The sequence below is a fragment of the Oreochromis aureus genome, linkage group 7 (assembly GCF_013358895.1).
Source record: "Oreochromis aureus strain Israel breed Guangdong linkage group 7, ZZ_aureus, whole genome shotgun sequence".
NCBI lineage: Eukaryota > Metazoa > Chordata > Actinopteri > Cichliformes > Cichlidae > Oreochromis > Oreochromis aureus.
This window is the reverse complement of record NC_052948.1, coordinates 57,338,756-57,410,844: the sequence shown is the minus strand read 5'-3', so window position 1 is coordinate 57,410,844 and position 72,089 is coordinate 57,338,756. Positions and strand designations below refer to the sequence as shown.

The window sequence follows — 72,089 nt, the reverse complement described above, 5'->3', positions numbered from 1 at the left end:
CGGCTTTTCTCTCTTGTTTGTTTATCGCGCTAAACAACAGCAGCACGTTTAAGCTTGATCAGCTGTTGTTAGAATTCATTTGATTTTAATTTCTAGTATCAGCTGATGTTTGCTGGAGCCACAGCTGTAGAAGCGGCTGGTCGAAACCAGGAGATGACCTTACTGAATCATCAGAGCTGAACTGGTGATGGAGAAACAGGTTTACCTTTTTTAGGTGACATGAATGAGTTGAAGGAAGTTATGAACTGTTTCTGAGAGAAATAAACACCAAGCTCCTTTTTGTATTTAGCTGACAGCTGGTAACTGTGCAGGGGCGGATCTAGCAAAGCTTTTGCCAGGGGCCAGGTAGGGCGTTAACAGAGAAAGGTGGACACAAAGATATACCTTTCTTTCTTACTCTCATACAGGGAGTGCAGAATTATTAGGCAAGTTGTATTTTGAGGAATAATTTTATTATTGAACAACAACCATGTTCTCAATGAACCCAAAAACACATTAATATCAAAGCTGAATGTTTTTGGAAGTAGTTTTAGTTTGTGTTTAGTTTTAGCTATTTTAGGGGATATCTGTGTGTGCAGGTGACTATTACTGTGCATAATTATTAGGCAACTTAACAAAAACAGATATATACCCATTTCAATTATTTATTTTACCAGTGAAACCAATATAACATCTCCACATTCACAAATATACATTTCTGACATTCAAAAACAAAACAAAAACAAATCAGCGACCAATATAGCCACCTTTCTTTGCAAGGACACTCAAAAGCCTGCCATCCATGGATTCTGTCAGTGTTTTGACCTGTTCACCATCAACATTATGCGTGCAGCAGCAACCACAGCCTCCCAGACACTGTTCAGAGAGGTGTACTGTTTTCCCTCCTTGTAAATCTCACATTTGATGATGGACCACAGGTTCTCAATGGGGTTCAGATCAGGTGAACAAGGAGGCCATGTCATTAGTTTTTCTTCTTTTATACCCTTTCTTGCCAGCCACGCTGTGGAGTACTTGGACGCTGTGTGATGGAGCATTGTCCTGCATGAAAATCATGTTTTTCTTGAAGGATGCAGACTTCTTCCTGTACCACTGCTTGAAGAAGGTGTCTTCCAGAAACTGGCAGTAGGACTGGGAGTTGAGCTTGACTCCATCCTCAACCCGAAAAGGGCCCCACAAGCTCATCTTTGATGATACCAGCCCAAACCAGTACTCCACCTCCACCTTGCTGGTGTCTGAGTCGGACTGGAGCTCTCTGCCCTTTACCAATCCAGCCACGGGCCCATCCATCTGGCCCATCAAGACTCACTCTCATTTCATCAGTCCATAAAACCTTAGAAAAATCAGTCTTGAGAGATTTCTTGGCCCAGTCTTGACGTTTCAGCTTGTGTGTCTTGTTCAGTGGTGGTCGCCTCTTTCAGCCTTTCTTACCTTGGCCATGTCTCTGAGTATTGCACACCTTGTGCTTTTGGGCACTCCAGTGATGTTGCAGCTCTGAAATATGGCCAAACTGGTGGCAAGTGGCATCTTGGCAGCTGCACGCTTGACTTTTCTCAGTTCATGGGCAGTTATTTTGCGCCTTGGTTTTTCCACACGCTTCTTGCGACCCTGTTGACTATTTTGAATGAAACGCTTGATTGTTCGATGATCACGCTTCAGAAGCTTTGCAATTTTAAGACTGCTGCATCCTCTGCAAGATATCTCACTATATTTTTGACTTTTCTGAGCCTGTCAAGTCCTTCTTTTGACCCATTTTGCCAAAGGAAAGGAAGTTGCCTAATAATTATGCACACCTGATATAGGGTGTTGATGTCATTAGACCACACCCCTCTCATTACAGAGATGCACATCACCTAATATGCTTAATTGGTAGTAGGCCTTGAGCCTATACAGCTTGCAGTAAGACAACATGCATGAAGAGGATGATGTGGACAAAATACTCATTTGCCTAATAATTCTGCACTCCTGTATAAAATATTTAGCTTTTATTAAATAGTTATCTGAATCTTACAACCAAAGTTTGTATAATAATACACAAGATTGGCTGTAGACCATTGTTCATCATTCAGAACACTGTGTAAAAATAACAAAAACAAAAAGTGAATGCACAGCCGGCTGTGTGGGTAAACCAACCATGTGTGAAAAGTGGTCCATAACGTAATGCTTCAAAGCGTGTTCATGCAAACATTGTCGGGTCTGCCGTGGTACAATGGGACTTCTGCTCATGAACCTCTGTGCACAGCGCCTGCAAATCGGCGCTGTAATGGTAACTTCATCTTTACACAAAACTGTAAGCTGTCATCTGTGAAGCGTGAGCGGTGTTTGTTTTACCATAGTTCATGGTGGAGAATGGCTGCTCTTCTGAGTTTTGCTCTCTGTAGCCGTATGAATGGGAAACTACAGTGATTAGCAGCGGCATAGGCACACATAAAATTTCTTCTGAAATTTTCGCTTTCTAGTTCTTATTATTATTATTATTATTATTCTCCATCTTCCGCCTAAATTTCGGCACGTATCACGCCCCGCAGTTTTGAGAAAAGCTTCATATATGTTACCTCATTTTGTGCGGCTGGATCTGGAATGGTGTGCTATGACTTTTGGTGTTTATGACTATTATAGTTTTTAAAATATTAATATTTTAGTGAAAATTTTCCCGCTCCTCCTCTGCCAAACAGTTTTGACAATAGGGGTACATATGTTACATCATTTTGTGCGGCTGGAGCTGGGCTAGTATGGTGTGACTTTTGGTGTTCATAACTTTTATAGTTTTTGAAATATTTAGATTTTAGTGCAAATTTAGGCCAATTTCTAGGCTCCTGAGAAAGATTCTACTTTTGGCACCATAGAAACAGACTTCATTTGTGGTGGGTTGGCTCTCTCTAGTGGTATACCGGGAGTAGTACGGCCTAAAGGGTGCCATGCTTGGTGAAAACTACATATCCCACAATTCATAGCATGCCTCTACCGAGTCAAACAATGGCGGACACCACTTCGTTTTATATGTCTTTTATTCGTGTTTCTAGGTCACAAAATACACTTTTAAGATATTTTCAGGCGAGAATGTAGGTGTGTAAACTTCAAATATCTGCTCGTTTTATCAAGACATCCCATATTAGCGACAATTCTTTTAAGTGTTGCTGATAGCCGGCTAGCTAGCTAGCGCCGCTAGCTTAGCTAGCTAGCGCCCCTTCGTGAAAAACCACCCAGGCTTGGCTGATAGTGAGGTGGCTAAAATTTGTTTAATCGCCCGATCGCTCGGCAAGGGTCTGTGTCTTAGCTGGACTTATTTTTCGTTTATATGGGCCGATGATGCTGGTCGATGTGGAAAAAATAACTGAGTTGTTTGGTGGTGGAGCTACAACAGAGGGCAGCTATCCACCGGTGTGTGACAGAAAGGACATGCCGCGAACGAGACATACAAGGCGGTGAGGCTACCACCGATCGTCCGGTGTTTGCTAACGCGGAGGTCAATCATGGATCAGGGAAAGCGAAGGCAGGAGCGTGAGGTGAACTGAATTTCAGGTAAGAAGTTATGACCTGCACTCTATTTGGGTCAGATATAAACCGAGTTTAGGTGTAGTTTATTTAGCAACAGTTCTCTTACGTGTTGCTGATAGCCGGCTGGCTAGCTAGCTAGCGCCCGCTAGCTTAGCTAGCTAAGCGCGACTAGCGACCTTCGTGAAAAACCACCCAGGCTTGGCTGATAGTGAGGTGGCTAAAATTTGTTTAATCGCCCGATCGCTCAGCAAGGGTCTGTGTCTTAGCTGGACTTATTTTTCGTTTATATGGGCCGATGATGCTGGTCGATGTGGAAAAAATAACTGAGTTGTTTGGTGGTGGAGCTACAACAGAGGGCAGCTATCCACCGGTGTGTGACAGAAAGGACATGCCGCCAACGAGACATACGAGGCCGGGCAGGCGATTGCTAACGCGGTGGTCAATCATGGATCAGGGAAAGCGAAGGCAGGAGCGTGAGGTGAACTGAATTTCAGGTAAGAAGTTATGAACTGCACTCTATTTCGGTCAGATATAAACCGAGTTTAGGTGTAGTTTATTTTCGTTGTGCTGACTTTTTCAATCACTTACAATAACTCGTACTGCGTTCTAGCTAGCACGACAGAGTTTCTATACAGCTGTGTGCGCATGGTGAACTTTATGACAGCCTCCCCTGTCATTCTCTCTCGCCTGTTGAAACTTCAGTCATGAAACTGATCAATGATCGGCGTTTCTCTCTTGTTTGTTTATCGCGCAAAAACAACAGCAGCACCTTTAAGCTTGATCAGCTGTTGTTAGAATTCATTTGCTTTTAATTTCTGGTATCAGCTGATGTTTGCTGGAGCTACAGCTGTAAAAACGGCAGATGTCCTTACTGAATCATCAGAGCTGAACTGGTGATGGAGAAACAGGTTTACCCTTAGGTGACATGAATGAGTTGAAGGGAAGTTATGAACTGTTTCTGAGAGACAAATATACACCAAGCTCCTTTTTTTGTGTAGCTGACAGCTGGTAACTGTGCAGGGGCGGATCTAGCAAAGCTTTTGCCAGGGGGCCAGGTAGGGCATTAACAGAGAAAGGTGGACACAAAGATATACTTTTCTTTCTTACTCTCATATAAAATATTTAGCTTTTATTAAATAGTTATCTGAATCTTACAACCAAAGTTTGTATAATAATACACAAGATTGGCTGTAGACCATTGTTCATCATTCAGAACACTGTGTAAAAATAACAAAAAACAAAAAGTGAATGCAAAAGTGCATAAATATTTATTTTACGTGTTTGATGTGTGTGGCGGGGCGTGGTCTGCAGTGCCGCTGCAGGGGAGGTGGACCCACCTGAGCGGCATCTGCAATCACGCCTCTCGGGCGTAGTCTGTGCTCTCTTGGCTGTTTTTTGGGTGTGTGTCGGGTTGTGAGTTGAAAAGCTACAGCCGGCTGTTTGGGTACACCAACCATGTGTGAAAAGTGGTCCATAACGTAATGCTTCAAAGCGTGTTCATGCAAACATAGTCGGATCTGCCGTGGTACAATGGGACTTCTGCTCATGAACCTGTGTGCACAGCGTCTGACAAATCGGCGCTGTACGAAGTAACTTCATCTTTACCCAAAACTGTAAGCTGTTATCTGTGAAGCGTGAGCGGTGTTTGTTTTTACCATAGTTCATGGTGGAGAATGGGTGCTCTTCTGAGTTTTGCTCTCTGTAGCTGTATGAATGGCAAACTACACTGAATAGCAGCGGCATAGGCACACTTAAAATTTCTTCTGAAATTTTCGCTTTCTAGTTAGCAAGTGCAATTAGTGCCTGTTAGCATGTCTACTTATGTAGATGCTTCTATAAATAAATAGGTGAACAGACTGAGTATCATCTTCATACTTATTTAGCTACATAGCCAGGGCTGAAACCCTCTAAATTACCAGTATAGCTAATATGATGGCAGGTAGTTAGGTAGGTGCTTGTGTTATTTTACAACCTATCATCTGTACAGAGATTTGAGCTTGTTCTCTTTCAAACCTCACACAATATCTTTAACACTCACATTAAGAACCAGTACAGCAGGAGCTAATCTCAGTGGGTTAATTCAGTCACTTCCACGGCTTTATTTATTACTGCCAAGGAGAGAGAAATGTTTTCATTGCTGTTTTTCTGTATGTTAACACGATTGATGTCACTGACTTAATTGACAAAATAAAAGAATTAATGAAGCAAAAATTGCATGTACTTAAATAAAAATCTAATAGAAAACTGAATATATAGAATTACAACATATATATTTTAAACAATTTAGCATTTATCCAATTTTATTCACTGTTTTCATTTGAAACATTTTGGGCTTCTGTATAACTGAAGGTCTGTTAAAGCCAAAAATAAAAATTCTGCCACCATTATCATTAGTACTCTGAAAACAGCAAAAGCACTAAATAACAATTTCACACCATTTCAGTCAATCATCTTGACTTCTCTGTAAAAATAAACGAATACAGTAGTAAATACATTTAAAGTAAAAAAGGAATGCCATCCTATAGTGTTCAGGTGCATTTATGCGTGTAACACAAGGCACTCTTGAGATGATCATATAATACAGACATCAGTCAGGTGGAGAGTGCTGCCTGGGCGCCGTACCACTTATTTTATGGAGTGTTTATACAAAAATGGAAACATGACTTTCATTTATAATTATCAATTTCCATTACAGTTTTGAGAGGTGAAGCTTTTGAGCACCCGAACAGAGCTCTGGGACGTGTTAGCAAAATAAGATTAGTGTGATAACACAACATTCAGTTTCAACTTCAGCTGAGAGTAAGTCAATAAAGTTGTTGCTTTAAGCATTTTTAAAATTGAAAAACCATGCACATGGTCTGTTGTTTCAGATTTGCATTATAAGTGCAAACCTTTTCACTGCATGGGCATTACTGCTTTGTGGCTCAACAATGCTGATTTCTTGGGTCAGTGACTCTCCCTGTAGCACTGTTTTGTTTGCTGTGGTGGCCTTCTTTCTCCCTTAAAACAGAATTATGCATAATACGTCTGTTATGGTCAGATCATGTTGGATCTGCCGAAATTAAAACAAAACTGAATACAAAAAACAAACGATTCCATCTCACTGTTTATGACCATAGAGTGAATGTAACAGAGCTCTTTATCCAGCATGTCGAAGCAAGTCCCTAGATGATCGTTCTATTACTGTTTCATAGCCTTTTTTTTCTATTTTTCTGTGAAATTCCTTTGCAAAGTCATATGAAAGTTCTTATTAGGGCCATTCTACATTTAAAAAAAAAAATAAAAAAAAAAAGCAGATGCAAATGACAGTGGATAATGTTTTTAAATGGAAAAAACTTGGACTGAAGTGACAAGTATACAAGAAAAATAACTATTCGCGATGGTTGTAGTGGTAAAGAAAGAAAGAAAAAAAATTTACACACATCAGAAATGATCAGACCAAAGTTACAGATTCATGGTCTGTTTTTTTTTCCTCTTTTGTCAAGAAACCACATCAATCATACAAAAGATACTGTGGGGGTGACATATGGACACAGCTTCTTGGTCTGAAAAGTGAAGTCAGTGCTAAAGTGCCTTAAACCTGCCTTCTTTTTAATGCCTTTTCCTTCATTCTTCTGACTGCAAAGACTTGTGGTTATTTACAGGTCTTTGGGAAAGCAGCCTTCAGCACCCTTTTTATGTGACCTCACTAAACACTTTCCTTTATGGGCTTCAGGTCATACTGAATGCAACATGAAGTTTACCTTAACTTGTAAATAACGATGACTTCTAAGAGTCAGAAAGGAAGCTTATCCAGGATGTCCACTAAGTCCTTGGACACTGAATGTATGGTCACATTTACCCTGTGTTCATCAAGTTTCAAAACACCAAGATGCCAATGGAAAAAAAAAAATAAAAAAAATTCTCAGCTCAGGGATCAGATCGAGACTTCACTAACGAATGGCTCAAGTCGCAGCAGCTATTCCCATCTTTTATAATATGAATGACACACTAACAGGTGAAAAAAAGCAAACAAGTTTCACACTGTCTGAGTTGGTTTCCTCTGTTTACAGCAATATCTCTTCATAGGACATCGATAATAACTATTTTAAGCCTATTTTAATGCTTATTACTTTAATCTCAGAGATGGTGAACGCTTCCCTTGGTTCTGTAATTAGTTTTTGCTAGAATGGCCCTAATCACATTAATCCTTTATTTCATTATATACTGATTTTAGCTTAAAGTAAACTAGTTTCTCTTGTTTGTATCATTTCTGTTTTAATGCAGCCAAATCAACCATTTATCTACCGTTTTAAATCCAGTTACAGCTTCACAGACAAAGCTGATAGCGTATGATATCATATGCTGTCAGCTATATGAAGATATAGTGTCATGACTGAGCAAAGCCCACCAAGATCAAGATTCTTCCTTTCCACAGAGACGCAGGACTGTTCCTTTCACAGTACTCAGCAGCAGGGACATGTTCCAGTTCTAGCAGTAATTTAGAGTCATGTAAACATTTGTTAAACTAAGACTCACAGGTGCTGAAATACCACCGAGCTGCTAAAAGAAAGCTTAAGAGAACAACTGACAGACATGACCTCAGTCAAGTTTTTTCTCTCTTCAAATCACACATCTCAGCTTTGTCCTTCATTTTCTGCACTGAAATATGTTGAACTGTAGCTGGTCATTTCAGACCACAAACAAACAAACAAAAAAAACCTTTGGCCACTTATTTTCTTCTGTCTGCCTCCTTGGTCACTTTGACTGGACTCCCAGCGTGATCTTCAGGTACTCGTAGACCACGTAGCTGATGCTGACAGATGGAATGACCTTCATGAAGTTGGGTGCCAGTCCTCGGTAGAGTCCTATTGGTCCCTCAGTCCTAATAATGTGTCTGAACAGTCCTGTCATGCTCATCTGAGGGCCTCCCCCAAGAGAAGCTGTAGGAACAAAGGGAAGATGATGCCATCAAACACACATCAAACACATCTTTTTACTTTTGTCCTTTACACCTCCAACCAGAATTTGTATCAATAAATCCTGAATATGTGCCTACAGCACTTTTTCAAATTCTTTATTCTACATTTAGTGGTGACTCCTCCAAAATCCTGCTATGGATAAAAAGTTTGGTGACTGTTAAGTTGTGTACGGGTGGTGTATGTTGAATAAATACAAATGGAGAACAAAACACTGCATTCAGAGGGGATGATGAACACAAAAATGAAAAGAATTGGGATAATATTTTTAATAATACGCTATGAAAAGAAAACTTTAATCATTCACAAATCATCGTTAATCGCAAAAACCCAACATTTCTTGTAGTAGCCACCTTAGGCTGTCAATCCCCATAGACTCACACTTTAAAACCTCCAACTTTACAGCATTAAACCTGGTATAATAACCATGTGGACCTCTGTGAATAGTTTCCCTCTTCAAAACAGCTGTACAAAGTTGTGTGTGCATATATCTTTGTTGTCTTATGCAGTGCTGTAGAGCTCTCCAGTGACTGACCTTGTGCTTGCATTCGAGTCCTGACCAGAGCAAGTGGGTAGCTGGCCAACTGTCCACATGTGCTGGAAGTAGTGCCACATGCGAGTAGCACAAACACTCCTGGATCAGCACTATCTGTAGCGTAGTGCTGCAACCACGAATTCTTCAGAGTCTGTCAGAGGAGAGGTGAACACAGCGGTTAGACTGAACTAATAAAAAAAAAACAAAACAAAACACAAAGAAAACAAAAAACTATCACCCAGCAACAGTAGCAAACCTCATAGACAGCCAGGTCGATGCCAGCATAGGGAATGATGCCCAGCATGTTTGGGATGTAGCCCTTGTAGAAAGCTGCCACGCCTTCCCTCTGGAAGATATGTTTAGCACAATCTTGGATGCCCGAGTATTGACCTGTCTTCCTCAGGGCTAACCGTGTCTTCAGGACCTGAATGCACAGGAAGTAATGCCACACCTTGTAAAAAAAAAGAAAATCTGCACTTCTCACCCAGGAATCAGTTGTACTTACAATAACATAACAAGCAAGAGGAAAACTAAAATTAACATTTTTCAAATTCACGTTAAGAACCTCATTCCCATATACCACATATTCACACTGAAGGTCATCAGTCACAAGGCAAGGAGGTTCTGAGACATGCTATATGGATGAAAATATTGGGTCACACATCTTAATCTTTAATTTCAGGTGTTTTGAGTCCCATTGCAGATGCATAAAGCCAAGGAACTGACTGTGCAGAGTTGACTGAATTAACAGGATGCCAGTGCTGGAACGAGTTAGTTGAAATTTCTTCCCTTGTGTGTAAGTGGTATTGTTAAAACCTGGAAGTGTTTAGGAACCACAGCAAATCAGTCATGGAAGAGGCAGACCACGTAAAGTTCCAGAATGTGGCTGCAGAGGGTCACCAACACTCTGAATGAAAAACCACATTTCCAAACCTCTTCTGGTAGAACAAAAACAGCACCAGGAGCTTCCATGGCAGAGTAGTCCAGTGTATTTCAGCATATAGTAAGTTATGAATTGCTGCTAAGCTACAGCTATTGTTAAACTGATGTCTTGCTTTATTTTTTTGTGTTCATTGTTCTCTCACCTCCATGGGGTATATGCTGCTCTGAGCGATCGCTCCAGCCAGAGAGCCAGCCACTAGTCTCTCTGTGATGCCCAACGTCTCCTGGTTACTTCCAATCAGTCGCTTAATCTGATGGACAGATGTCAGTGTTGTTTAGCAGCAACATCAAAATCAGACCAAACAAGTTCACTCTGCTATGAGCTGTGCAAAAAATTATAAATTACATCATTTTTATCTTTCATATTCTTTTCCATTAACACATGGTTTTGTGTACCTGTTCATAAGCCACAAACTTTATTGCAGACTCGGGGGCAATTTTGAGGACGTTGATACCGTTGCCTCGCCACAGAGACCTTGTACCGCCCTCTCGGATCATCTGAGCAAAGCCACCAGCGATACGCATACTGTTGCTCTTGGAGGAGTGAACCTGGGCGAGTGGGATGAAATGCTTATTAGCCGTCCTCTCCTTTAACTGAGAAAAATGAAAACTCCATAAGTAGTGTTTTACCTGCATGAGAACTTTGAGACGGTCCAATGGTGCTGTGCAAGTTCGAGACACTGCACCAGCCCCTCCTCCAGCCACTAGGTGTCGCCATAGCATACCCATTTTCTTCTCCTCTGCTGTGAACTCATCAGGAACCATCAGACTCTCCCCTACATCAAAGATCTGTGGAGGAAGCAGTCGTTTTTAGCCTGGACACATAAGTTACAGCAGTGACAGGGGAACACCATGAGAAAATACCAGTTGACCAAAAGAAAAAACCCTTATTCAAGTGGGATTAGTGTCTCTATTACTTAAATTTTCCTCATATCCTACAGACATTTCTGTACTACAATAACACTATTCAAAATTGGGATCAAAATTAGTACTTATTAAATATTTATCAGCATTATGGACTTCCACATACTGTTAAGCACAAACAACACGTTTTCTTTTGTAAATGTCAGTGTGGTGCTACAGTAAGAAAGGTGCATGAATTGTTTGATTAATAAACTGGCAATTTTTTTCCATTTGAACATTCCTTTGTTATTTTTTCAATAATTTAAAATTAATCAACACGTCAACATGCCCATCACATACAATCTGTACACAATTAAAAACAAGTGGAAATCACGTGATTTGCTTTGTGATTGTTGTGTTGCTATAGGATGGAGAGGAGGAGTGTGTACCGAGGAGTGTTTCCAATAAAGAATAATCTCAGGGATGTTGTCAGCTGGATGCAGGAGGTGGTAGTCCCGCCATTCATTCCAGTCAATGGTCATTGTTCCATTTTTATCCATACTGCAGATGTAAGAGAGAACACAGCGGACAGAGTATAAGAGAAGTGATGCTTTTAGGAGGAAACACAAGCAGTTTGCTCACATGCACTGTTTCTTCTCAGTAATTAAGACATTTGCCTCCATGGATTCAGATGCAGTCTGTTGTAGCAGGATGCTTTTCTTTAGCGATTTGTGCTAAACCTGAATCAGTGTATCATTACAATTAAATGTTGCATTTTTACGTCACTGGAATACACTGAAGCTGAAAACTGATAGTCAGCACTCAGACGTGCTGACTATGCATTGGTGATTTGTGCAGCATTGGCTGAGCAAGCAGACTATAGAAGCTACTACTTACTACATAATAGGGGCCCAGATATGACCCCTCCTTATTCTGAGATCAGCCAGAGAAAAGAAGACAAAGACAGACATGGAGGTGGTTAGAGGAAACAGACAATGATCACACTGAACCTGGACATAAAGCAGAAATTAGAAACATGGGTGGAGACGGGAGTGACAAACAGAACAATCACAGGACAGTCTGACAGCAACATCACAACACTTTTCCTTTTCAAGACTTGATTAAAATTGGAATTAAAAATGACAAAGTCATGTTTGTGCTCACAATACCACTAGTTAATATGCTATGTGGCAGGTTGCATCAGCATATAACCAGTTACGCTGCAGGTTCTACTGTGCTTTTAACACAGTTAACAAAATGACATTTGTCACTATGACTCAACTGGGATGGCCAACAAGAGCATTGTTTCGAGTGCGTCGTTATGGGTAAACCAGGTAACCATGCACAGACTCCCTCCAGCAGCAAAAAAAACAAAACAAAAAAACAACACTGTTCTTGAAACAAAGCTGCCCCAAAGACTCACTGGAACCAGCTTCTCCACAAAACAAAATAGTGGCATGGCGGGGATTTGGCATCCATAGTCCAGCTTTGACGCATGACTGGCCCTCCTGGAAATCCTTAATAAAGATTTTCAGGTAGCAGGTGGAAACACTCACTGCTGAAAATGCCACCGTCAAAGAGTTGGTGAAATCCCTCATGGAGGGAATAACCAATTTCTCGGAGGAAAATTAAAAAACAAAAAACAAAAAAAACTGTCATTCATCAAGCTTCAGGCATGAGGGAAGGCAGAAGAAGACCCGTAAATGAACATCAAACACTCCACAAGTTAGTTTAAACATGACCACTTTGAGGTTTGTCACAGGAAATGTAGGTGGAGTTGCTTTCAGGGAAACGAGGCTTGAAATTACTAATATGTTAACTGACTAACAGGTAGACATTGTCTTTCTACAGGAGACTCGTATGTCCAAACCTATACGCAAACTCACTTATCCACAGCCACACCACCAATTAGGAGGAGCAATCCGCCAAAATATAGATATCAAAGTTCAAACTGAAAAGACAGACCTTAAGATAAGCCTATATGCTGATGATGACTTTTCCTCAGGAACTCACAAACCTTAAAACACACAGATTTCATATGTCAATTATTAATGGCCCTTTGGTATGTGGGAGCCAAATCTTCAGCAATGCTGAGAATCTGTGCAGGCAGGGACTGCTGACTTAATTTTGATGGGCACACTATGTGGCCAATCACATGCAAAGCCAGCCTGCGATCATACCATTACGTGAAAGAACGAAGGGGGGCAGATGTCCCAAACCAGCAGAAGTGTAGCGGTACAGGCCAGGAGCAGGGTGGATTTACAGTCATTGATTTATACGCACAGCAGCATCTGGCTGCATTTTATTGATACTGGAGACTAAAAAGCTGAGTGCAGAATTTATAAAATTAGGACCTGACTAAAGTGATGCCTGTTTTTATTTTTAGCCATTGTGGAGGGCAAAAGTTTTCAATCTTGTCCAGTCCATAAACCTCATGTGTGTTCTCCCTAGTAGTACTAAATGCATAAAAATTAGACTGTTATGAAAACACTGAATAAAACGTTGCTTCCTTGAAAAAGACTACATTTACAGTTCAGTATTGAATAATGCATAAAATAAACTATTTACAAAGTGTCTTTGAATGGCAGAGATGCAGAAATGTTTGCATGTGTCTAAATGAGTCTCAGAGGTCCGAATGTGCCCTTGAAGCCATTTATAATTCTTAACTTGTTTGATCTGCTGCTCACCACAAAAGCGCATAAGCAGAAATTTTGGACTTTACTGTGTTTTCATAAGTTTTGCAGCTTTTCCTAGTGACAAAAACCTCCCTTATGGCCATTCATACTACAGAAAGTAAAAGGTGATAAATAATTAATTTGTTGAATCCCAATGCCACCGGTACTGGAGACGAGAGGGAGAACATCTGGTTTAACGGGGTGTACCACCAGATCTGTTATTTAAATATAGACATAGACATGGTATCCACAGAAAAGTCAATCTCAGTTAAAAGCTCACAAAACCATTTCAACAACCAACAAACAACTAAAACAGCAAACAATTAAAGAGGAGGTAAACAGATTCCGCAAAAAGATGTAAACACAAAGCACGGATCCTTCCGTTCACCCGATGGCACATACATGGACATGCCATCGGTTGCTTAAAGTATCTCACAGAATTTCAAACTGCAGGTTTCATCACTCCGACCAAAATATACTGAACCAGCAGCAAAAGTAGACCAAAACTACACTTCACGGTTGAAAAACATTGTAAATTGAAAAAGAAAAAACTAAATTTTTCATTGTGGCATGAAAAAGGGATGAAAATCAGAACATCTTTCCATCAATCCAGATCAAAACTTCTGGACACAAATATGCTTAAACACATTCAAAATGACTAAAAGCCCCAACTTACAACTTATACAAAATTCTCTACAGAACACTACACAGAATAAAGGTTGTTCCAAATGGGTGGTACACACTCAAGCATAGTATTACATGCCTGTCCAGAGGTCCTATCCACATAGTTTAGTTGCTGTATCCCAAACCTCACGCAAGCTGTGGATCTTAAGTGACATAAGTTAACTAGATATGGAAGCAAATACACATCACATCAGTCTGGAGAGAATGTCTGCCCCCTCCCACCCTTTGACTGTGGGCACCCCACATGGGGTTTTACTCCATCTCCTGCTAGGATGGGCACGCAGATATCGGAGAGATGTGTGGCCTTAGGTCTTCAGTACTTTCGGGGACTGTGGATGGCCTGGTTGTCCTTGATCCATCTCTATCTGCCTCTGGCTCCTGGGGAGCGTTACTGTGGGTTCCCACCCTCATTTTCAAGTACATTTCGTGAAAAAGACAAGAAGATTGTTGATTTATGTTCCTGTGCACTTCAGAATTTTTGTGTTCCAGTTGCTGTATGTTTGTTTATCTTACAGGTGCAGCAGCTGCTGATATATTGTGCATTTCTTTGTACTGTGTGTTCTATTTGTATTTCTCTTTGCCCTTTTATTACATCTTTCATCTTTTTCCCTTTCCAGCCTGTTCCGCTTTAGACATTGTTATACTGTATATCACTTGGAAAAGGAATTTGACCTTGTTCCTCATGGGAATGAGAATCAGCACCTCCAAGTTTGAAGCCATGGTCCTCAGCCGGAAAAGGGTGGAGTGCCCACTTTGGTTTAGGGATGAGTTGTTGCCCCAAGTGGAGGAGTTTAAGTATCTCGGGGTCTTGTTCATAGGGAGAGGGAAGCGGGAGATCGACAGGCAGTCATACCATCAATCGACAGGCTGCAGTGTTGTACTGGTCCATTGTGGTAAAGAGAGCTGAGGGTAAAAGCAAAGCTCGAAATGAAATTTCCCTGAACGGTGGCTGGCCTCTCCCTTAGAGATAGAGTCCTCCATATTAAAAGTAGCCAGTTGAGGTGGTTCAGGCATCTGATAAGGATGCTTCTTGGATGCCTCATGGGTGATGTGTTCCGATAAGGTCTACAGAAGCAGTGTGTATTAGAGGTCGGCTTACTGGTTTGTAGGTGACTGGTCTCTTGTTAATTTTTATTGTATTATGAGAGAGTGGTTTGGGAAAGTTATATAGTGATATATTAGTAACTGTAAACTGTGAGTAGTTCAAAGGACAGGAATGCATGAGTAGATAATACCAGAAATATTGAAGGAAAAAAGTTTTGTTCAAAGTCCAATTGGATGTATGTCATTGTATCTCAATAACTGACTGCGTTCCCAGAAGAGATTGAAATTGTCAATAAAGGAGAGGCTGATGTGCCAGGTGTGCATTGACAGTAACCTCCTGAAATACCCCACACCGCAGGAATTGGACTGGACACAAAATGTTCAGATCTCTGTCAGAACCTTTCTTGACAGAAATGGGATGCTTCAGATATGATGATGAAACGTTAAATTACCATTTACTGACACAATTAATCCAAGACGTGCATGTGTGAAAGAGGCTAAAGAAAACAGTGCCGCTAACTTCATTACCACAAATGTGATACACACACACACACACACAAAAATGGTGCTGCCTAAGCGTTTTGAGAGATATGTGTTCAGTGGATGAAAGCATTATCTAACCTTCTAAGAATCTTCTCTGCCTGTTCCTCAGAGATGTTCACTCCCAGGTCACGCAGAGACTGCATGATTTCTTGTGAGTCAATTCGACCTGCAACACAAGAATTTATTAGCCATGGCTACTACAATGATTTCACACAGACGTTAAAATCAATTCAAATTCATTCACAATCCTATGTCTTCTGCATTTCTTTAGGATTAAGATCAAGTCTAAAAGAAACCATCTCTACCTATCAGTTCTTCAAAAACCAGCATGGGCTCAGCATTCTGGTTTAAGAATCCAATAATTACGAACTGTGACCACAGAAGCAGCTGTTGGCACTGCCCAGAAAATGCTTCAAACTCTGCTTTAACTTGTAACTCAAGAATAGTTTCTTCCCAAAAGCCATAACCACCCTGAACTCACCCATGTACTGAAAACACAGTTCCACCCCCCAATCTAAGGACTTCCCTCTATACACAGACTAAACAAATACCACTACTATTACTGCACAATACTTAATTATGTGCAATAACCCACACTGTAAACATACAACACAATTTAATTTTTTCCCCTCGATTTGTATATTTGTACATTTGATATTTTTGAATACTGTTCATATGTATATAGCACTGCAGAACTGTGCACCTCACCCCCTTTCATTTCCCATATGTCTGCACTAAGTAGGAGATGCTCTGTATCTCATTGTACATGTGTATAGTGACAATAAAAGGCATTCTATTTCTAACAAACTGCCTTACCATCATTCTTCCTGTCCAAACTCTTGAAGACCAGTCGGAGTTTCTTCTCATGGTCTCTGAGATAATGGACAAATTCCTCAAAGTCTAACTGTCCATCCAGGTCTTTGTCTCCAGCTTTCACTATTTTCTGTGAACAAAGAGAAATCATTTAGATGCCAGCTCATTTAAGTAATGACACACTCTAATAGTATAGCATTATCTGTGTGGAAAGAGTGATGTGACAAACAGCAGCCGAGGTTAGAGTGTACAATCCCCTGCCTCGTACCATCTGTGCTTTGTTCACTCGATTTGGAGTGTAGTGTATTTTACAACCACCACACATCTCAGGTTACTATATATTTAAGACTATCCAGGGTGCTTAGTGCTACCAAAGCTTGTCAGGTCAACTGAAAAGGTTGCAAGGAAACAGTTTTAACCAAAACACAATTAAATACCATCTACTGTCAGGTAATGGGTACCAGAAGAATGGATGACACCTCCTATTAGGAAAGGGGGGGTCAACCATCACACAAAAAGATATACTGAAACTGTCTACTTGAACCATCATGAAGTTTTAATATGCTAAAAATGAAGTGAAGTGAAACAACGAAATGAAGTTAGATTTTTTTTTTTAAATCACCAAAAACATCTTATTGAGATCATGCTATAACACAGAAGAGCAATTTGACCAGCGTAACTCCTTTTACTGAAAATTACATGATCATCAGAGATTTCGACATACTGAAATGAAACTTTATAGTGGACTATAAAAAAGAGCTTATTAATTCAGATTTTAGGTTGTATATATTTACAAAGTCTAAGAAACATTTCAAAATGGCAATATGAAAAATTATTTCAGATTCTGCAGGCAGGAAATGAACTAAAACCAATTTACAGCAATTATCAGTCTCCCTGCCTTATGTTTTACTAGTGTGGAGGAGGTCACAGTGAACAATGGAGGAGAGATAGTTGACCCAAAGAAAAACACATTAAACGAGTAAGAAGAATTACAGACCTACAGAAAAAAGAAAAGAGCCAGAACATTTTAGTTAAAGTGATATACATATATTTATGGTGACAATTACAGTTGGCTAAATCATCAAGGTACTTCATATTGGAAAAATAAAGGAAAAACTCCCTTTTAACAGGAAAGAAACCTCCGTCGGAAACCTCAGGGAGGAAAAGTCATCTGCTGTAACCGGTTGGGGGTAAGGTGAAGAAGAGGGGTCTGAAACCTGAAGGCTTTGCCTCCCATTCTACTTTTAAATATTCAAGGAACTACAAGTAAGCCAGCAGTCTGAGAGCGAAGTGCTCTACTGGGGTGATATGGTAGTATGAGGTCTTTTAAGACAAGAAGTGGGAAATTAACAGCCCAATGGGGGTGTAATTCACCAGTGCTGGATGATGATGCAGCAACCATAATAGCTCCATCTGAGCTGAAAGTAATGGTAGGCCCTAAAATATCACAAACCAACACAGAAAACCACACCAAGTGATGCTGCCTCTGTGAGGCAGATTTATGCGCCTCTTGCAGATAGCACCATCTTTGGACCAGAACACAATGATGCTATCTCATTAACAATGGTTCCTATGGCCATCACACACCTGGTAATAAGGGCTCACATATACACCTGCTCCTTCCTGGATTTCACTTTTGTTTTGACGAAATCTTCAATGTGCACTCTTGCTGCTATTCTTCTGTCACAAGTCAGCTGTGACACTTGCCTCCACACTCCACCCTGCCTGCACTCCTATCTTTACTTTTCCATTGGCACTATTGATTGGCAGAGGTCATTGTTACATGTAAAAATTTTTAAACCAACTCCAGTCACTAATGTTTTAATGCTTGAATGATTCATAGATATCCTGTCTCAGAGTGACAGTGAAAAACTAGTTCATGCATTTATTACTTCTAGGCTGGACTACTGTAATTCATTATTATCAGGGTGTCTTAAAAACTCCCTGAAGCCTTCAGTTAATCCAAAATGCTGCAGCAAGAGTACTGACAGGGACTAGAAAGAGAGAGCATATTTCTCCTATATTGGCTTCCCTTCATTGGCTCCCTGTTAAATCCAGATTTGAATTCAAAATCCTGCTCCTCACATACAAAGTCTTGAATAATCAGGCCCCATCTTATCTTAATGACCTTATAGTACCATATCACCCTATTAGAGCACTTCACTCTCACACTGCAGGCTTACTTGTTCTTCCTAGAGTATTTAAAAGTAGAATGGGAGGGAGAGCCTTCAGATTTCAGGCCCCTCTTCTGTGGAACCAGCTTCCAGTTTGGATTCGGGAGCCAGACACTATCTCTACTTTTATCAAGTATCAAGTAACAGACTATTACAATGCAAGAATTTCAATCATCAAAACTGAAGCACAGACCTCATGGTTGGTTTTTACCACAAAGAAGCATAATATTTGTCATAGTGATATTAGTTCTAAGTTTAAATTTGTGATTTAAACAAATCCACCCTCATTATAGTTGTTTAAAAAGGAAAACTAACTAACACACGCCCACACACACACACACACACACACACACCAAAATCATGGTTGTTAGTCAGCCCGAGTGTTCTTAAGAGAAACTGCATTTCTGGGGACTACAGTGGGTTTATTTTTCAATCTTGAAGGTCTCTATTTAATATTAATTATTAGAAAGTTGAACAGTGAAGTAACTCTCACTAAAGGCTACACAGGTCTAGAAAACAGACCCTATTCTACCAGCTTTATCCTACCTGTTGAAGATCTGTAGGTGGCGCCATCATGATTAATACCATGGTCTTCTTTGGAGTAACATTATTCCTGCTGATTTCTTTACCATTAGAGGACTCTTTAGTGCTTTCCTGAAGACTTGCCTGTAGCCCTCTACAGTTTTTTGTAGTCTCAGACTGTTTCTCTCCTGGCAGCTGAGTTTCAGCAGGCTGACATTGTGTCCTGCCAAAAAGTCTCTGGTATAGGAAGCTCAGTATGTCCAGCAGCATCCTCAAACTGGCTCTCCCAAACTGTTTGGGTGACTGCACTCTGACCAAAAGCAATGGCAACAGTATAGGTCTTGGAAAATGCAGAGAGGTGAACTTGTATTGCAAGTGTGGAAAGGCTGGCTAAAGACAGCATGGGGCTGCAGAAAGGATTTCACTCACTTCTCAGACTCAGTGCCTCATATTCTAACTGAATCTTTTTCCTTATTAAAATGTCCAGGCTCAGGATCACAGCATCAGCTGCAGCAGTACAAAATCAAGTTCTCCCATCTAACTCTTACCACACTACTTCTGAGGCGTGGTTACTTCACGGATCATCAAATCATTAGATGCAGACAAAAAAATCTCTTCTCTTGATGCTGATAATGCAATAGAATCAGCAACACACAGTCAGGATTTCCCACTGTGCTAGCTTCAGTATCATCAGCCAGGGAAATGCAGCAGAGAGAGCCTCCAAAACCTGCATCCTCACTGCAGCCCAGCCTGGCCAATCACTGCACACCATACAAGCAGGTCTGACTGCTTCACCACAGAATGTGGTTCTCAGCCAATAGAGGACAGAGTAGCAGCATGGAAATGAAGCGATGTCACTGACTGTCAATGAACTTAGAGGGATAGGGTTGGCTAAACAGCAGGATTCCCTTCAGCTACACCTCCCTCCCTGTGAAGAAAATCTGCTGAGTGACGGCTCCTTTTCCTCCCTCCCACACTACCCTCCTGCACTTGCTCTGAGTCATTCTAAGAGCATTGTCAGCATCAAGCAAGCATTCTGAAGCATCCAAGGCCGACAGATTTTCATTCTCAGCACGTCTATAGTTCCTCCTGCTTGGAGAGTTACAGTGTGGCATAGCAGAGTAGTTCTATTTCTGCATTAAATGATGCCTTCTTGCAGCAGTTTCCTGGCTTACTACCTTACTGACCACACTGTCAACATGGCTCTCTAGACCAGAAAAGAAAAAATATCCCTATGCTTATAGAAGGATAAAACTGGCATTAATTTATAAGTATCTTAACATCAACCAATCAAACAACATCACAGAAACGTGCATCATCCCAGTCCACTGGTTACTATTGTAGAAATCTATGAAAACAGTTCAAATACCTGTATATAGACAGAAACGAAAAGGTATTCATTTGAAATATTTTAACCTGTTATTGAATATGCTGAGTAATGGTACCTAGCCAGGTAGCACAACAGTCTATTAACTGCTGAGAGGAGTTCCATTACTACATTCAGGAAAAGCAAAAGCAGATTAAATGAAAAGGAAAGAGCAGAAATGCTCCAAAATATCTCCTGACCAATAAAACAGCTGTTTCTGTTGTTTGTAACTAATCACTGTTCATGAGCCAGTTGTCATTAATCCTGCATCTTCCCATTTTGTTTGGAAAAAAGCTTTTGTTTTTGAAAGGTAGATGTAATTAGCTTGATTTCACCCACTGCTTGAGAACTCTGCATTTTGAAGCCTCAACTTTGAGCATGCATCAACACATCTGCTATTCATAAATGATGAAAATGTACTGTTTATAAGGTTGGGGAAATCTCCATTCAGGTGAGACTGAATAAGTTACTTGGATGAGTAACGAAACATTTCTTCCACTGATCTAGGAATCTTGGAAAAGCGACTGGACTTCTTTAAGTTTCTTGAAGATGTTTCACCTCTATCTGAGAAGCTTCTTCAGTTCTAAGAGCAAATGGTGCAGAGTCCCAGATTTTAAGCCCTATTGGGAGTGTCCCATAAGAGGGACGTTTCCCATCTATAATCCCTTGAGAGTGCTCTGACTTTCTGTCAGCCTGGCTACAGTGCTGAAGCGAAACCTAGCGTTGTTCTTATTTTCTTCAATCAATGATGAATAGTTAGATGTTCTAAGAGAGTGGGGTTTTGGGGGAATAACAGGAGGGGAGAAGCTGCAGAGAGATGTATAAGACTGGAACTCTGCTGCCTGGTCCCAACTCTGGAAATTCACATTTTAGGGGGTTTAATAAATTTCTAGAAATCCAAAATGGGATGGATGCCGTCTCTCCCAACAAGACCAGGTTTCCTCCAGAAAGTTTCTCAATTATCATTATAAAGCCCACATCGTTTTTTGGACACCACTAAGACAGCGAGCAATTTAAGAAGAACATGCGGGTAAACATGTCACTCCTGGTCCGATTGGGGAGCAGACCAGAGAAAACTACCGAGTCCAACATTGTTTTGGCCAAGTTGCACACCGATTCAGCTTTGATTTTACTCAACTCTGATTGATGTAACTGGGTGTCATTACTGCTGTCAAAGTGGGGAAAAGCGCTTACACACACAAACAGGTTGGTGGTGTACCTGGGGCTTCTGTTTAGGACTACGCTTCCTCCTCACCGTCACCCAGGCATCCTGTTTCCCCGGCTGCTCGGGACAGTCTACCGGGGGACAGCTAGTTGGGCCTACACTTCTTTCGGCTGCACTGGCTACAGGGCCTGGCTAGCTACAGGTTTTTCAAGGGTGCAAAGCCGAGTCTCAAATTCAGTGATCCTGGCCTCCAGAGCTGCAAATAGGCTACATTTATTACAACTATCAATACTGCTAAGGGAGGCCGAGGAGTAACTAAACATCTGACACAATGACCAGGAAAGTGCAGGAGGGACAGGTGGAAAGGCCATGCTGCTAGCGAGTCAGCTACCAGCTAAGCTAGTGAAAGACACAGTGAGTGAATACTGTGACCATACATTAGCAAGTGAATACACGGAGAGTGTGCTTCAGATGAAGCACATGAAGATTACACTATGAAATAAAAAGTTATCTAAAAGTTCTTTATTAAATTACTATGCAGGTAAGCTACACAAAAACACCATTGTGTATTGTGACAGGAACAGGAAGTGATATTCTACTGCAGAGAGAGCGAACACCAAGTGACGGATGACATCAAGCTGTATGCCAGGTGTGAACAAAACATCGATTCACTGATCCACGAGGATATACAGCAACGACATTGGAATGTCATTCGGACTGGAGAATTGTAGTCGCATGGTAACAAAGAGAGGGAAGTTAGTCAGAACTGAGGGGCTTACACTACCAGAAGGCAACATTGCAGACATCCAGGACGGCTACAAGTACCTGGGAATCCCACGGCAAATGGGATCCACGAAGAGGCCGCTAGGAAAGCTGCAACCACCAAGTACCTGCAGAGGGTAAGGAAATCCTGCTGAATGAAAAGAACAAAATCCAGCCAAACAACACCTACGCCCTGCCAGTGACCAGTCAAAAGTTTGGACACACCTTCTCATTTAATGGGTTTTCTTCATTTTCATGACATTGTAGATTCTCGCTGAAGGCATGAGAACTATGAATGAACACATATGGAATAATGTAGTAAACAAAAAGTGTGAAATAACTCAAAACATGTATTATATTTTAGATTCTTCAAAATAGCCACCCTTTGTTTTGATTACTGCTTTGCACACTCGTGGCATTCTCTCAATGAGCTTCATGAGGTAGTCACCTGAAATGGTTTTCCAACAGTCTTGAAGGAGTTCCCAGAGATGCTGAGCACTTGTTGGCCCTTTGCCTTCACTCTCCAGTTCATCTCATCCTAAACCAGCGGTTCTTAAACTTTTCACGAGTACCACCTCATAAAATATATGGCTCTTAAAGTACTACACTCATGACCGACATTAAAGTACAGTAGTATAGGCCTATTTAACACCATATACAGCTTACATGAGACAATTTTATTTCTTATATAAATGTTATTTATTTTAACTGTCATAAACAGGACGTGATAAGTGGAAATAATAACAACTGTACTGCATTAAAACATTCCAGCAGGTGGGAAATACGGTCTTTAAGTGTTGACATATGAACAAACTGCTCTGAGTTTATCAGGGCTGTTGTGTTTTTAACATATTTTAATGCTTTGTATCTTGTTCTATTTAATCCAAACAAGCCCCTAAAAAAAGGCAGTGATCACTGTCAGCCTCTCTCGGTTGCTATTACCACTGTTCATTTTAAAGCAAAGTTTTTCAAACCTTACGATGTAACTACAGCCCAGCCCAGCAGTATATTAATGACTAACCTCGTATTGTGGATGGATTATCTCAGTTGTTCTCCTGACTGCAGTTTGGTCCGTTTACAGCATCCTGCCATGCGATTACATTTGTCCCTAACCATCGGGAACGCTCACATTAACTTTTATTGAGTGGAAAAAAGTTGGTGTTCATCCTCCAGCTTCACTGTGTCTATATTATGATAACATAGCTGTAGCACATAATTTTAAACTAGGTAGCCCAACTTCAGTAACCTTACAAATGCCACTGCGGTTTAGTTTCCTGTCTTAATTTATGTCGGAAGTGATAGCAGAGCTGTTTAATTTTTTAGAAATCTCTCAGCCAGAACATGGTATATTATTTAATCTGGAGACTTCCTGTGTAGCACTAGAAGGAGCCCAAGTACCACCAGTGGTACGCGTACCACAGTTTGTGAACCACTGTCCTAGACCATCTTGATTGTGTTTAGGTCAGGGGACTGTGGAGGCCAGGCCACCTGGCACAGCATTACTCTCCTTCTTGGTCAAATAGCCCTTACACAGCCCAGAGGTGTGTTTGGGGTCATTGTCCTTTTGAAGAATAAATGATGGTCCAACTAAACACAAACTGGATGGGATGGCATGTCGCATGCAGGATGCTGTGGTAGCCATGCTGGTTCAGTGTGCCTTCAATTTTGAATAAATCTCCAACAGTGTCACCACTAACGCACCCTCACACCATCACACCTCCTCCTCCATGCTTCACAGTTGGAACTATGCATGTAAAGACCATCCATTCACCTCTTCTGCATCACACAAAGACCCAGAGGGGTGAACCAAGGATCTCAAATCTGGACTCCTCAGACCAAAGCACAGATATCCACTGGTCTAAAGTCCATTCCTTGTGTTTCCTGGCCTAAACAAATCTCTTCTGCTTGCTGATTTTCCTTAGTATTGGTTTCTTAGCAGTTATTTGACCATAAAGGCCTGATTTGTGCAGTCTCTCCCCCATAGTGTGTGTTCTGTCCAATCCCCGTATGCTCTTTTTCTTTTCTCTCAATCCCAACCAGCTGCAGCCGACGGCTGCCCCTCCCTGAGGCTGGTTCTGCTGAAGGTTTCTTCCTGTTAGAAGGGAGTTTTTTTCTTCCCACAAGTGTTTTAATAGTGGATTGCCTTATTGTAGGGTTTTATCCCAAATACTGTAGGGTCTATACTTTGATTATAAAATACCTTGAGGCAACTGTTGTGGTGATTTGGGACTATATCAATAAACTTGAATGTTTTCAGTGCACCAGAGTTAATGTATTTTTTGTTAAATATGTCAAACAACTTGGGTACAAAATATATAGCGCAGAATTTTTCTGTGTCAAACACATCAGGTTGGATTTGTTGATCCATGCAGTATTTATAATTCTTTTCAGTCAAAAGGACTTGGTTAAATATGTGACAATGCTGACATGACATCTGGCACAACACAGTGTTTGGTCACAGAGAATTTCTGTCACACCTTCTAAAGGTTAGTCAAAAATTTTCTGTCTTTGTCTGTAGGCTTTCCAGGCACAGGGTCACTATTTACAAACTAGATGTTGGTTGCAATAAACTATACAGAATACTCCAGTAAAAACACTCGACTTAAATCTGCTTAAAGAAAGGTTCCTGCTGTCAAAGGGGTATAGGATTTTACTATTATCTTCAGAAACATTGAAATTTCATTCTCATTTAGCTGTTGAAGGTGAATCCCATTGTGAACAACATGTTACATGCTATTAGGAAGATACTGTTATCAGGTATTAAGAGACTGTTATTAGCAAACAGTGAGAAAAAATTTGTGAGAAACAAATGCTGATCTGCTTCCATTCTAGACTCTCCAGTGAGCTTCAGTCCACTACCATGTGTTTGTCTATTTCTCTGCATGCCTCTGGTTTTAAGGAACGACAGTGAAGAGAAACTAAACAGATTCTGTAAATATGTTCCGAGCACTTGCAAGTTTGAAGAAGCAGTAAGAACTTTGTTCCAGTGTGTCTGGGTGCAGATCCAAATAGTTTGGGAAGACATGTGTGTCACACTGAGAAGAATCAATTCACAAATATTTGAAAAAAACATGAATATGGTAACATAGAGTGGTACCTCAATTATTAAGACAGATTTCCAAACAAAATTTTTAACAAGATGCTTGTGTTCAACAAAGCTTTGCCATCATTTGCAACTCTCCTCTGACTCCAAAAACCATAACATCAACTCTTGTCACTCAGGTACAGAAACATGTATCAAAGTGAACTAGGAAAGGAATTTAATTGGTCACCGGGACGCAAAACACAAGGTATAGACTTACCAGTTACATTTTCATTTTTTACAAATGTATAAATTTTGTGGAATTTACCTCATGAAGGTTGAACTGGGTTTTTCCCCCCACTGCAAGTTATACACAGCATAACCCCTTCATTCAACCCAGCAGGCCAACAAAATAAATTTATCCCATTAGCACACTGAATAAATGCCAAGCTAACTGTATTTCAAGAAAAACAACAAATACATAGCTATATCTTTACCATTACAATCAGCAAGGATTCACCTACTAACACACAAGTGAAACGGTTGTGAACCTCAACTGTGCACACGTTTCTAGACAAGAACACAGTTGAATCATATGTTTCCTGTTTCAGCTGTCAGTTGGTTCTTTTGGGACATTGATGTACCAACTTCATCTCCCAGAGACTTCTCTTTAGGATTCTTTCAGTGTTGTGTCTCTCTTTTAGACTCAGAGTCTCAACCCCTAATTTCCCTCTGCATCTCAAGCTGTTGTCAAAGTTCTTGCAGTTCTGGTTTGGGGGGCATTTTTACCTTGTCTGGAAATCTTTTCTTTTTAAATAACAAAGCTGCACTCAGTTAAGCATGTACTCTAATTGTATTTAGTTGGGATGTTCCTGGCAACTCATTTCTAAACACGCAATATCAAGTTAAATTTATGAACAGTTAGATGCAAAAACTCATTAAACAAAGGCATTTTAAACCACTAATCACATTCTTCAATAATAAATCCTGCCACTTAAAAAAAACACTTAAAATAAACTGATGGTTAATATGATATCATAACATGTTACTACGAAAGGTGTTCACGTATTATTAAAATGTGACAAATTAACATCTGAAAAACTCATAAACTGCGACTGAAATATGTACCACCTCCTCCAGCTCATCCAGGGAAAAGTTATTCTAACCAGTGGGTCCCGGGTCTACCCCAGCACTTTCTGCTGGTAGTACATGCCTGGTTGGAACACCTTACTCAGGAGGTTCCCACCTCAGCTGGCTCCTTTCGATGTGGAAAACCAGCAGCTCTACTATGATCCCCTGACTAAATTCCTCATCCTATTGCTAAGGGTAACACTATCCACCTTTCAGTGAAAGCTCATTTCCGCCACGTGTATCTGTGATCTCATTTTTCGCCTTAAAACCCCCCCAACAATAATAATGTTAACAAAAAGATCAAGCCCTGATTAATAGATTTAATGTGTTTCTCACCAATGACGCTCCATCTGGTGGCAGATGCCCGCGTAACATTAAGACGCATTGTTTTTATTTTTTACATCTAATATCTTTACTTACACTAGTAAATAGACTGTAGTGAACAGGATTTATGAAGGGGTTATATATATTTAATAAAGAAATTACCTCTTTTTGAAGTATCTTTATGACTGTATATTTGTACCCATACTGTCATTAATCTAGTCTTTTTTGGTCACGTCAAGTAAGTTTATAGAACTGTGATATTATATTTGTTACAATTTCTGCTGGCCTCTTTGGTAGATCTCTGTTTAAGATCTCTGTTCATTAATGTCAATGACACTTATATATCCTTTATTTACCCGATAAAAAAAGTCACTTTGCCAAAAACTGATGGCAGCAGCTACTTTGTGATAGGAATGCGCTTTCTGGCTCTAAACGACGTGATATTCTTTGTTATACTATGATTGACCTATTTTATAATAGCTTAAATTCCAGCAGTCATTTTTTTGGCAAATAATGGAAATCACTTTTTGGCACAACACCTGCCATGGGTATCAATTCAAATGTAAAACAATTAAGACTAAACGACTAGTATGTCTGGTAGCAACTAGTGACAATAGCAACGATTACTTGGTTGGACTAGTTGTGCAGATCCCTAGTATTTAGGCACTTCTTATGTATGAGAGATATTTGAGAGATATTTTAAATATAAATTTGCATTGTACTATTAAACACCCTAAAGCATAGTGTTGCTTATTGACAGTGCCATCACTATTAGCTCAGTTGATATATCTTAATGTTTTTTGGCATACAAGTAATTAAATCCTTTGTTACTAAATGACATGTCAGTTTGTATTTTCCTCAAAGCTTGTTCAGTGCATTTGTATTTTTTTCCAGTTGTTTCAAGCCATGCCCTGTTGTTATGTTACTCCCTTACCTACTCTCCTATCTAAATAACTCTGAGCACCAGTTTCATTTCATTGTCTCACCCTGCATTCATTTTCACTCTTCTTAAATGAAAATTTTTACAGTGAAAATGGTGTCTTTCCGTAGGAAATTCTTTGAAATTCTGTTAGAACACACAAACAGGTTAGCGCAGACACTATATATCATGCAACTGAGCATCCGAGCTGTGTCCACTTACCATGAGCTCATGTTCAGTGCGATGTACTCCTAACTTCTTTAGCCCAATGGTCAAGTCGTTCACACAGATGCCTCCATCCCCGTTCACATCCAGGACCTGGAAGAGCACTTTGAGTCTGTGCTCCTGCTCCGAACCCCCACATATGTCACATGGATGGTCTCCTTCGTCGGTGTGCCACACGCCGGACGCTGACTGTTGGGTTACTGGTTTAGATGGTGATGCTGCCGAGGGAGGGACGGAGGGGGGAACCCTGCCTCCACCACCAGGGTCGGCCCCTGGATGTGCGTCTGTCGACCGGCACTGGCAGAATACACCACTGAGCAAAGAGGGCATCAACGAGCCCTGCTGGTGCATCATGTGTCCAGCTCTCCCGAACAGCTTGACCCTGTACTAACCAAAGGCTGAATCACCTTTATATCGCGAGTCCTGACTACTACGTCACCACGTGCCTCTATTAAAGCCGACGGCTTTCACTTGGCGTACAACGCACACTTTGCACCACTAACACAACCGTGAAGCTCGCACACAAGCACGAATTCCACTTGAGTCAATCAGCTCAGCTAGCTATTTTCATCGTTAGCGACTGAAAGATGCCGGCGAAACGAGACGCGTCGATATGATGAGAATTCTGCTGTCTGCTCTCTTAGCGTCTATTAAAATACCTCCACAGCAGCGTATGTTCGACTTCCACCTATTACAAACAATACGGTTCCATTCTGAAGTCCTCTTTTAGTTTTTATTTCAATATCTACGCGCCTGGCAACTTACCGCCCATTAAAAAGAGCAAGACATTTGTCCGCTGAACCCGGTACACCCGATGTCTCGCTACATAACGCGAGATTACAATACGAACGGGTCTAAGATTGGGTTTTTTGCCCGCGTGACTACTGACACGCAGACAGGCTTCACTTGGAGGCGCAAGAAATGGCTGAACAGGGAATTTAATGGAATTCTGCATATATGTAATAAAATTCTGTCAACAAGGGAAAAAGTTAGGAGAATAGCGTTCTGAGTGAAAACGTAAGCGCATGGAAGGAAGAACTGAAAGAGAGAGCCATAGATTTAATCTTTGAATCCATCCATGCAGATTTCATGTAAAAAAAAACCAAGATTAATATTTATTCTTTTATATTATATATGCTAATATATGTATTTTATACATATTAGTGATCATTGTCACTCAAAATTTAAAGGATTTTTGTAGGATTTAATAAACTATTCAACAAAAGTTTTCATGTTGTGGAAAACGGCAAAAAAGAAAAAAGAAAAAAGAGAGCTACAAAATAGAGCTGCGTGGGAGCTGCAGACTCCCGGCACAAAAACACATTCTTTTCTTTTTTCTCCTTGCATTTGGTAGGGGTTCTGTGGTGTCTGATTTCAGCTCATGACACACTGTAGCGTGCAAGTGTGCATGAAGGAAAAAGCATTTTTGATTATTTCATATGTTCATGCAGATAACTGAAGAAACTTTGCAATCCAGTTAATGACACAATTGTAACTGTATACCTCTGGTTCCAAATATGCCAAATATGCTTCCAAACCAACTTCCTTCCAAGCCAAAGACTAGAAAATATGACGAAGCATATCTTGCCTTTGGCTTCACCTGCACAACGGTGGTGCGAAGGTAGGTATCCCCGACAGCACGCGCTGGGCTGTCCAAATCATGGGAAAACAGTATCCCACATTATTGATTTTTAGTTCACAAACACTTCTTATAATGAAATTTAAGCGATGTTAGCTCTTTATAAAGTAAAGTTACAGTGAGATACAAATAATATCAGGCTGATCCTGCCCTAATTTGTTCCACCGTTCAAATCACGGACAAACAGTATCCCACAGTTGTTATGTTTTGAAACCCATTTTGCGCAGTGAGACATTTTTTTTTTTTTTTGAAAAATGTATTGATAGCAATGTTGAATGTTCTTACACAGTAAAAAAAAACAAAACAAAAAACAAAAAACAAAACAACTATATGTAAAACAATTACACCATATACATACACAATGTTTAGGAGCACAGCAAACACACAGTTTCAGGTTTAGAAAGCTTTGGAACACAGCAGTTTTTGAAAGCACAGGGACACAATTTTCAGTCTCAGGGAGAGTTGACAGGGCAGCATAACAAGCCGTCTCAGAATGAGCAGGAGATACACAAACAGAGTTTGCAACATTAGAAATAGCCTCTGAATGAGTTAGATGGGGAACAGAAAGCACAGCTTCTGAAATCACAGTTCAGCTTTCTTGGGGGCCAGCTCACAAAACTCAAGTTCAAACCTGACAGTTGTGATGGCTAAATGAAGCTTTCTGAAGCATTGGTTATATTGGTTATATTGGATTACTCGAAGCTTTTCAACATAGTCATCTTTGGTGACATCTGGTGGCCAAAAATATGAAGAGCAACTTAAAACTACAGCTTATAATGAACTGCATCACTATGATTGCCCACTTTGCAGAGCCGGATTAACAACTTCTGTTTGATATTATGTGACATTTTTGTCTGATATCGGTCTGATATGCTGCTTTGAACATGTGTTTTTTGGGAGGGGGTGAAAAAATTATGTTATGTCTATTTTAATAATAAATCACACAGCTGGAACAATACAGACCAACAGGGCAGGGTCCAGAAACGCTAGGTCCAAGACCCAGAACCATGACAATTGTTGCAATATTCTGAAAATATTTTCAGGATGCTTTTTATGGCTGAGATGATTTTTCTTTAATTGTGAAATTGTAATAGTGGTAGAACACTTTCCCTGCAACATTTAGAGGACAAGTTGGGGACATTATTGGGGAAAACACAATATAGAATGTTTTTCTATAATATAACAGACCACTTCTTAAAGAGGTGCAAGTTAAAAGGTAACAGCAGAGTTATTTTTTTTTTGTCTGGAATTGTTGAATATACAAAACAAGACTGATGATTTTGTCTTGACAATACCCCACACATTCTCCATTAGGTTCAGTCAGACAAGGTTGCTGGCCAGTCAAGCACAGTAAAAAAATATTTAGCAAACCACTTGGCAATAGTTTTGGCACTGTGTGCAGTCCTCCTGGAAAAGCAGATCTGCATCCCCTAAAATCTTGTCAGCACACACAGTTAGAAAGGATGAAGTACTCTAAAATCTTCCAGTAAACAGCTGTGATAACTTTGCACTTAAACCACAGTGGAAAAAACACTGGCATGGCAATATTCTCCCAGGCTGAAGGACTTATTTGTAAATAAAATGAAAAACGTACTGTCATACAAAAAGAGAACACTGGACCAATGAGCAACAGTAGGCCCCAAGGGACTGTTGTATGTTAAGGGCTGTAGTAACCTGTAAGAACTATTTGCACTATTAATGATTAATATCCAGATTTCTAACTTCACTATTTCACAAAAGGTTAAAAAGTGAATGTCCACAATTCAGACTTTAATTGCAGGATATTTTTTAAAAATCAATTTAGCAGGAGCAAAGCAAAAGCAAAATTAAATAGTAATAATCACAAAATGATAAACAATTCACCTCAATCATTTACTAATTAACCTACTCTGAGCTAATGCTTATTTTTCTTTTGAGGAGAGATAGGCACATACAGGCCTGGAGATGTGTTTTCTCAGTGTTCTGTGTTAATGGAAACAATCCAACATGGCAATGATGGTGATGATGAGCAGAGAAAGAGCCAAATCCAAGTTTAATTTGTAAGTCCACCATCTGGACAGTGGTGGTTGATCCCTCTAGTGTCACTGCGGGAATTTTAAAAGGCAAACTTCTGGTATCCAATCTTCTGAACTGATCATCTTGCAGGACTGCCGGAAACAGACCCAAACCATCTCTGGGTGCTCAAATTTATGCCCTTTCAAGTGCTGACACCATCTCTCCTCCCTAGACATCCAGTCACTCTGTTTAAATAAGATCCACCAATATCTAAACTTAAACATAATTATGTTTACCTGATAATATTCTGGTATTCAGTATTAAGCTTGGATTTGATTTATGCTTTGGATTAAAGATAATCTACTATTAGCAAATATGGAAAATAATAAATGAAAATGGCTCTGTTGAACCCTCTGGTCATCTTTAACACATAAGCCTGGATGTTAAGCCCTTTACCCCCCCACCCCGCCCAAACTGTGATGACAGAGGCGGCCGGGGGGACTTCAGTCTCTCTTGATCTCATGTCACTGAACAACCTAGAGCTGCTAACAGTGAAGTTTTGTTTTTATGTTAATTAATATGGCTACACCTCTTTGTTTTGCATTGTAACAGACTGAGAATGTGTGAGGGAACTGTTGAGAAGTGAGTGTGTGTGCAGATGTTTTGGACATGTGAGTCTCCTGCAGAAAGACATGTCTTTCTTCAATGTCTGCCAAGTAAGTCATTAAACTAATTAGTAATATTAAGCCTCTTTTCCCTGGAACCAGCTTCATGTATATTCCACGTAACAAACCTCAGTGTGGTCATGTGTAAACTAACTGTTGGAGTTGCTAAATGTTCACTAAAGGTGTGTGTGTGTGTGCCATTTTTAATCACACCACCAGATGGCAGCTCTGGGGTACCATTGTGAGTTCAAAGAACATTGGGGAACAGTAGAGACAATGCATTAACTAATCATGATGTTTCAGAAAAATCTAATTGTTTTTTCCCACTTGGCAACACACCTGCTAGGGAATAAACCCTGGTAATTATGGTGCAACTTGGACAAAACAATGTCGGACTCTGTAGTTTTCTCTGGTCCACTCCCCAGTCGGACCAGGAGGGACATGTTTAGCCGCATGTTCTCCTTAAATTGTTGCCTGTTTAGTGGTGTTCAAAAAACGTTGTCAGCTTTATTGAAAATTGGGAAACTTTCTGGAGGAAACCCGGTCTTGTTAGGAGAGACGGCATCCATCCCACTTTGGATGGAGCAGCTCTCATCTCTAGAAATCTGGCCAAATTTATTAAACCCCCCCAAAATGTGACTATCCAGAGTTGGGACCAGGAAGCAGAGTTGCAGTCTTGCAGCTTCTCTCCTCCTTTTCCCCCCAATCCCCCCAAAACCCCATCCCCTTAGAGACTGTGTCAGCTCCCAAGCAGACAAAAAACAAACTAAAAACCCACAAAAAATGATTTGAACACAAAGAAAGAACAATACAGTATCCTCAACAGCACCAAAGAGTAAAACAGTAAAATGTGAGTATTAAAAATTAGGTGTCTGTTAGTACATGAATTAATAATTGATCAAGAAATCGATTTACTCTGCCTTAAAGAAATGTGGTTACAGCGGGATAATCAACACCCCCGAGTCATACTAACTATCAGCACAGGTCTTTGGGTAGCTGGGTGGGGTGTGTGTGCGTGTGTGTGTGTGTGTGTGTGTGTGTGTGTGTGTGTGGGGGGGTGTCTTCCATTCCAGCTTTTGCATTAAACAAACACCTAGACAGAGCTTCAATTCGTTTGAAACCTGATGCTTAGCCTTGTCCACCCTAGTGGACAAAATCCAGTTTTATTTGTGCTGTATGTTTGTTTTTTCTTACAGGAGCAGCAGTTGGGATTGCGCATTTCTATTTGCACTCTGTAATTTCAATATATTTCTACTTATCACAGTGCATTTAGATCACAATTCTGATTGCAAAGGCTGCCAGACAGGAAATGATTAAAGAAAACAAAAACAAAACAAAAAAACATTATACATGCTTATCTTAGGTACTCTTCTGTGGAACCAGCTTCAAGTTTGGAGACCCTCTCTGTTTTTAAAATTAAGCTTAAAACTTTCCTTTTTCATAAAGCATATAGTTAGGGTTGGATCAGATGACCCTCAATCCTCCCACAGTTACATGCAATAGCACTAGGCTGCTGGGGGATATCCACAGCATGTCTTTGTCCTGTCTTCATCCATTCTCCCTCAGCTGGTCGTGGCACATGGTTGCCCCTACCTTAGATTGGTTCTGCTGGAAGTTTTTTCCTGCTAAAAGGGAGTTTTTCCTTCTGACTGTCACCAAAGCACTTACTCATAGGGGGGGGGGGTCATATGATTGTTGGGGTTTTCTCCATTTTCTTTATGTTATTGTACTTCAAACAAAAAGCTTGAAATAGCTCACTTTAAAACAATTGAGAAAAAAACAGAAAGATTTCAGCATTGAAGTCTCAAATCAAAAAAAGTGGTAGGTTTATATAGAAAATTTGTTGTGAGAAAATAGCTTATTTTCCGTCAAGCAAACTTATTACTTTGCACACTGAGATTGCCATGCACTATTCCAACAATAGAGGACCTACTGAAATCATACTTTTCAATTGGATTTAGCAACAAGGAAATACTTTTGATTTTGGCTCAGAATCACCATGTTATCATAAGCATCCGGACTTTGTCATGAACTGGGTTTATTCAGAAGAAAAGAACACACTGATTTGGATGCGTTGATAGCCTTTGTGTATCAGGAACTACAGCACAATGGAGAGATGCAAGGATATCGCTGGTTACATATTTGAGTTATTCAAATGGGATTTGTGGTACAGCAGGACACAATCCCACAGATTACTGAAGTAATCGATCCTCATGGTTTGGAGCACAGCATCTTAGGCATCAGCAGTACCATACTAAAGGGCCAAATGCTATTTGGCACATGAACTCCTATGATAAATCAGTGCCCTTTGGTATAGGAATTAATGAATGCATTGATTGTTTCAGTTGTTTTATTGTTTGGATGGAGGCATCCACAAGAAGTAACAACTCCGAGGTCATGCTAACTATTATTATCAAAGAGTTACGCGGTTGGGTGGTTGTCCAGAGAGGATTTGTGCAGATAATGGCACAGGATAGACTGTCTCCAGCATGCAAATGTTTCTTGGGAGAAACCACAAGGACACTTTTGCCAGAGATAGGAGTTTTATTTTATTTTGCATTGAAGCCTGGTGGGAACTACCAGGAAAACAGTTTTTGGATGAACACATTCAAAGCCCTCAAAGGGAATGAACACTTTTGCAGAGCCTTTCTGGATAAAAATCTAATCCAGTTCTGCTTTCTTGACCTGATTCAAGAGACAGAAAGACTAAGATGTGGCTATATTAACATTGATACCAATTTTACACAAAAACAGGAAGTCAAACAAATGCTTCTAAACTGTACCACCTGCTCTCATTTTCTCTATCAGCAATGAACTCTCTCACTTAATAGTGAATATACAGTTGTCTCAAGCTGCCGGTGGTGTCGTGGTTAAAAATACTTTATAAATGTTTTATCCATGGTTTCTGACCACAGGCAAGTGATCAGCACTGCTTCCGACAAGCATAGGAGAACGGCACAGTCACCGGGGCAGGAGTGCTGGAGGTGCGGGCAGCCAGGCCACCTGAGGTGGGATTGTCCGCTAATGGAAGTGGGACTGGTGTTCCACGTTGCCGGTGCTCCAGCACCCTCCCCCGGTGCTGGAAACCGGGTGGGTGGAGGTGAAGTGTGTGCATAGTGATATTTACTGAGACCACTTCTCTGGTAAGACTGGTGAAGGAAAGAGATGAAGGTGGGCCGAAGGTGCCAACTTCCACTATTCCCGTCTCCCTCCAGTTGATAACCATCTCACACAGGCTCAGAGAGCGGATGTTGCCGCGTTGCAACAGCATTTTGCAGATGTGTTCTCTCCCCTGCTAAGCTGTACAACTGTCATTGAGCACCACTTTGAAATGCAGTTTGTCAACTATTGCAAGGTGAACGAAGTGTCATGGTTCGATGCCTACCCCATGCTGCGGGTCGACAAGCTCCTGGACAGGTTAGGTACGGCCCTATTTTTCATGACACTGGATTTAACCATGGGCTAGTGGCAGATTCCCTTTTCTGCAGAGTCCAAGGAAAAAATAGCTTTCTTCACTCTGTACGGTTTGTACCAATTTGTCACACTTCCGTTCGGCGTGTTTGGAGCCCCTGCCACCTTTCAGTGGACGGAGGGAAGTGCAGTTTTTGGTGTACTGTTTGGTGAGTGGGCAGGTGTGCCCACAGGTGGAGAAGACAGCAGCGAAAGCATCCTGCCCATGCCCTAAGACCAATAAGGAGGTGAGACGGTTCCTGGGGCTGGCTGGCTACTATTGCCTGTTCGTGCCCAGGTTTGAGGACCTGACCAGCCCTTTGACCAATCTCACACGTAAGGGTGCTGCAGATCTGGTCCGGTGGATGGGGCACTGCCAGGTGGCGTTTGTGCAAGTCAAATGTGCTCTCTGTGGGGAGCCACTGTTACCCATGCCTAACTTATTCCTCCCTTTTATCCTCCAGGTTAAATGGGAGGTTCGGCTGGATGTGGCCCGGGCTTCAGTAGGGCGGTGGGTTTGTGTGGCAGGGGTGTGGTCTCTGGCCTGCTGCAGTGGAGGGGTGGTGCAGTGAGCTCTCGGGGCGGCGTCGGGGCAGCAGAGGGAACAGGTGTGTGTGCTGTGACTAATGACTCTCTCCCTGTATATAGTGACGGTGGAGACTGACGGGGAGTGTGTGTGCAGTGTAGGAGCTGTGAAATGAGCTGACTCCTGGCTCGAATTTGCCATACACTGAGCGAACTCCTAAGCAAAAAGAATAAAAGCAAACAAAAACACATCAAGTGCACTATGTGGGTCCGATCTTTGTCACAGTGGCCTATCATCATAGGCCATCATAGGCCCATATCATCACCATCATCATCATATAAAAAAAAACAAAAAAACAAAAAACCCCACCAAACCCCAAAACATATATGTGTCTATTAGAACATATATAAAGAATCAACATATATTTATATTTACCAACTGGATAGTGTAGTGGTAACACTACTCGTCTTTGGGGTCAGGCATTCGATTCTGGATTAACAAGGTCCATGTCAGGTGTCTAGGAATCAGGATACACTGATGATACTACTGGAACAAGAAGGCATACATGGGGAAGGGATGAGAACAGGGCGCTGTTAGAATTCTACTATGCAAGTAACCCCAGCGGAAAGCATTACATAGAGAATGTGGGACCTATGGAATCTTTGATACCTAACATCCAGACTGATGGCGAAACAACTAGTAAACAACCAGTACTCAGTGTTCCAATATTCGGAAGAAGCAACTGCTACCACAATTGAAGATCAATGAGGTACAAAACAAAAATGGCAAGGGGGGGCGATAGCATCACCTTCACCCATGATTGGGTAGGAAGCCCCAAGTATGACTGAAGGTGCGATGAGCCTTAGAGCAGCTGACCTGAGAGGTAGGATCATGGCTAAGCTGGAAACCTGGATCCTCTGTGGCTGATTACCAAGTCTATGTGAAGTATCCTTTGCAGGTCTACTAGAAGATGTGAATGCAGCATTACCGACAATCCCTACTGCGACGTTCACTGAAACCAACCAGTTGACGTACACCATGGCACAAGTGATACTTGAGGTGCATGGGTAGAAGGTGAACAGAGCAGTACCCTGCATGGACAAGGGATGGAGACTAGAGGCCATGATCAAGGCAATGCGGAGAAAAGTTAGCCAACTACTGTATCAAAGCCGAAGAAAGGTGTGATGAAGAAAGGGATGCCTAACAAGTACAGCAATCTGTCTATACCTGAAGCCTTGGAAACTGCCGAGGAATGACTCACAGCATTGGTCAGCTGCTTGAAGGGATATACCTGAGAGATAGAATTCAGGGGAATAAATCAGCTCTACTCAGTGGCAAGGGAACAATATGAGAACAGCCTCACTAAGACTGGAGCTGGAGCAATACTGAAAGAACATATGGGAGAAGGACACAACCCATAACAACAATGCCCAGTGGCAAGTAGAGCTAACTGCAACTTCCCCAAACAGGTCCCAGTGACCGTCACAGTGGCAGGCATCTAAGAAAGAGACTTTAGCATGATGAGTTGGACAGCACCAGGCCCTGACATGATACATGCCTACTGGCTAAAGAAGCTCACTGCACTCCATTAGCGTGAGGTCAGCACAAAAGAACCAGTTGCTTAATAACAAGTATGATTCAATGCAGAGAGGTCTATTAACCCATAGTGAGTGAGAAAGGTGACTGAAAAAGAAATACTCAATGCATCACAGGAATCCCCCAGCAGCCTACATCTATTGCAGCATAACTAAAGGAGGATTCAGGGTCACCTGATCCAGCCCTAACTATATGCTTTAGCAAAAAGTTTTAAGCCTAATTTTAAAAGTGGAGATAGTGTCTGTCTCCCAAATCCAAGTTCGAAGCTGGTTCCACAGAAGGGGGGCCTGAAATCTGAAGGCTCTCCCTCCCATTCTACTTTTAAATACTCTAGGAAGAACAAGTAAGCTTGTAATACGAGAGTGAAGTGCTCTAATGGGGTGATATGGTACTATAAGGTCATTAAGATAAGATGGGGCCTGATTATTTAAGACCTTGTATGTGAGGAGCAGGATTTTGAATTCAAATCTGGATTTAACAGGGAGCCAATGAAGGGAACATATATATATAATATATATATATATTCTATGTGTGAACCTGCTTTCATCTGTAAAGAATATATAATTCCCCGCTCGGCACTGCGGGCGGTCAGTCCTTCAAGCTCAGGTCCTCTACCAGAGGCCTGGGAGCTTGAGGGTCCTTAGCTGTTCCTAGGACTACGCTCTTCTGGACAGAGATCTCAGATGTTGTTCCTGGGATCTGCTGGAGCCACCCGCCTAGTTTGGGAGTCACCGCACCTAGTGCTCCGATTACCACTCTTACCTTCACCTTCCACATTTTCTACGGCTGTCTTTTTCTGTTTGTCTACCACCACTATGTCCGGTTGGTTAGCCACCACCATTTTGTCCGTCTGTATCTGGAAGTCCCACAGGATCTTAGCTTGGTCATTCTCCACCACCCTAGGGGGCGTCTCCCATTTTGACCTCGGGACTTCCAGGCCATATTCGGCACAGATGTTTCTGTATACTATGCCAGCCACTTGGTTATGGCGTTCCATGTACGCCCTGCCTGCTAGCATCTTGCACCCTGCTGTTATGTTCTGGATTGTCTCAGGGGCATCTTTACACAACCTGCATGGGGAGTCTTGTCTGGTGTGATAGACCCCAGCCTCTATGGATCTTGTGCTCAGAGCTTGTTCCTGTGCTGCCATGATTAGTGCCTCCATGCTGTCTTTCAGTCCGGCTTTGTCCAGCCACTGGTAGGATTTCTGGATATCAGCCACCTCTGCTATCTTCCAGTGGTACATACCGTGCAGGGGCCTGTCCTTCCATGATGGTTCCTCCTCTTCCTCCTCATTCTTGGGTTTCTGCTGCCTGAGGTATGTACTGAGCACACGGTTGGTTGGGGCAGTCTCACTGATGTATTCGTGGATGTTCGCTGCCTCATCCTGGACTGTGGTGCTGACACTCACCAGTCCCCGGCCTCCTTCCTTCCGCTTAGCATACAGCCTCAGGGTGCTGGGTTTGGAGTGAAACCCTCCATGCATGGTCAGGAGCTTCCTTGTCTTGATGTCAGTGGCTTCTATCTCCTCCTTTGGCCAACTTACTATCCCAGCAGGGTACCTGATCACGGGCAGGGCGTAGGTGTTGATAGCCCGGATCTTGTTCTTACCGTTCAGCTGAGTTCTCAGTACTTGCCTGACCCTCTGCAGGTACTTGGTGGTTGCAGCTTTTCTAGCAACCTCTTCATGGTTCCCATTTGCCTGTGGGATCCCCAGGTACTTGTGGCTGTCCTCTATGTCTGCAATGTTGCCTTCTGGTTGTTCGATCCCCTCAGTTCTGACTACCTTCCCTCTCTTTGTTATCATCCGACTACATTTCCCTTCCCTTCTGGGGGTCCTTAAGGATCAGGACTGTGCGGCGTTTGGTTAGCCATTCTGGGTGTCTCTCGTCAACTTACAGCTGGTTCAGTTGTGCTGCCAGGTGCTCGTGGAGTGCAGTCAGCTTCTTCAGCCAGTAGGCCTGGTGCTGTCCAACTCTTCATACTGGAGACCCTTTCTTGGATGTCTGCCACTGTGATGGTTACTGGACCCTGTTCAGGGAGTTTGCTGTGGTCTGCCCTCAAATCCATTAGCTGCTGAGCATTGCCGTTATGGGTTGCAGCCTTCTCCCATATGCTCTTCCAGTATTGCTCTGTCTCCAGCTTTGGTGGTGCTGTTCTCATATTGTTTCCCTGCTACTGAGAGTACACCTTGGCTGGTTCTGTGGAGAACAGGTGGTTTATTCTCCTGCCTTCGATCTCTCTGGTGTACCTCTTCAAGCGGCTGGCCAAGGCTGTGAGTCGTTGCTTAGTATCTTGCCTCAAAGTAATTCTGGTTTCTGCGCAGACCTCTCAGCATATCCAGAACCTAGTAAGCCTAAGGGACTGTAAGTGTGAGTATGTATGTGTGCCAACCACCTCCAATACTTCTGCTACCTCAAATGGCAACTCACTTTAGTGCATACGGTGCTATTTCCTAGTGCTAGTTACACATAGTCCTTTTGTGTCTTTTTCTCTCTCTGTCTGTTCCTCATCTCATCTCAGTCATGTCTACATGTTTTGTCTCCCTTACCTGTTCTCATGTTCTTCTGTGTTTCATCCTTTGTCTCTCCAGTCTGTTGTGTGTCCATGTTTGTTTATCCCCTGTCGTAGAGTCGAGCTCCATTTTCTGAGTCTCAGTGAGCAGTGCTACTTGCCGTTTTCTTTTGACAGCTCCTCGTCTTGTGTGTTTTCCCCAGCTGTGTTCCATCTCCCTAATTACCTCAGGTGTGTATTTAAGGTCTCATGTTCCCTCTGTTCTTGATTACGTCAACGGAGATTCCTTCATGCTTGTACTTTGTTTTTTTAGTCCTTTGGTTCTAGTTCTAGTTGTGGTTTTATTTTGTATCCTGCTCCTAGTCTTTCAAGTTCAGAAATAAAGCTGTTTCCGTTGAGTTCATGTAAGTCTCCGGAGTCCTACATTTGGGTCCTTTCTCTGCCTGCCACACACTAAATCCTGACAGTATACCATGATCTTGCAGATGTTTACCAGAAGGATCTGGCTTGCTCTCTCTCTTCCGACCTTATGATTGCGCTATAGATCTCCTCCCAGACTCTCCACTTCTTCTTTTTATTTGCTTTAACTTTTCTACCACTTATTGTCCAGGCTCCCAGAACACCAAGCCAGATGCTCTATCTCACCAATTGCAGCCTTTGATCCTCCCACAGAAAACGAAACAATCCTTCCTCCTATCTGTATCATTGGATCGCTCACAACTAATTATTGTCGATCGTTGTTCTAGTGCTGCTCATCTCATCGCTCTGCTTTCCCCAAAGCCTTAGAGACTGCCCAGTTTCTGACAGAACGTGTTTTCAGTTGCACAGCAACTCTCAAAACTGATAGACGACGACAATTCACGTTGAGGGCCTGGAAGTATTTCTGCACTGCCATTGGTGCCCAGGTTAGTCTTTTATCAGGTTTTCATCCCCAAACAAGTGCCTAGACTGAGGGCTAAATTGAGAGCTGGAGCTGACGCTGCATTGTGTGGTGTCCTAAAACCAGACCACCTGGATCTCCCACCTTGCACAAGGTGGGTAGAATGACCCTAACCTCTTCTGCCACAGGTCTGTCTCCCTTTGAGGACATTCTGAGATTTCAGCCTCCACCTTTCCACCTTTCCATGTCAGAGGCTGAACTCAATGTTCTATCCATTTAGCATCACCTCCTGAATTGTCTGAACCTCTGGAGAGCAGCACGGTGGTTAGCACAGTTGCCGCACAGCAAGAAGGTCCTGAGTTCAATTCGACCATCAGGCCAGGGTCCCTCTGTGTGGAGTTTGCATGTTCTCCCTGTGTTTGCGTGGGTTCTCCCCGGGTACTCCGGCTTCCTCCCACAGTCCAAAGACATGCAGTTGGTGGGGATAGGTTAATTGATCAATCTAAATTGCCCATAGGTGTGAATGCAGGAGTGAGTGTGAATGCAGGTCTGTCTCTTTGTGTTAGCCCTGCGACAGACTGGCGACCTGTCCAGGGTGTACCTCGTCTCTCACCCTATGACAGCTGGGATAGGCTCCAGCGCCCCCTGTGACCCTGAAAAGGATAAGCGGAAGCGAACGGATGAATGGATCAGTGTATCCTATACTAGAGGAGGTTACAAATGAAGTACTGAAGTATTTCTTTTTAATATTATTAAAAGAACTTAACCAGTTGTCATTATGGCTACCATGCAGATAATTCCAGGTCACTTACCTCAGTTAGCAACCTTCCTAAGCATGCTTGACTATTTTTCTGCACCTCTAACCTTGCTGAGCACTCAGAGTGCTTTTACACTACTTTTATGACTTTTAAAATTTAGCTTAAACTGTGTTTAAATAAAAAGAGCATTAGTTGTTTCTCACGGAATAAAAAATAAGTAGATAAGAATTCAAGGCAATTAATTGTTTATTTTAAGTACCAACACTTAGTAAAGCAGCAAATTTAAAATGCATCCCTGATCAATGACCCCATTGGAAAAAAATAAATAGCAAAGCCACACTAAACACAGAATATAAACAATGTATATAATATGATAAATAGATTAAAACAGGATGATATTGTATTTTTAAAATAGAATCTTCTTTATTTATTGTATGTGCATGCTGGTGAGAAATAAATAACTTAGTCCATTCTAACATGCAAAAGTCCATGTTCTTCAAGAATAGTATATGTAGATGAAATACTATATACCTTCAACAATGGCTATCAATCAGCTGGCTCACATAGCACTTCACATAACAAAAATATGATATTTGTTTAATTTAGAACAACTTACAGTATTATTCGGGTATCTTTAATGAGTGGCAGAGAGAAAAACACAAAGCCCTGTGCTTCTGAGACACTGTTTGAAGTACTTCAATAAATCTTTAACTTGAACTAGTTCAGAACAGACAAATTGCAGAATGTTTACAATATTAGTACAGAGCATTATTATTCTTGTCCAATAAATATACACTGCTTAAAAAATAATAAAAGAACCTGTTGAAAATATATTTTACCTCAATGGGGAAAATAATCATGTTGGGTATCCATAGTAATATGGACTATCAAGTGACAGAGGGCTGAAGTCAAAATCACTATGAAAATTGACGTTAAAAAATGATGGCAGGCTAGTCCATTTTGTTGAAATTAAATTGCGCTCCATTACTCCATTAGTCCATTACTCAGAATGATACTCACTAGTTTGTATGGCATGACAAAATCAGGGCATGCTTTTACAGTAAGTAATGAGATGATAAATCATGTCCAGGGGGATCTCCTCCCAGCTCCGAACCAGCACATCACTGAGTTCATGGACAGTCTGAGGTGCAACCTGTCAGTGTTAGATGGATAGAAAAATAATGTCCAAGAGGATGGATTTAAAAAGATGAGTGTCGGGACCAGTCAATGATATCAATTCCTTCATCCTCCAGGAACAGCCTGCATACTCTTGCCACCTGAGGCCAAGTATTGTCACACACCAGGAGGAACCCAGGACCCATTGTACTAACGTAGGGGCTGACAGTGGGTATAAGGATTTCATCCTGATACCTAATAGTGGCATTGCCTAGCCAATAGAGGTGTGATAACATGAATATGCCTTCCTGGACCATCACTGACCCACCAGTAAACCAGTCATTCTCAGCCAGTCATCTCATTTCAGCCAGCTAGTAAAATTACACATACACAGCTATGAACTAACACTTTCAACATTATTACATTTTGCTGTGAAACAGGGCTCAACTAGTTTTGATCCTAATTAACCACCTGTCCACCAAAAAGAAAATAGCTTGAAAGGCAATTCCACTGCAACAAAACAACTTTTGAGAAACAAAGGAGTCCAGTTTCTGCTTTAGGTATCCCTTTCCTTGGATAGAGGTTAGTCTGGTGTATTTGGTTGGCCTTGGTCATATTTAGTTCCTTGCTGTTTTGTGTCTTATGGCCAAGTAGACTCTGTGCCTTTTGTCTGCACTATTGTGGGCTCACCGTCCACAGCCTGGTAGGAGGTATGGTGGGCTGAGAAGGACTGAAACTGATGATGTGTCTTAAGAAGTATGAGCTTTGCATGGAGTAAAGACAGTCAATGGTGTTCCCCACCCTTTCATGTAAAGAGGCTTCATCTGGAGTGGCCATGAAGCAATCATTTAGACTTGTCAAAGAGGTCTCACTGTCAATGTCATGGATGAAGTCAATACCTGTCAAAATTAGAGAAGAAGAAGATATAAACAAGTTAAAAAAAGGACCATGTAGAGAGAGTTTAATAATCTTTTATTACAAATTATACATAACCTGAGCCGCTGCTAACAAAGTTCTGTTATTATCAATGCTCTATTTAAAATATAGGTTGGAAAAAGTAAGTAAGAGATTAACTGAACATCTTATCAAACCTTTATCTTGTAAATGTCCATTTTATTTCTCTAAGTTACCAATTGGTTATATTCACCTTCTACCTCCTTAGTTACTACTACAACCTCAGTTAACACCAAAAATGTGTGCTGTTCTTTCACTACTTGTTTAGACTTGTATTTATCTTCAGAAATTAGTATATCACTGTGCCAGCTCAGGTTGAGCAGTCTGGGGGCACAGCTGAGATGGTTTGGGTTTGTGAAAAGGATAGTGGATATACTGTGCAAAGGATGCTGAATATAGAAGTGCCAGAAATATTGAAAAGGGAAGAAACCCTGGGAGGAAACTCATAGACGTAGTGAAGGAGAGGGTTGGTGTGAAAGATAGTAGGGGTAGGGAGAGTTGAAGGCAGATAAAGAGATGAAGGCAGATGATCCACTATGATGACCCCTGTCCCCCAAAATAAAAAGGCCCAGTTAAAGGTAGAAGAAAATTATATTTACAAATACATTCTTGCTGCACTTTTTATTCTGTCTGTAAGCACTTTCTAAAAATTATCCTCCAGAGGATGCACTGGATTAGAGGAGCCTCGACAAACTGTGCAGTGTAGCTAAGGATTCATTTAATTATTGATACATGTCCACAATATTTCCATCCATTCATTTTCTTCTGCTTATCTGGGGCTGGGTCGCGGGGGCAGCAGCCTAATCAGAGAGGTCCAGACTACCCTTTCCCCAGCCACCTGCTCCTTATCCTAGACTTGTAGTCAAGACCGCCTAAACCAAGACCAAGACAATACCAAGACCAGAGGGTATCGAGACCAAGACAAGACCAAGACCAAGACAGACCGAGTCAAGACCAAGACAAAGTCGAGACGAGACCAAGACCGAGACTGAGACTGAGACAAAAAATGTCATGGTCCCCGCACCTCGCCAGCTGACATCAGCCAGGCGCTATGCTTTGTTTTGTTTATTCTCCTCTCTCGCCTCTGCTCTCTCTTTCTCTCTCGTTCTCTCCCACTCTCTCTTTCTCCTGCCGGGGCGGAGCTCAGTATGGGCTCCTGCCCCTGGCCCAAGCACCTGGGAATGATCAGCACACCTGCCGCTGATTACGAGAATTAGAGTCCTACTTAAGATGGCAGACCTGCTCTACTCATCGCTGGATTGTTGAGCCATCAGCGTCAGTCGTCCTGCAATCTGCAAAGTTTTGTTCGTGAGTACGCCTGAACCTGGAGACTAACTGTTTCTCTGTCTGTGTATAGATTCCCCCCGGACCCGTTCCCTGTGCACTGTGACTGAGCGTGAGCAAGAGTGGTGGTGGAGAGAAGAGGAGCTGTTTGTGTTTGTGAGAGCTGTGTGGAAATCTCCCCTCCCTGGACTCCTGCCCCTTTCACTCCCAGACCCTGGAACCCCGGCCCCTTTTCCCCAGACACCGTTATGTATATATATTTCACTGTGGAGAACACTGTAAATAAATTGTGGTCTGCATCTGAGTCCGTTTCGCTAGTCGTGACAAAAAAGTCTTTAAACTGCAGCCAGATGTTGCTTTGTTTACGGGTGTCAGGCATATTTATGTGTTTTTGCGATGCACTCGCACAGCCCTCCTCACCGCTGTCTACTGTATCCACTCACTTACTGAGAGGACAGACGCACGCTCCATTTGACTGTCGCGTCTCTCACCCTCTCTGTTTTTCACATAATGATATTATCCTGTATCCTCGCATGTGATTGGAGCATAGCTGAGCCACTGTGTGAGAGCTGAGCAGCGAAAGGAAATTAAGTGAGGAGCTGGCTCTCGCTCAATGGGAGTCGACTCTTCTGATTCAGTACAAAGCACTCTCTAAGCACGGCTCTTAGAGCTGATGCTTTTGCGCATGACACATTATTGAACGTTACATTGTGTGTCATGGATACTGTTGACTCCAAATCTCCCGACCACTATGTCGATCTGAGAGAGCAAGACCGAGACAGCGAGACCAAGACAAGACCGTGGGATCCGAGACCAAGACAAGACCAAGACCAAAGTCCGTCGAGACCAAGACAAGACCAAGACCACGTAAAAGTGGTCTCGAGACCGGTCTCGAGACCAAGACCAGTCTCGAGACATCCAACTCTACCTTATCCAGGGGAAAACTGAGGTCTTCCCAGACCAGCCAAGAAATATAATTTTTCCAGGGTCTTTCTCGGGACCTCCTCTCATGGGAAATGCCTGGAACACTTCACCCAAGAGGCACGCAGGAGGCATCCTAATCAGATGCCTGAACCACCTCAACAAGCTCATTTCAATGTGGAGGAGTAGGGCCACAATCCTTTAGATAAAGCTTATTTTTGCAGCATGTATCTGTGATTTTGTTCTTTTGGGCACTACCGAGAGCTCGTGACTATAGGTGACGTTGGGGACACAGACTGATGGGTGAATCAAGAGCTTCACTCATGTGCTCAGGTCTCTCTTCATCACAATGGACCAGTATTTGTATCATGGCAGATACCACCTCAAACTGTTTGTCAATCTCTTGCTTCCCTCTTCCCTCACTCGTGAACAAGACCCCAAGATACTTAAAGTCCTCCACTTGTTGCAGGAGTTCGTCCCTGAGTGAGAACTCCACCCTTTTCCAGCTGAGGGCCATGGCCTCAGATTTGGTGGTGCTAATTCTCAGTCCTACATCACTCTTTACACTTGGCTGTGAACTGCTCTGGTGGGAGCTTTAGGCCACCTCCTGATGATGCCAACAGAACCACATCATCTGCAAAAAGCAGAGATGAGTGGAAGCCAAAGAGGAAGCCTTCCGCCACCTGGCTATGCCTGGAAATTCTACTCGTAAAAATTATTAGCAGCATCAGTGACAAAGGCCAACCCTGGCAGAGTAAAACACTGACCAGGAATGAGTCCGATTTGCTGCCGGTAATGCAGACTAAGCTCCTGCGACAGTTGTTCAGGAGAACGAATGGCTCGGAGCAACAGACCAGGATCAAAACTATATTGTTCCTTCTGTATCAGAGGTTCAACTAATGGATGAACTCTCCTTTCCAGCACCCTAGCATAGACCTTTCCCAGGGTGGCTGAGGATTGTGATTCCCCTTTGGTTGGGACACATTGTCTGTTCCCCCTTCTTATAGTTGGGAAACAGCACCCTAGCCTGCCAATCCAGAGGCATTGCCCCAGCCATCCACACGGTGTTGTAGAGTCATTTCACCAAGACAGCCCTGCAACATCTAGAGCCTTTAGGAACTCATGGCAAACCTCATCCACACCAGGGGTCCTCTCACCAAGGAGTTGTTTAACTATGTCAGTGACCACATTCCCAGTGATGTGTGAGTTGTAGGGATGGGTACCGGTGTGTTCTGACATAAACGGTAGTAACCAGACCGAAAAGCAGCGCACATTTCGGTGCTTTTTTTTCCTGAGCCAATTCTAGCCAATCATTTTACGTTTCCGAGGATAGTAGGCGGGGCCAGGTACGTACGTTCTTTTAGAGCAGAGCTACAGATTAAAAATGCCCAAGGCGAAGCGATCAAAAGTCTGGCTGTACTTCACAGCAAAAGATGCAAACTCAGCAGCCTGCAAGTGCTTTAAGCTGATACTGTGATACTGTCAAAGGAGGTAACACCTCAAATCTGATGAAACACCTGGCGACGCATAGCGTTTTTTTTTAAAGCCGAGAAATGCGCCGTGTTTGATAGCTTGCTGCGAGACCTCACACCGTGCACATCTACTGCGGGTGTGGTGCCTGTTATCAGACCCGGAGTTAGCAACAACCCCCAAAAACCCGAAGAGGAGAGTCCTGGCCCCTAGCCCTGTCAGTGTAGCAGAAATGATGACGGATGATGATGCGTGAGTAGCTTCATGTTGTTTGTGTGTAATTAACGTTGAGTATGCTAACCACGTTATTAAATTAATGCATGTAAGGTGAACTAGCAAACACCGTCGTAGTTACATGCGGCTGTCTTCTTGTTTGATGGCAGATACTCCCTTCACCCTGGCCAAAAAGGCTAAAATGACCAAAGAAAAAGTGGAAAACAGCTAAACATGATAGGTTTTTGGACAAAGTTTGTGTTTTTTCCATTGATTAAGCACTGCTTCCAGCCAAGAGTGAGACCATATATGCCCTATAGCTGCAGAAAAGGCTAACATTGTTATCTTTTTACAAGAAAACAGCTAAACATGAGAGGTTTTTGGACAAAGTTTGTGTTTTTTCCATTGTTTAAGCACTGCTTCCAGCCAAGAGTGATACCATATATGCCCTATAGCTGCAGAAAAGGCTAACATTGTTATCTTTTTACAAAAAAACAGCTGAACATGAGAGGTTTTTGGACCAATTTTGTGTCCTCCATTCTTTAAGCACCGGTTTGAGCACCGTTTAAGCACCGGCACCGTTTCAAAAGTACCGGTTTGGCACCGGTATCGGATAAAACCTAAATGATACCCATCCCTAGTGAGTTGTCCCCTTCCCAGAATCTGCTTCCTCTATGAAGATGTGATAGTGGGATTAAGAAGGTCCCTGAAGTATTTCTTCCACTGCCAAACAATATTCTCTGCTGAAGTCAGTAGCACTCCACCTGCACTGTAAACCGTGTGAGTGGAAAACCATTACCCTTCCTTCCATGAAGGTTTACGAGAATTGCTTCAAGGAAGTCTGAAAGTCTAGGTAGAGGATCAACAGGGCCTTGACCCCCTTGGGAGACACTCCCCTAGGACTTAAATCTGGGACTCTCCACCATTTGACCTTAGAACTGAAGAAGCTTCTCGGATGAGAGGTGAAACGTCTTCAAGCAACTTAAGTTCAGGCTTTTATACTTTTTATCTTCCCTGGTGAACTTTATGCTTCTATCCACAGAGTTGATGGTAACAGTGACGGCTTCTGCTTCATGGGTTTTGCTGTAGGAAAACAAATCAAAAGTTGACCACATCAAAGGGCACTGTGTTTTCATCTTGATTTAGCATGAGTTTGTTGGTCTTGTTGATGAAGTCAGTAGAGTTTTCGATGAGACAGGTAAGTTAGGATAGTGGCAAGGTGGAAATGTTGTAGGTGGCTCAGTTTATCCTGCTAACAATGGGACTGAGTGAGATTCCTTTTTTGTGGATCTTTGGAAGTCCATACATGGTATAGCATTCCCTAATTAAAGGTTGTGGTATGTGGGGCAGTCAATAGCTTTGTCCCTTTCAATTTATTCTAGGTAACAGATTACTTTCCTTTTTGTTGTCGCTTGTGGAATGGTCTGGTTATTGTTGAGTTAGATAGATATTATACACAGGTGCTGGTCATAAAATTAGAATATCATCAAAAAGTTGATTTATTTCACCAATTCCATTCAAAAAGTGAAAGTTGTATAATGTATACATTCATTACACTCAGACTGACATATTTCAAGTGTTTATTTCTTTTAATTTTGATGATTATAACTGACAACTAATGAAAACCCCAAATTCAGTATATCAGAAAATTAGAATTTTGTGAAAAGGTTCAATATTGAATCAGCTAATTAACTCAAAACACTTGCAAAGGCCTTTAAATTGTCTCTCAGTCTAGTTCTATAGGGTACACAATCATGGGAAACACTGCTGACCTGGAAGTTGTCCAAAGACGACCATTGACACCTTGCACAAGGAGGGCAAGACACAAAAGGTCATTGGCTGTTCACAGAGCTCTGTGTCCAAGCACATTACTAGAAAGGTGAAGGGAAGGAAAAGATGCGGTAGAATAAAGCGTACAAGCAATAGGGATAACCACTCCCTGGAGAGGATTGTGAAAAAAAGCCCTTTCAAAAATGTGGGGAGATTCACAAAGAGTGGACTGCAGCTGGAGTCAGTGCTTCAAGAACCACTACACACAGACGTATGCAAGACATGGGTTTCAGCTGTTGAATTCCTTGTGTCAAGCCACTCTTGAACAACAGACAGCATCAGAAGTGTCCCGCCTGGGTTAAAGACAAAAAGGACTGGACTGCTGCTGAGCAGTCCAAAGTTATGTTCTCTGATGAAAGTAAATTTTGCATTTCCTTTGGAAATCAGGGTCCCAGAGTGTAGCGAGGTGAGGCACAGAATCCGCGTTGCTTGAGGTCCAGAATAAAGTTTCCACAGTCAGTGATGGTTTGGGGTGCCATGTCATCTGTTGTTGTCTGTGAAGGTTCTCAGTCATCCAGGTCATCATAGTCAAAGGAATTTGCAAAGAAAAAGCGTCTGGACTTCTTTGAGTTGCTTGAAGACGTTTCACCTCTCATCCGAGAAGCTTCTTCTTGAAGAAGCTTCTCGGATGAGAGCTTCTTCTTGGATGAGAGCTTCTTCTTGAAGAAGCTTCTTCTTGAAGAAGCTTCTCGGATGAGAGGTGAAACGTCTTCAAGCAACTCAAAGAAGTCCAGACGCTTTTTCTTTGCAAATTCCTTTGACGTCATCTGTTGTTGTTGCTCCACTGTGTTTTCTGAGGTCCAAAGTCAACACAGCCATATACCAGGAAGTTTTAGAGCACTTCATGCTTCCTGCTGCTGATCAACTTTATGGAGATGCAGATTTAATTTTCCAACAGGACTTGGCACCTGCACACAGTGCCAAAGCTACCAGTATCTGGTTTAAGGACCATGGTATCCCTGTTCTTAATTGGCCAGCAAACTTGCCTGACCTTAACCCCATAGAAAATCTATGTGGTAATGTAAAGAGGAAGATGGGATATGCAAGACCCAACAATGCAGAAGAGCTGAAGGCCACTATCAGAGCAACCTGGGCTCTTATAACACCTCTTATAACACTGATCGGATCCATGTCGCGCTGCATTGCTGCAGTAATTCAGGCAAAAGGAGCCCTACTAAGAATGGAGTGCTATACATGCTCATACTTTTCATGTTCATACTTTTCAGTTGGCCAAGATTTCTGAAAACGCTTTCTTTGTATTGGACTTAGAATATTACTTATTCTAATTTTTTTATTCTAAAAAATTAGAATAAGTAATATTCTAATTTTTTAAAGATTTGAGATTTTAATTAGTTGTCAGTTATAATCATCAAAATGGAAAGAAATAAACACCGGAAATATATCAGTCTGTGTGGACTGAATGTATACATTATACAACTTTCACTTTTTGAATGGAATTGGTGAAATAAATCAACTTTTTGATGATATTCTAATTTTATGACCAGCACCTGTGGATATTAATTTGAAGATTTTGTTCTTCTTTTAACACTTCAGAAGCCCTGTATTTTCCTTTGCTCTGTGTGTGTCGTACTATCACCACTCCATGTGTGTTTCCTCCATGTTCCTTTTCATCCTCGCTCCTAGTTTAAAGTTTCTAGTTTCCCAGTGTCTTAGTTCCTCATCCTTAGTTTTTTCGTTCTCTGACTTTTGATTTTTTGTTTCTGTATTTTTGCTACAGCGCAATTAAAGCTACCTCTTTGAGTTATCCCTGTGTGTGCTGAGTCCTGCATTTGGGTCCTGCCTGCCACACAGCAAATCTGTAAAAGTCAACTGTATTTGTCCTATGTATTCTCTTGTTTGTCTCACAATTATAAATATAATGGCTGTAATACAGTATCACACACTGTATATCTAATTGTGGTATATAATAAGGCTCTAATTAACTCATGTTTGTAGCACTGATAGTAATGTGATATTTAGCTCCAAGTATGGTTTGAATTTTAGTATCATTTAAAATGTTATCATAACAAAGGAAGTCTTCCACAGACTACTTACTGATTTAGTTGAGAAGTAAACTGTTTAGCATCAACAGATGTATGCATCACCGCCTGGGACAAAATATGACTGCAGTGTATTTCATATCACAAGGGACTATTAAGGTGCATTATAATGTTTTCTAAATGATCTAAATATATATCCAATTCATCCGAGGAATATGTAGCGACATGTAAACATTGTATATCGTTTAGAGGTAAATATGCAAATAAAATTGTCAGTTTAGATCTGAGATTTTATCCTGATATTATACAACACAATGACAGTATTGTCTGTTTGTTTGCAGCAGCTGTTTCATTCATTTTCCTTTCTTTTTTTATTGACCTATTCTCCTGCATGATTTAAACAGCACACAAATGTTAAAATTTTGTTGTACAACAATGTGTCTTACATAGAAACAAATAAATCATCATTATCATTGGCTGTTTAATCTTAAGGATGTCTCACGTAATATTTCATTTGCTAATCTCACCTTCAAACAACCGGCTGCTTGCTGCTGGTTTGCTTAGTTCGTTTGGTTAACAGCAGTGGCTTCAACTCTAATAAACCCTGTTGCCATGCCAATATTGACATGCTGGAAGTCCCTGAACAGACAGAAGCAGTGCTTGCCAAACCAGTGAGACACTTATCTAAACTGTCTGTTCATATCCACTGTGAGACCACAGTGGCAATAAGCCCACTAGCCATGTGGAACTATATTGCAGAGAGAATCTCAGCTCCCGCTTTATAGCTCTGTTGTTGAAAAATTCATATTTACCAGCAGAGATGAAATTCTGGTTTCACAATATGGGGCGTGCTAAAAACTACAAAACTAGGAGTGTTTGCTGAGTGACTCTACTCTTTTTATTGTTCCAATAAAAAATTAAATATTTCAAGCTGTTTCTCCAAATTATTGATAAATCACCTAGCTTTCTGGAATTACTGTTATTACAGAAGGACAGACTGTAATGACAGTTACATTTCTAATGTCCTTCTGCCCCACTGACGCAGAAGGACGTCAGTGGTGGTGCGTTTCATTTTGCTACATTAGAGAAAAGCAGTAAAAAAAAGTACTGGAAATGCAAACAAAGATAAATCCTTACCTTGGCCTAGCCTTTGGCTGTTGTGTTGCTCCTGCTGTTGCTGTTGTCTGCGGGCTAACTTCTTCATCTGCAAATAAATAAATTGTAAACAGTTTGATACATGACTGACAGGCAAACAAGCAGACACACACACACAGACAACCAAAAACACACATGCAATATTGTGCAAAGTCTTGTGCTGTTTCTTTATATTGTGATTCTAAGGACTAGTTATTTTTCTAAGCAATGTTCTTAAGGTCTTTCAAAGATATTTTTTGGACATAGTTAGCACTTTAGATATTTTGTTACTTGCACCTCATAACTGCAACAAATAATTAGTTCCCACTTATCACAAGTGTTTTCAGAAAAAGGTTTGTATTGTGCATGCCAAATGGAAGAGCAGTTGCCCGGGTATGACTGTGTGGCAGCATTACAGCATACAGTAAAGAGGATTGTGTCATGTGAAGCGGGGCCACATAGGAACTTGATAAGACCGGTAATGCAGACAGCCATGGAGACAAAACACAGAGAGACCAGACGGACATGGGGACACGCCTGGGAAGACTGAAGGTAAACAAACAAACTGATGACAGGACATGAAGATGAGACAGGGGCAGACTGCACATGAAAGGGGAACTAATACAATCAACCAAGAAACCAAAAAGTATAAATAAAGAAACTACATGACTCTAGAAAATGATAAACTCAAGACATCACACCCTCTATAATAAGTAAAGATGATTTCCACCTGGAGAGGATCATTTGACTGCCTATGGCCCAACAAGTGACAATGGTATTTCTTGTAACTTGTGAAGTTTAATTTGTTTCAAGAAGGAGTAAGTAAGTAAATAAGTTTCATGTTGTGTCTGGGCTCCCTAGATATGATGATATACCATTTCTTTAGTTGAATATATGAAAATGTTAAAGATAATGAAGTTTGACATAAAATAGTATTTTTGTACCCATGAGGTGATTCCCAAAGAGCTATTGGCCAAAAACCTTGGCATATCTCAGCAGGATAATTAAAAGAGTCTTTAAAAATTTGAGGACACTGGACAAGTGGGGGAGAAAGAAGTAGCAGGCCTAAAAATTAAATACAGCAATGGACATTATGCAAAATTATACAAGAACTAGACTGAAACAAGGTTTCTTTTGGTTCAGATCAACATCAATATACACCACCAGTCAAAATTTGGGGCACACCTTCTCATTTAATGGTTTCTCTTTATTTTCTTGACTATTTATATTGTAGATTCTCACTGAAGGCATCAAAACTATGAATGAACACATAAGGAATTATGCAGTAAATAATAAAGCGTTAAATAACTCAAAACATGTTTTATATTTTATATTTTTCAAAATAGCCACCCTTTGCTTTGATTACTGCTTTGCACACTCTTGGCATTCTCTCAATGAGCTTCAGCTGAAATGGTTTTCCAACAGTCTTGAAGGAGTTCCCAGAGATGCTAAACACTTGTTGGCTCTTTTTCCTTCACTCTGCAATCCATCTTATCCCAAAACCATCTCGATTGGGTCCATCACTCTCCTTCTTGGTAAATAGCCCTTACACATCCTGCAGGTGTGTTAGGGGTCATTGTCCTGTTGAAAAATAAGTGATGTCCAACTAAATGCAAACTGGATGGGCTGGCATGCCGCTGCAGGATGCTGTGGTTGCCATGCTGATTCAGTGTGCCTTCAATTTTGAATAAATCCCCAACAGTGTCACCAGCAAAGCACCCCACACCATCACACCTTGTCCTCCGTGGTTCACGGTGGGAATCATGCATGTAAAGACCATCCGTTCACCTTTTCTGTGTCGCACAAAATGTTATGGTCCTGGATCGTATGACCCAGCGTTTTGAGATTCCTTGTATTTTGATATTCATTGTGTATGTTTAGTTCTTTTCGTATTAGCTTCTAGGTTACTTAGTTTAGTTCTTTGTTTATTAGATCCCTCTATGTTGTCACCCCTGCATTAGGTATTCTCTGTTGGTTCGTGTCCTGTCTATGTCTCTCCATGTTTCCTGTTTTGTGTTAAAAGGTCTTGTGTTTCTTTGTACAATGTGTTTAGTTTTACTCTCCCCTGTGGTGTCATTATGTTCATTCTAGTCAGCTGTTTCCTCATGTGTCTCCACTTTCCCTGATCACCTCATGTATTTAGTCTGTGTGTTTCCGTTCAGTCACAGTCAGGTCGTCTGTGTTACCTTCCCCATGTCTTCATAGTATCCATAGGGCTCACAGTGTTTATAGTCGTCATAGTTTAGTCACAGTTTATTCATAGTTTTCTCTGTTTTACCATAGTCACCTCAGGTTAGTTTTGCCTAAGTTCGTTGCTCTCCTTGGTTTATGTTTTATGTGTATCAGCCATAATAAAGGCTCGCTTTTGGTTTCAAGTTCTGTTCCGTCTCTTCCCTGTGTCTGCTCCTGGGCTTTCCACTCAAATACAAGGTGGGTGGAACCAAAGATCTCAAATTTGGACTCATCAGACCAAACCATAGACTTTAACCAGTCTAACATCCATTCCTTGTGTTTTTTGACTCGAAAAAAATCTCTTCTGCTTCTTGCTTTTTCTTAGTAGTGGTATCGTAGCAGCTATTTGACCATAAAGGCCTGGTTTGCGCAGTCCCTTCTGTTGATGTAGAGATGTGTCTGCTACTGGAAGTCTGTGTGGCATTTATCTTGGCTCTAATCTGAGGTGCTATTAACTTACCATTTCTGAGGCTGGTAACTCAGATGAATTTATCCTCAGCAGCAGAGGTGACTCTTGGGGTTCCCTTCCTGGGGCGGTCCTCATGTGAGCTAATGTCTGTTTTGTAGCTTTATTTTCATGTATGCGCATGTTTCAATAAATCACTGCTCCTATTTATCATTTTCTAGCAAAATGTAAGGAAATCAGAGGTAGTTTAAGACTTTTACACAATATTGTACTAATGTATCATTCTAGTTTCTAAAAATGGAATCTGTTCTTCAGTAACAGACGTAAGGCAAGAGGCAAGGTACACCCAGAACAGGTCTCTTGTACGCTGGCTTGGCCTCTCTGATACCTCTTTTCAGATCAGATCTGACTGCACTGTACTGCATTCTGTCACCAATCTGAAAGCAGCATCACATCATTTCAGCATGACTTGGACCTCTTTAGTCATCCAAGGTTTCTGGTCGGAATACACCTGCAGAAGTTTGTCTACAGTGACGCTGTCGACACAGAAGTTGATCTATGAGAGCACCGATGTTGTGTGCTCTGTTGGTGTTCAAACACATTCTAGTCTTTTCAAAAGCATGGACAAGTGGTCTGATGAACTCAGATGTGGTAAAGGGGTTGTTCTGTAGCCTTTTTGGATGTTGCTGTAGGCTTTATCCAGTGTATTTTCCCCCCTTGTTGGACAATTAAATGATGTTCAAATCTGGGGAATGCTGCCCTTTAGTCAGCATGGTTAAAGTCCACTGCTATGATGTGCACTGTGTCGGGGTAGGAATTCTGTTGACTGCTTATTGGCTTGTGCAGCTCAGCCATGGTTGAGTTAGCATTAGCATCAGGTGGTACATACACATCCGTTACCATGATGACAGTAAACTCGTAAGGTATGTAGACAAGTCTGCATTTAACAGTCAAATATTCCAAATCAGAACAGTGACTGTCTACAGTCTTTTGTCTCTTTAGACCAGCTGTCATTGATCTAGATGCATAAACCCCCTCCTCTGCTCTTACCGAAGTGTTGTGACGGTGAACTGTGCGGCATGCTAAATCAATAGCTTAGTCCGCCATTGATGCCTGCAGCCAAGTAATAAAATGCTACTTCCCGTAAACACTTGTTGATTGCAGTCTTCAATGTCACTTCATCTACTTTGTTGGTTATGGACCCAATATTGGTGAGGCAAATACTCGGGAGCGATCGCTTAAATGGTTGTTTCTTTAACTGTGCTAGCGGGCCCACCCTGCAGCCTTGCTTTTGCCTCCTTTGTTTACACTTCCTCTTGGACTTGCCACAGGCCTGGAGTTCTTGGTATGTCCTCCGGAATGCAGTGGAAGTGGTAATAGTCCAACATAATGTTGCTTTCACAGTGTAATCCCAAACTCAGAAGGTCCTGGCAACTGTAAGTAGATACTACTTGCCATAAAGTAGTAAAAAACACATACATCCACACATATACATGTAGAAAATCTAGAAAAGCAAGCACCGAATGCGGAGAACAGTAAGCCGCTGCGTCTATGTGTGCGTCAATGTCTTGTGGAAGGAAGGAACCTAACATGCATGTCTGTGGAAGGCCAGAGTACCTCGAGAGAACCCACAAGGGCACAAGGAGAAGATGCACACTAATTCATATGCTACAGAAGAAAGCTTTGAAAATTATAAAAGTATCTGGGTTATTGTGAACCAGATGACAGACTATTCATTACGCTACAATTTTTTAAATGCCTTTTTAAAAAAAATTTCTAAAGAAGAAATTAATGCGCATTCAAGAACAATGAATGGCTGTTAAATTAAACGGCATGATTATGATATATTTGAGAGCTGAGCAAGTATTGCATCAGACCGATAATGGACAATAGTAAAATCCCTGTAGCTAGTCAGACTATGATGAGTTTATTCTCTCAAATGCCACCAAGCCAAACAAATTAGATTAGAAACTCTCAGTACACTGAAGCTTAACTCATGAAGAAATGATTACATAACTAAGCACTTTTGGGAATAAACAGACAGTAAGGGCCCATTTTCAGAGGACGCAGTGCGGGGGACCTTCAGCGACTAAGACTTCTGTGAAACACCTAAAGACTCATTTTAACTATCTTTGCTTAGTAGGAGCAATCTAAAAATTGTAACTGTAGTCCAACAATGTGAATGCTTAGAAGTTACAACCATAAAATTATGACAACTACGTTATGCATGTGTAAATGCTCATAGCTTTGGGGATGTGTTGCTTACCTTTGCTCTCTGGTTCTGGAACCAGACTTGGACCACACGAACACTAAGTCCAGTCTCTGCAGCCAGGGTCTCTCTTACCTGCAAATCACAGCATAATTAAATTTTATTGTTATTATTGTTGGTGTCATTGTTATTATTATTATTATTATTATTATTATTAGTAGTAGTAGTAGTAGTAGTAGTAGTATTAATACTATTAGTATTCCTACTTTTTTATTATAACAAATACATAAAAAAACCAACATGCTTCCATTAAACAAACTCTTCTAGGCTGTAACTGTGTAATGCATTAACCAGTTTTCTGGCAGTGCAGGCATATGCTAGTTTTTATTAGCTTTAAATTCTACTACCCTCAGTGTCAGTGTCACCCTTGATAGAGGACAAATTTAGACACACCAGCTCAGAAGTATAAATACAACACACACATATATATACACAACAACATCATGTATTACAGTGTACTCTCTACAGGGTTTCAACCCTCAAGCGTCGATGCAGGATTTGACAAAACCCTATTTTTTTTAAAAAAGAAAAGAAAATGACTTACATCTAGACAAAACGTTGCTTGGAAATAAGATCATTTTCATGACAAAATAAGTAAGGTTTTGTGCTTAAAAATATTAATTTTCTTTGTATATATGTGTTAATAAGTTTAATGAATTCTCAACTGTTAATTCATTCAACTCCTCATTTTAAATTTGGGTTGTTAAAGCTAGAGAAACTAATTTTTAAGTTTCAATGTTAAAATAATTTTAAATATTTGCTTGGCTGGTTGTCTTGGGGCCTTTTCCTTCATATGTAAACTACTACTTTTATTAAGAACATAATACAGTTTTTCTACTATGACTAAGAAATAGACTTGAGGTGACTGCTGTTAAGCATTGATGCTATATAAATGAAATGATACTGAATTCAAATGTAATGTAAGAATTGAAATGCAATGTAATTGTAGTACTTGATATGTGCTTTTTCACTAAAATATACCAGTATACAATTATAATATACTCTATACCTCTACTCACCTTTCTGCAGGGTTTGGAAGAAACCTCAAAAGAGGCCTTAAAGGCTCTCTGCTGCGGGGTGGTCAGGATGGTGCGTGGGCGTTTGGGCCTTAGAGGGTCTTTGCTGTCATTGCTGCATTTCCTGACTAATAGGATTTTTTCTGATTTCACATCCGAATCCTCATCTTCACTCTTGTCTGTAACCAGACACAAATAATTTCATTAATCCCTTTGTTTAATTGTTGCTGCATTTTGACTTGAGTTCAGTTTTTTGCATTGCATGGGAATTTTCCGTTTGTAGATAAAGTCATCGATTAGATAGGTTCTTTTTGATTCAGTTCTTTTCTTTAATAATCTGTTATAAAATAATACCTGAGTCTGTGATGTCTGGACTGAGTGTATTGAACAGGGTCCTCTCTCTCTCATAGTCAGTCTTGCACAGCAGCTGACCTTCTTTCAGTACAAATTCATCCCCTTTACACAGTTGGTGCTGGCAGACACAGCAGCAGAAGCAGCTGAGATGGTAAACACTGTCCAGAGCTCGCATAACAAACTCTGTGGGCGCTATCTTTCCAAGACAGTTGCTGCATTCCACAGCAAACAACCTGAGCACAAGTGGAAACAAGAAAAGTGTTATTGATGCAGCATTTTTAGGGAAAATTGTGTTTGACATAATTTTCCCTTGCAATTGAATCATTCTAGCAGTTATGTTTGTCCTCCAACAGAGTACAGAGGAGGAGTAATGAGATTGCTGCTGTTAATCCACTTATCAGTCACATAACACAAAAGCTACCAAGATGAATCTAATAAAAGTTGTTTTGCCTTCTGACCATAATTCCAAACATTTAGCTCCTCAAATTAAAATTCAGGCGAAAAATTATTTGTCACACTGAAAAACCTGCTAATTTCACCGATTATTTTCATTTGAATAGGTTTACAAACTGGCGTATTCAAACAACAGTTTTCAACAGTATTTAAACAGAAGAGGCTTCTCTTTACAATGTCTTTTTCTACAGTTTTCTCACCATCCCATTACCACTGAAGTGTAAAGTTATTTATCAATTTACCGCATCTCTGGGGCTTTTAAACCACAAAACACTAAGTTTGACAGATAATTTTCGGTAAATTGTTACTTTAATTAAGGTACCAAAGTAACACCTAGGTTAAAAAAAACTGAATCTAGTTTTGGTGTTACTTTTGGCCACGGCTGACTTTTGTCACAGGAAGCGTTGCTTACCTTTGATTCCACTGAATCACAACCATGTCTAAATTTCATGGGTGTGTTCATGTCCTGTTAACAATAACTGGAGCTTGCCAATCTTAGAGGCCAGTAGTTTTTTTTTTCTTTTGGTTCTTTCTCTATGAGCCTCTGGTCTAATGGAAAACTGATTAGACCAGAGGAGACTAGTGTGCTATACAAGTTGCTTGAGATGCTTGAGATGGCTGTTGTGAACTGGTGGCAGATGAATTTTAAGTTGCATTTTTTTGATTTTTAGGGATATGACTATGCTGCTAGTAATTAACATGAGATTCTGTCAAATATGACTATTGCCTCAACTGCAATTTGTTAGAAATACCTTTTTTGATAGTTTCTTTTTACATTAATTGTAATGTATGCTCATAATAGAGTTGTGTAACAGAACCACGACAGACCCAATGACGAGTTCATGGTTTTCAGCATTTCTTTATTTAACACTTTTATTCTCCTGGTTGCTGTACACCCACAGCTGGCTGCAGCTTGGCTGCTCACAGTCCGACACATATCAACATCAACGGCTTTTTATGCCGGCGAGGCATGATTGCAGATGCCATGCAGTTGCATCCATCTCCCCTGCAATGACACCGCAGACCACGGACTGCGGAATTTGATACACTCCTCATTAAATGGATATAAGCATTAACCCCATGGTGTGAAGGGATAACTAAGAGGGATAGAAAGAGCTGAATGTTGAAGGTAAATTGCTGCACGCTTACAGAACACACTATCAGACAGGAAGGGCTGCATGCCCTTGGGTGTATGATAACAGGGTGCTCATTTTCATGGATGAAAATAAAACATCCCTGGTAACAACTGTAAGGTAGGGAAGGTTTTTTCATACAGGACAAGATCCCTGCTGGAAGTTAATGACTGTTGCCATGTGATGTGGAAGGACCCCGAGGAGAACAAATCAAGGAGCGCTAAGTCTAAACCATGGCATCTCCCCATCAATAGCCAATCAAAATTATTTCCGGTTGTCATGTGTCTAATATATACTTTGAATTATGAACCGTACTTCACTTCTCCATGTGCAGACTGCCTGACATTGAGGAGTCCACAGCTGTGCAAGCCAAATCTTTAACTGCCTGATAACTGATAGATTGTCTCCTGAACTTCTCTCAGCAAAAAAAGAACACAACACCTTGATTCACTGAGTTATCAATAGTGTGAGCAGTTACACAACTCACTAAGAATGTTTGCCATTCGGTTAACAGATCAATTTGCATAAGTAAAAGGAAATTAAAATTCAGTTCAATTCAATTATTTTTATATAGCGCCAAATCACAACAACAGTCGCCTCAAAGTGCTTTATATTATAAGGTAGACCCTATAATAATACATACAGAGAAAAAAACCAACAATCATATGGCCCCCTTTGAGCAAGCACTTTGTGACAGTGGGAATGAAAAGCTCCCTTTTAACAGGAAGAAACCTCTGGCAGAACCAGGCTCAGTTAGAGGCGGCCATCTGCTGCGACTGGTTGGGGTGAGAGACCACAGCTTCTCTGCAAATTTAAAAAAAAACACTTTTCAAGCTTGCATAGACTGCAACAGTTTAAATCCTTGTTTACACCTAAACGTGTAATTTTCACAACCTTTTGTTTTTCAGTTGTTGTGGGATTTCATATATGCTATAAACAAAGTGTACTAAAGTAAAATAAAAGCCTGGAAAATAATGTGTGGAAAATACAGTGTAAGAAGAGTTGGTTAGATTAGTCTACACCCCTAATAGTTTAGAATGACTGGGAAATATTATTTATTCTTTCCTCTGAAATACCCCAAAGATACTCATTACATTTAAAAAACTTACATTATATACTGTTTTGCCTTGCCAAGTATCATCAGGAATCAGTAAGTATTTTTAGGCACTCGAAAAATAAGTCCCATGCTGTGTAATACAGTGCAATGTGTCTTCTTTGAAAGGCAGAGTGAAAACGTCTTTCTCTTTGCAAGCTTTTAGTTAGATCTAGATGTAGGTAAAAGCAAAGGGTTCGTTTTTTTTATTTCAAAACACTTTGAGTCTGTGTCATATATGGAATATAAAAATTATTTTTAATGTTTAAGATCCATATTGTGAGAATCACACATTTACTTTTGTTTAATATTATACAGAAATCCACTACTCCTACTCCCTTTTTTCACCGACAGCTCCACTGATAGCTGAGATCATTACCATGCTAAAAACATGTTGAAGTGAGTTTCTAGAGCATCTCTAGGCTTTACTATGAATTTTTGAGCTTTCGCTGAACAAACAGCAAATCCATTCTCTGAATACTGATTTTATTTTCCCTGCCTCCTTCATAGACATCTTTTGATTACTCAGGCTAATTAAAAGTCCATCAAGCTGCCACCCAAAGCCACCACCCACTCATCCACCCAACCTCCTCTTTTAGGTCACCCAGCTCCATGAAGAGGGAGAACAAACAAGACAATAGTGAAGGAACACACACAGCTTGTTTTTACTGCTTCATTCTTTTTCCTCTCCTCTTATCCTCTTTAATCCTGTACCTCTTTATGCTTAATAAGCTGCTGGAAGCATAGGGCACAGGTCCAATGGGTTAAAGCTCCACCAAAGAGTTGACTCTAGCACTGAAAGGCCAAAAAGAACTGAAGAGGACTTTGCGTGATTGCACTGTTGAAAAATCTAATGGTAGTTTTCTATGTTTATAATTCCCTCTATCTATCTATCTATCTATCTATCTATCTATCTATCTATCTATCTATCTATATGTATATATGTACACACACACACACACACACACACACACACACACACACACACACACACACACACACACACACACACACACACACACAAATTTCCATTTGAAGACAGTACAACCTAGAATGAAAGCAGGTTTGAATGTCCAGTAATGTTTTTTCTTTAAACCTGTCCTGTCCAGCAGTTTTAGCAAGCAGAATCGTAGTCTGAATGCCTGAATTTATTTTATTATTCACATTATTATCTGAGTCAGTATTATGCCAGAGCTGACAGTGGGTTAGGGCCAGGTTGGTGAAAGATGGAAGGAAGAGGAATAGAAAAAGAAATGGAACAGAACTCTAAACTGACTCTGGTAGAGGACCCCACCCTAGACAGGGTGTAAAAAGCAGTGGTGTAGGAAGACCCGCCTCATCCCTTCCCTACTTGACAGTGTTCAAGGTCAACTGTTTTGTGCATGTGTTGTATGTGAGTGTATGAGGTGTAAATGAGTATGACTGTGTGAAAACTAGAGTGGTAATAAAAATTGAAGGGGCAGATGCGACATGAAAATATGATTGCTGGCCTCTCCCTGAAAACCCTCAATGTCTAAGGTGCAGGTAAAATTGAGAGCCAGATAGCAACAAAGAGGCGACTGGAACTACCTCAACAACCTCACCCACCAACCTCTGGATAACACAACTGCCCCCAAGCCCTAAATAATAAAGTCATTATAGCTCATGTGTCATGCGCTGTAATTACTTTATTATTTATTATTTGTTTCATTAACATAAAAGTAACTAGAACTTAAAACAATCTCCAACCTGAAGTCACATCCCCCCAGGAAAACTAAAGGAAGAGGAGAAAGGGAAGTAAAATCTGAAAGGAAACTGTAACGTCTACCACCCACTCCATGATATAACACACTATTTAGACACCCTCTCCAACGGAAGTAACACGATATCCTCCTCTCACATCCACACACGGTGTGCACACTGCTTTGAAAGGCCCAACAGCTTTGTTTGCTCTCCTCCTTTCCCCCTTTATACGCTGTGCCCACGATTATGAGGAGAAACACCTGCTGTCAGAGGGAGGACAAATCCAACAGAGAAAGGGGAGCGAGAGAAAACCACACACATACAGCACCATTGCTGTAACAGTTGTCAGAGGGAAGCGGGGCGGGTATCGGGATGCTTAAGACCAGGAGGTAGACAACTGTACGCGGAAGGAGAGATTTCTTACACCCCACTGCAGGGTAAGGAAAAGCAAATCCAGAACCAACACCAGCAGCAACCGCAATCCCCAGTCTGGCTCAACAAGTTCCAACAAGCCCCATCTAAATGTCCGGTCATCTTGATGTTACACTGCACTCACACAAAGGTTTTTCTGCTTTAACACCGTGGCTTGTCATTAATAAAACATACTTGTGTTGCTGTAGCAGAAAGAAGAGGTAATTCCATGACACAAATCAGTACATATTTAAAACACACTTTACCTGAAACACTGCTTTTTGTGTTGTATACGTGTCTTTTGTCTCTTTCTAATGTGACAGCGATGACATATTGGGCTGTTAAATGGGCACAAGCTGTATTAAAAACTAACTCATCTCTCTTGTGAGGAGTTTCTTGCAAAGTTCTGCAGTGTTTTTCACAAGGGTTCAAACCTCAATGCCTCTGCTTTTTTCCCTGAGGTCAGGTTTGTCTGTTGATCTTTGGATTCTGGCAGAAGACATGGGATGGGAGTAAAAGGCCCCTCAAGGAGCTTTCCTATGCACTTTAAATGATGAACTAAAATCATATCCTCGCTTGAATCCCTGCCCTATAAGTGTTTCCAAGTCACTGCTCTCAATGGAAAAAGACTACTCAACATAACTCACAAAACCCAGCTGGCAACTCCTACTGTCTCAGGCAACCACACAGAACAAATATGCCTCTATCTATTTGTTGCACCACTCACTCCTCTCGTCCTCGGTCATTCATGGCTAAGAGAGAATAATCCCAGCACTAAATGGAGAAAAAAATTTTATTTCTGGTTGGAGCACTCACTGTCATCAATTCTGTTTGAAACCTGATCTGCTGGATCTAGCTTCAGTTCCCGTGTACCTTGTTTAAATGAAGCATTTTAAAAAAGCCCTGTCTCTCTTTCTCTTCCTCCTCACAGAATCAACTATCAATTTGCTATCAACCTTTATCCTAGTGGACCTTTGCCCACTTGCAATTTATACAGTTTATCCAAACCGGAAAGAGAAGACATGGAGAAATACATAACAGACTCACTGACTAACATTCTTGATGTCTTCCAGGCACTTGTCAATGACCTTGTTTTTGCCTACTTGAATTACATCATGATTTTCTCTAAAACTGCCTTACATGACATGGTGGCTGTGGCTCAGGTGGTAGAGCAGATCAGCTACTGACTGGAAGGTTGGTGGTTTGATCCTTGGCTTCCTCAGTCTGCATGCCAAATATCCTTGGGAAAGATACTAACCCCAAGTTAGCTCCATCGGAGCATGAATGAGTGTGTGTGAATGTTGCTTAGATTGCACTTGAGTATAGAAGGAAGTGCTTGTATGAATGGGTGAATGAGGCATGTTGTATACAGCGCTTGGAGTACTCCGGGAGAGTAGAGAGTAGAAAAGCGCTATCAGTCCATTTACCTTGTGTTTGCTTGTCTTATAGTCAAGCATCTCAGTGATCACTGATGCCAACTTGTAGATCAAGTGCTTGGTTTCAGTGATGATCGCAGTAAAGATTGTTAACAGTGCTGTAGTCACATCTTGTAGAAGACCTTCAGATGATATGGTGACCTTCAGAGTGGACAATGGTGCTTTAAGAGGAGCAGACAGGCCCAAAGAAAATCCCATAGAGAGATGATGTGACAGTAAGTCAGCCTGCTAGCAGTGTGCTGCTCCTGTCTGGAAGACGCCTCAATACAACAGGCAAGACCACCCAGCTGCAGGATACCCCCTCCAGCAACACAACAAATAGTGGGAATCGCCACCATTTGGTTTTAGAACTGAAGAAGTTTCTCGGATGAGAGGTGAAACATCTTCAAGAAACTTAAAGAAGTCCAGTCACTTTTCTTTCCAAGCTTCATAGATTATCATGACCTGGACGACTGAGAAGTTACACAGACATATTGCCTTGCACTTTGAGAGGAACACCCTTCAATTGGTGCGGGAGTATGAAAGGGAATCAAACACATTTGCAGATTATTGAAACCACCTCCGCTTTACTCTAAGATGGGGACATAGAACAGAGCTGATTTTATGGAGAGCACAAAATCAACTTCTAAAGATATCTAAGAATAAATCTCGTCCATTTCACTATAGATGCACTCCAAAATAAGATCAACCAGACTCTGCAGGAACCTAAAAACACTCCTAGCTTCACCTATTTTAAAAGCAGTTTCTACGTTTGTGGACAAAGCTTAATTGGCCCAGCACATTAATGGAATAGAAAGACAACTTTGGAAATTCCATACATTGCAAACAAAAACTTATCATTCTGAGTCTATATAAATTAAATTAACACAACCTGAACTAGATCAAATCAGGATGAGGTTTCAGCTACCCTTTCCAGTGCAAAAATCCCTCAGTCTAACCTCACAACACAAGAAATGATGGCTGTCACTTCCCTGAGCAAAGAACAAAACATAACCATATTACCAGCTAACAAGGGGAGGTGCACTGTTTTTCTAAATTCACACAAAAATTACAACACTTCCCAGTAACAACACTACCTATGAACCCTTAAGATGAGACCCCACAAGCAAATACAAAGAGAAAGACATCAGCTGCCTTCAAAAAAGGAAAAGGACAAAGCCATTGACTGTACCCAGGAAACACTATACCCTGTATATATGGATTTCTAGAGCCACAAAGAAGGAGTCCCACTCAGACCCATTCTTAGCCACATACATTTCCAGGCACTTTGCCACCATCCTAGCTCCCCTTGTGGGGAACACACTCCATCACATCAAAACTCTACCGACTTCACCAACAAGGTCTAGAAACTTACACTGGATCCAGATAAAAAATATGTCCTTGGATGTGGTCTCACTTTACTTGCATACCTACAACTGAGGCAGTCGAGACTGTAAGAAAACGACTAGAGCAAGACAGAAAACAACCTTCGAAAACAGGACCAGTTTTACTCAGATTTGCACACTGTCAGACCTCTACCTTACAACATATTTTAAATACAATGAGGGTTTCTACAGACAAAAACATGCATGTAGCCAACCTTTACATGGAGGAAGCGGAAAATAAACATCTTGGCTCTTTTAAAGAGACAGCACTTAGCCAATGGTACAGATACATGGATGACACCTGGGTCAAAAACAAAATCCAAGAAGAAGAAGCCTTGACTGTTCGCATTAACTCTGTGGAGAGAAGCATACAGTATAGTTCACCAGGGAAGATATAAAGGATAATAGTTTGCCATTTTGCGACTGTGCATTGAGGAAAACATTGAAGTTTACTGGAAGCCCCCCCACACAGACCAGCACCCCCTCTTTGACTCCACCACCCCCTGGAACACAAACTTGGAGTAATCAGGACCCCACAACACAGGCAGAAAATGTTCCCTCTTAGCCAGAAGGGGGGGGGGAAAGGAACACACATTTAATGAAAGCTCTTAAAACATGTGATTATCTCAATTGGGCTTTCATCAGATCAATAAAGATGAATAGAAAAGAAGGTCAGACACAAACAGAACAACATTGCCATCCCTTGTTTAGCAGTTAAACTCAGGAGAATTTTCTTAAAGCATGACATCCCTGTGCACTTCCGACCCAGTGACAGCCTCAGACAAAAATTGGTTCATCCCAAGGACAAAACTCCCAAACACAAGCTAAACAACATAGTGTCTGCTTTGAAGTGCAGCCAGTAGTGGTCAGACCTCTACTTTGCAAAAGCCAATGAGCCACTCTATAAATACAGTCACCTCGACAGGACATGACTCAGCTGTCCATGTGCATCTAAACAATAAAACTCAATTTTTCAAGGATGCCAATGTTCAGATTTTGGACAGAAAAGACAGATGGTTTGAAAGAGGAGTAAAATAAGCCATTTATGGCCACTGTGAATGCCCATTTTTGAACAGAGGGGGTGGCTTACGATAACAACTGTCTGCCACTACAATGCAATTTTGAGATCTTTTCCCAGCCACCCTAATGTCCTCTCACATCTTGCGTCAAGGGCATATGATAGGGTGAGGCAAGGCAGTGGTTTCACTTCAAACCTCTGCTGATAATGCCCCCCACCCCTTTTCACACCTATGCTCATGTGATGAGGCACATGATCAATAGTGGGTCAACAATCCTCTCAAGGGACAGTCCCCACTTGGGTTTATTATAATGCTCTATTAAAATACTTCTAGTCAGTGTTATTTCTGGCTCTTGTATGTTCAGTAAAAAAAAATCTCAGAAAATAGTTTTGTGATACATGCCACCAACAGCTTTCCAACAACATTCAGCTCTTTTACCCATTTTCAGTGGCTTTAACAAAAATACATTATTTTCACTATGAAAATGAACAATGGTTGCATAACTAATTATTTATAATCTCCAACTGTGAAAATGTGTAGCCTATATGCTGTATTTAAAGTAATAAAAGATAAAACAAAGAAAAAATATTTTATCAATTAAAATTTGTTTCATAGCCTGTCACCTGATGCCTTATCCTCTTAATTTTGTTGAACCTTAATAGCAATGTTAATATAAATACATCAAAGGCTAGTTTTGAGTGGCCCCAGGTCTGGATTCCAAAAGAAAAAGTAACAGTTTATTTAAAATTTTCTTTGTTTGGTTTGCTTAACCTGTAGTGAGAAGTTTCAAACAACAACAAATAAATACACTAATTCGTTAATTGAAAAAAGAAAATTGTTTGGTAAGAACTGTCCATCTGCAGATAAAAGAAACAGAGCAAATTCACAACTGGAGAGCAGTTCGATCTTTATGTCATCTTAGAAGAGACACTTAGACTGCCTTTTGCTTTAGACAGCTGGTGCAAAAAGACACTCACAGTAAGGTGTTCAAGTATAAAATACTGATTGATTGATTGATTGATTGATTGATTGATTGATTGATTGATTGATTGATTGATTGATTGATTGATTGATTGATTGATCATTTATTTTGAGCATGTCTGATATGAGGTTTCCAACTGATTTTATTGTCAAGTATCAGAATTTAGTCTCCTTTACTATTTCTTTTTTTTCATTTTCTACCTGTATGTGTCTCCCATCATTCACCTTATAGTTACCAAATATCATTGCTTTTGTTTTACTAAGATTTAGCGATAATGTATTACTATCCATCCAATTTTTAACTGTCTTAATTCATTATTTACATTATTAATAAGTTCCTCATAACTATTCCCAGAAAAAATAATAGTATTATCAGCTAATAATATTAAGTTTGATCCTTTAAAAAATTTTTTGAACGTGTCATTAAGACTGGGGCCCAATACTGACCCTTGGAGGACGCCACAAGCAATTTTCATATACCCAGATGTAAAGTCTCATGCCATAAAAACTGTAGCTTATTATCAATATTAATAAATATTCCAGCTGCATATTTTTTTAGGTCTAGTGCATTTGTTCTGGCTTCAGTTGCTTCAGTTATTGCCAGTGAAGTTGAACTCTTTACTCTGAATCCATGAATCCATATTTCATACATAACATAAAAGATGGGCTATGACATCTGCAGCAAACTGTCTCAATAAGCTACTTACAATATGATTGATTTACACAGACCACAGAGTAGTGACTCCATAGGTTTACTAAGACCTCAGGTTTACACATTTACCTCACAATCCGAAGAGCCCCAGTTTGATCCCTGTAGGAGACACAAATCCCTTTGTAGGCAGGGTAAGTGGCATTTCCAGACAATTAAGAGTAGAGGCACATGTAGAGGCACCTAATTAAACTGTGTTATCTTCCTTTAAGGCAGCTCCATACAGATGTTTTAAGATGAAAGTTTCTAAATAATGAATCTTTTGATAGCAGAGATTACAGACCCCTATGATAATATGCATCAATTTCTTCTTCTATTTTCTATCTTCCAAAAAACGTAATAACTCCACTTTAATTTCTAACTCCTTAAAACAACTTTTACATCAATGAACCACAGTGGGCACTTAGAACTGTATTAAAGAGATTTCTGGGATGCCAGTAGCTCCACTTAAAATAAAATTACTGGAAGCATTACAATTAATTATGGAATTGTTAAATTTTAATATTTGTTATTTTATGAATCAAGAAGAAACTCCTTCCAAAAACAAATAAATACGAAATTTTTTAGGAGTCAAGGTTCATATGCAAAAATGTAACCAGTAAAAAATAAACAGAAAGGCACTTCCTTCTTTTCACGCACTGACCAATGTGCTAGGACTAAACAACAACAAAAAAGCCAGATTATAAAACGTGCTCAAGGATAAATTTCATAAAAAGCGCCTTCAAATAAACAAAAACAACCCAGTGTATACTCTTTTCTTTTACTTTGAGCCACTGCCTGACTGGACCCACAGAGGCCGAGCCCATGGATACAGAGAAGCGCTCTTACTGTTGGTAGTCGCTCTTGCAGTATGGTTTTGTGTCTCTGAAGTAGCAGGTGTCGGTGAGCGGTTGCTGGCACGCAGCGCACTGAAGGCACTTCTGGTGCCAGGACGCGCCATTGACCCTCATCAGGAAACGGTCTGAAATGATCTGCGCGCAGCCCTCACACACGGCCTGCTGTCGACAGTCGGCGCCTGATAGACAACAGGACAGACATGAGCCGCATGAACTAGAAGGCTACAGCTGAAGTAAAAGGGGAGAATGCTCCATAAACTGTGATTTGCACATAGCCCTGTAACTCGGGAATATGAATTATTTGTTAAATGTCCAATTCATCCAAATAAAGCGCTACCCAGACGAACATGCTCACCCAGAAGTACATGTGACAAAGCTCTTGCTGGAATATAGAGGTCATCATGTAAGCACACAAAAAATATATGTCCATTCTACTGAAACAAATCTGCAAACCTGGTAACAAAAAAATAAATTCACTTTTTTGGCGAATATATAAAAATGAATTTCTTCTCTTGTTTAGTTATACGTTTTTCCTTGAATTATTCATTTCAGTAAATCAAGAGAATCGTTTGAGTGAATAAAGAGGACAGAACCTGCTTGGGTTATATATTCGTATTAAACACTACTTATATTTTTATAACGACTAAAAAATTAGAGGTTTATTGAGAAAACTAGTGGAAGAGTTTCAGTGTTGTACGACATGAATTATGAGGGATTATTCATATCTCTTTAAATCGAAAGCATAATTTTAAAAACAACAGCATAAAACATAACTAAATAAAATAAACAACAAGACCACAAAATTGCCCTAGAAGCATGAAATATAACAATGTAATTTGAAAGAGTTTTTTATGTTAGAAATTATGCGTCGTAGCAGCACAAATATAAAACATGTTTCATAAAATCAAGTGGGGAACATGTAGCCATAATAATATCACAAAAATATAAAACTGAAAACACAGTCTCGAACCTGGACAGACCCAGAAACAAAGGCTTTGCAAAATTAGCTTACACTCTTCCAAACCTGTCAGGAGATGGGAAAGCCGACCACCCCGTTGTGCAGGCAAAAAAGAAACTCACCGATCTTACCATCCAAAGAACTGGTATCACTCCGCAGTTGATCCTTCATTTTAAAGTCATTCAACATCTTTAAAAAGGTGGTGGAGTTAGCCTTGCTGTTCGAGTCGCGCTTCTCCATATAATACACTTGTTGCAATTTCCATAAGCCGTGAGATCCAGGCCTGCTCGTTTTTCACCTCTACAGTCTCTGCTGCCTGAGAGTAAAATATGGGCAAAATCAAGAGCGCTTAAATGGTCGCAAAGATGAAACTTTCAACAAGTTTCCATCTTTTGTAAGTCAAGAGGTCTGCACTGAAACTCTCAAGCAGCCCTGAACTTGATATCTCAGCCGTTATCTCTCTATACAGGGCAACAGCAGAGATATAAAGCCTACCCATGCTCTCCGGCACAGCACTTTCTTGGCACTGCTGTGGATAGATCCGCCTGCACATGGATGGAAACAACAATCCTTTCCAAACTGTATTGTTTATATGTGAGAACTGCATCAG

General features: G+C 40.9%; 2 protein-coding genes across 3 annotated transcripts; both read right to left on the bottom strand.

The window, feature by feature from the left end:
- Nucleotides 1–5,570: 5,570 nt before the first annotated feature.
- On the bottom strand, nucleotides 5,571–28,953 carry LOC116329325 (calcium-binding mitochondrial carrier protein SCaMC-2-B-like). Of its 2 annotated transcripts, none has more exons than XM_039614582.1 (10): nucleotides 28,140–28,953; nucleotides 16,536–16,662; nucleotides 15,798–15,885; nucleotides 11,223–11,334; nucleotides 10,561–10,719; nucleotides 10,327–10,479; nucleotides 10,074–10,181; nucleotides 9,245–9,412; nucleotides 8,989–9,139; nucleotides 5,571–8,417 (listed from the first exon to the last, which is right to left on the bottom strand). In XM_039614582.1, the coding sequence occupies exons 1-10, from the start codon at nucleotides 28,494–28,496 to the stop codon at nucleotides 8,233–8,235; spliced, it is 1,608 nt and encodes a 535-aa protein (XP_039470516.1). In that variant the 5' UTR covers nucleotides 28,497–28,953; the 3' UTR covers nucleotides 5,571–8,232. The 2 variants fall into 2 exon arrangements, with proteins under 2 accessions (XP_039470516.1, XP_039470517.1); XM_039614583.1 differs by lacking the exon at nucleotides 28,140–28,953 and adding an exon at nucleotides 19,253–19,939.
- Nucleotides 28,954–43,875: 14,922 nt separating this feature from the next.
- LOC116329331 (LIM/homeobox protein LMX-1.2-like) lies at nucleotides 43,876–71,732 on the bottom strand. Its single transcript, XM_031751341.2, has 7 exons — nucleotides 71,602–71,732; nucleotides 70,514–70,700; nucleotides 59,365–59,597; nucleotides 59,014–59,189; nucleotides 57,992–58,069; nucleotides 53,091–53,157; nucleotides 43,876–44,180 (listed from the first exon to the last, which is right to left on the bottom strand). The coding sequence occupies exons 1-7, from the start codon at nucleotides 71,717–71,719 to the stop codon at nucleotides 43,957–43,959; spliced, it is 1,083 nt and encodes a 360-aa protein (XP_031607201.2). The 5' UTR covers nucleotides 71,720–71,732; the 3' UTR covers nucleotides 43,876–43,956.
- Between the last annotated feature and the right edge of the window lie 357 nt (nucleotides 71,733–72,089).

Bases quoted from the DNA above. Each gene is read 5' to 3' on its own strand.
- LOC116329325 (XM_039614582.1), bottom strand. From the start codon at position 28,496: ATGATGCACCAGCAGGGCTCGTTGATGCCCTCTTTGCTCAGTGGTGTA. The intron at 11,335-15,797 runs GTTAGATAATGC...TTACATCTGCAG, and splicing joins GCAGAGAAGATTCTTAGAAG to TATGGATAAAAATGGAACAA. The intron at 9,140-9,244 runs GTTTGCTACTGT...CTCCTCTGACAG, and splicing joins TCGACCTGGCTGTCTATGAG to ACTCTGAAGAATTCGTGGTT.
- LOC116329331 (XM_031751341.2), bottom strand. From the start codon at position 71,719: ATGGAGAAGCGCGACTCGAACAGCAAGGCTAACTCCACCACCTTTTTA. The intron at 58,070-59,013 runs GTGAGTAGAGGT...TGTGATTTGCAG, and splicing joins CTTCCAAACCCTGCAGAAAG to GTAAGAGAGACCCTGGCTGC. The intron at 53,158-57,991 runs GTAAGCAACACA...ATTTATTTGCAG, and splicing joins TCCAGAACCAGAGAGCAAAG to ATGAAGAAGTTAGCCCGCAG.